The following is a 55,777-nucleotide window of genomic DNA, read 5'->3' on the forward strand; positions in this document are numbered from 1 at the left end:
TGATATTACTTATAACGATTAAAATCTATCATATGATTTTGACATCTTCTTTAAAATTTGGAATGACATATCAATTGGCTAAAAAGAAGAATGTGTCTAGATTTTGGAAGCAACTACCAAAAGATGAATCAATATTCAATCGACTAAATTAAATTTTTGCAATCTGATTTGGATCATTTTGACAGTTTAATTATAAGTTTTTTAATTTTACTTTTACAAGACCTTTGAAAGTATTTTTATTTGTCAATTAATAAAATAAATTGACACAATTAATATAGAATCTAATAACTAATTGAATTATGACCAATCTTTAAAATGGCATTTACATAATTATAAGAAATAAAGCAACTAAAAAAGCAAATAATGGCAACTAAATTATAAGAACTTATAAAAAAAGTTATTACAAACCACCCATAGTTAATTAATCATGTTTGGCTTACATTAACAGTCCCCTGTGCTACAAGTAGTGATCTTTTACATTTGAAGGCAAAATCATAAAAAATCCCATCCAAACGTACAACAATGAGCAAACATGCAAGTATACAATAAATGCAATCACCTTCTGTGGTATACGAGCTAGCAAAAACAGTGAATTTCCTATAGAATTAATTTCTTAAAAACATTTAATCGCGTGGGAAAACAATAACATAATTGCCAAAAGAAGGCTAGTATACGTACTTTTTATATGGTGGAACATGTTTTCCAAAACATTTCTGAAGTCGAGAAATTACCATATGCCAAACATCTTGGAAAGATGATAGAATTTGCAGCAAAGCATAGGCTAATTAAATTGGAAGAATTTTTTTTTTTAAGAAAATTGTGCAACTGCCACTTCCACTCATATGCTAAACACCAAAACATCAAAACATCAAACTTCCTCTCATACGCTTGGTAGAAGAAAACAGATTTACTATTTATGCCTCCAGTTTAGCCACCTATCCCAACCGTCTTAATTATGACCAATAACTAATCTCATCTACTTTCTTGTATTTATCAATTGACATACTATATATAGTAGCATTAAATTGTCTAGGTAAAAAGGTCTTTTAATTTAGCCACCGCCACATGTTTTCTCCCAAAAAAAATATTATTACGATCCACTCCTAATTGTTTCTCTTCAACCCTACCTAGCTAAAACTGGTCCTAATACTCAAGTTTTATAGGAACCTAATTTACAAATGTTTTTCAATCAAATAGAAGGTTTTGACTTTGAGACTTGCAAATTAACTAAAATCAAACCGCATCTAGCCTTCAAGACACTGCACCATAAAGCATATGCAGGTCCTCATAAAGCACCCTGCACCTCCATTTAACAAGAAGACTTAAATTAAACCACTCGAATTTTTTAACTCTCGAGTCTCCTTTAATTTTTAGGCCTAGCCACAAATCACTATATTTGGTAACCCAAGCTACTTTTTTAGCAGTACTATCACAACCACCGCAAAAGATCTTTTGAAACTAGATAAGGAGGATTTTCAGCACCTTTGAGGAATTTTAAAGATATAAATTGAAGGACTAATTCAAACAGAAATAATCAAAATGATTCACCAAGACAAATGCTTACCTTTCTTGAAAGCCTGGGCTTCAACTAGTCAATAATAGGCTGCAAAGTGATTAGCTTCCTTTGATTAGCACCAACACCATACCCAAGACACTATTACAAGGAACATTTCCTACCTTGACAAAATCTAAAGTTTGCATCTAGTAAATCCTTATCCACATTAACCCTTACTTAAGGGCGTGAAATAGGTTATGCATACTTTTCAATGCTACGAAAACTTAAGACATAATATCATTAATACTGTAATCACTCATCCAGTACTCATGTATTGTTACTAGTCCACTGGTACCCGTACAATGAAATATACTTTTTGCTGATAAAAAAAAATGTATTGTTACTAGTAATTAAATACAATCTGATTGATTACCTACTTTTCCCGAGAAGAAAATCAATAAAATCTGAATTATATATACACTAACAAGCTAGGATGTACACATTATCCGTGTAAAACTTTCCATAACAAATAGCTCTTCTCAATATGTAATTATAGTGTGAGGATCGATCGGTATTTTCAACTGCATATATATACTACATTATATAACAATATTTATAGCTATTGTCAATATATGTAATTATTTAACTATTAACATATGTAGAAGTCACACAACAATACAACAAGAGTACAAGAGTACATACAGCAATGCATAACAAATTCAGATCGAAACCATTACAGCTCGAAGAATTCTAGTCTTCATCGATAACAATGCAACTTTGGAAATTAAAACCTGGATTACATATTTATTTATTTTAAACAACATATACTAAAATATAAAAGACAAAAATGATATTATACCCAGAGAATCACACGAGGTGGATATTCCAGGAGAAGTCACATGGAGGATTGAGAAGTAATAGAAAGTATAAAGTTCTTAATGTTTTGCCCCAAAGCAAATGCCTTAGCCTGATCAAAGAGCTCCACAGCATGAAACCCGTCCTCCACAAAACGCGCGTCCACGCGCACCCCACGCGCCTCCAGAATCTTCACCAACTCCTTCTGCTTGTCCACCAAGGGATCCCCACCGTATCCGTTGATGAAGCACGGCGGCAACCGTCCGATCGCGTCGCCGTGTTCGTTATCCACAGCCGTCGGATTGCAGTACACGTGGTCGCGATCCGCGCCCTCTGGCAGCGAGAGGGACCACATGAGGTCGTTCGCCGGTAACGGAAGGATGCGATCGTCGACAAGTCGGAGCTCCGAGTCGGAACGGTGGACCCCACTGAAATAAGGGATGTTCATGATTACACCGAGGATTTTTAGAGGTGAGAGTGAGAGGGAGAGAGAATTTAGGGCTGTGAAGAAGGCGATGTTTCCCCCGGCGCTGCTTCCCATGAGGAAGGTTTTTGAGAAGTCTACATAGTCGCGGAGCCACGGGTCTGATTGGGCTTGGGCTTGGGCCTGGGCCTGGGCCCAATGGAGGGCTTCGAGGGCGTCGTGGTAGGCGGCGGGGAGGCGGTGTTCGGGGCAGAGGCGGTAATCAACGGAGGCGATGATGGCGGGGAGGGAGGCGGCGAGGGCGGCGCAGGAGCGGTGGAAGATGAGGGAGGAGGGGTGGTAGAGGATGAAGCCGCCGCCGTGGAAGTATATTATGAGGGGGAGTTTGGCGGCAGAGGGGGGAGGGGGGTTTGGGAGGAAGAGGCGGAGGGAGGTGTTGGTGGTTGGGTTGAGAGGGATATCTTTTGAGAGAGCTGGTTCGGAAGAGGGGGTGGTGGCCGAAGGGGGCACTGTTGGAACGACGTAGTTTCGGGTTAGGGAATTGCCGTCAGGGTTGAGTTTGATTTTGAGGAAGTCGTAGGGGTCCATGGCGGAGGAAGAAGGTGGTGGTGGTTCGGACATTGTTGTTTTTGTTGAAAGAAAACTGAGAAGAAAGGAAGATTTATTGAAAGCGAATGTGAGTGTGAACTGTGAAGAAGGTAAATGAGTGACTGTTGTCAGTTGTCATGGGTAGGGTAGGGTAGCGTCTTGCATGGAGATGATCCCAATGTAGGGCAAACCATCAGAAGGGAATACTTGTTTTTTTTCAAATTTATTAAATGGAGTCAAATTTAAATTAATACATTCAAATCTAAATTGAAGTTATAAATTATGTTATGATTTTTTTATGAATGTAAAAAATAATAAAAAGACTTAAATTTAAATAAAAATATTAAAATATATTATATATTTATTTAACAAAAATATTAATTTAAATTTTACTCCTAGTAAATTTGAAAAAAAATACTCATTTTTATCGTTTGCCCATCAATGTATATATGCACCATGCAGTTTTTAGCCGCATAAATTTAACATCATTATTATTAGGGTAATAAAATGTTTTTTTAATTAGATATGAAACTTTTTATTTCAGACACAATTAATTTTTTCTTACTATATTATTTTGTTTTGAGGTAAAGTAATACTTCTGAGACTAAAGTGTTTTCAAAACATGATATTCAAGGTTCTGGTTATTGATTGATTATTAGGCATTGTAATTGATTATCATAGGATAATTTTAAAAAATAGTTATTAAAGAGGGGTTTGAATTTGAATTTTGAACTTGTAATCAATTACCAGAGGTTTATAATCGATTATCAGCCACGGAACTCTTGAAATTCAAATTCAAAAGTTATGACCTTTCAATATATCACTCTGTAATCGATTACTACCACACCTGTAATTGATTACCCGTGAAAAAAATCAGAAATTTTTTTTTTAAATGACACATATCTTCAAACCATTTTGAAAAGACACGAAGCGGTAATTTACCCCCTCTTAATTTTTTATGACTGTTTTTTATTGAGTTTTGATTGACTTTGATGATTGTTTTTTACGAATGTTGTTTTATTGAGTTTTGATTGTCTTTGATGATTGCTTTTTATTGTCATTGATGATTGCTTTTTATGATTCCTTTTGATTTAGTTTTTTTTTATTGTCTTTGATGACTGTGTTTGATAGTTATGTTGATTGTCTTTCTTTGATGATTGATTTTGATGATTGTGTTTGAAGGTTATATTGATTATTGATAACTTTTGATGATTTATTATTATTATTATTATATATTTTGATTGTTTTATATTTGATATATATTTTGGTGGGTTAGTTTATTTTAATGTCTTTTGATATCACTTGACTCTCATATATTGCAACAAGCGGTAACATTTTCTTTTAGGTCATGAAATAATAATCCATTCATTTTACATTTTAGGGAGATAAAAAATAATAATTTCAAACTTAGAGGAATGGAGTGGAAGAAAAAAATTATAAGAACCAAAATCGAAATGTACTTATTTTATTGGACTAAAAACATATTTATAATAAATTTTATTTTAAAAATCATAAAAAATTAATTACCAAATTATCTAGCAAGATAGTCATCTCTTTTTTTTTCCTTTATGTCGAAGAGAAATCAGCTTTAGGATGCCGATTTTTCAAGGGGGATTTTTTCTTGATTGAGAAGTCGACTTTGGAGGTGCGAACTTCCCAACTAGATTTTTAATTTAAATAATTAATTGTTATTAATTACTTTATGGGTGAAAATGCATTACAATTAGGGTTTGGATTAAAATTATATACTTTTAGAGTATACAAACGAAGAAAATGTATTATATCAGTACAAAACACTAATATATTGATTTAAAATATTGTGTTTAAATAATTTTAAAATACAGATGTTCTAATTAGTTATAGGATGATGACAATCATTTTTCATATTATATCTCTCATTTTGATCCAATTTACATATTTTTTGAATGGTCATTTTTTCTAATAGTATTTATATATACATATGTACAAAGTTCGATTTGGATTGGATTAGATTTCGGATTTAATTGTATATATTTAATCCGTTCGGTTTTTGGTTTTTTTTTCTTTCATTGGATTGGTTTTTGGTTGTTCCACTTATGGGTTACACAAGTCCTCTCTATGAAATGGTGTGCCTTCTTGTGAAACAACAAACATGGTAATAATTAGTCTTTGTTTGAACATAATCCGTGGCCAGAGTGCAAGCTTCTATATAAACATGATAAGATGAAATCATTTCTTCCGGTTTTTTCTTTTCGCGAACAATGTGGCCTAATAGTGGGTGCATTTACTCTATTGAAGAAAATGAACATGACCTTACATATTCACCAAGAGTGGATTTAACCAGTGAGGCAAAAGTTACATCCCCATTTGTTGCAAGATTATAATAGGATCTTGTATGTATTGCCATATTACGATGGTCTCTTGCTCCAATGCATGTTTTCTCCATATTTTTGGGTACAAGAAGTAACAACCTAGCTCTTTATTTTTTTGTTTTTCATGGATTGCAAAAGAAACTTTCATTCTTAGGTTTTTCTTCCTGCATCTAACATAAATTCTTCTACACCCAACATAAATTTAAAATTCTAACCTTACCCCTGTTTATTTCTTCTTCTTTGGTTTGTTCTATTTTTTTTTCTTCATACACCATTCTTTGTTTTGGGTGAGCTCCTCCTTTGTTGTTGTGGTTGGTTTGGTGAAGGTGCATTGTCATGATGGTTCGTTCGTAGTTCGTGATTGTCGTGGGGGTGTTGCGGTACAACAACAGAGGAGGTAAGTTTTTTCCATATGCAAGTTGAAGGATGTGTGTTCTAATAAACAAACAGATTGACAATCCGTATGATTCATATGGATTGACAATTCATAAGGTTCATATGGATTGGTAATCTGTATAATCCATACAGATTGATAATTTGTATGAGTTTAACACAGTAAAAATTAAACAAACACACCGTTGAGGAGATAAGGGTACTCATGACAATGGCAATAGCAGGAGATTACACCGCCAACAAGATGATCCACAAAATGATGTAGATGAATGGTGGGATGAACAAAGAGGAGAGACTTAGGATAGCACAAAGGGGGGACGAATGCTAAAACACAAGGGAGGGGATGGGTGTATTTTAATTTTAAGTGAAGGACAATTTGACCAATTCACTTTAATTGTTGGATATAAAAAAAATTCCTGATGATGTAGGAAGAATAACCCTTCATTCTTTGGGTCCAAATTTCAATGAGCTTAACATGGTGGTATTGTTTGATGAAGCCTTTAGATGGACTTCAGCGAATGAATAGCTAAATGAAGGCATTAGATCCGACCCAATAAGAGTTAACCTGAGCAGGCCTATCCATTAACATTTCCATGTACAAGTCAAGCTAATAAAGATCTCATCTATTTTAAAATAATCATCTCTACAAAGTTGTATATAAAGATTTAATTCGTTAAATATTTTTAATATTAATAATAAAAATTAATTTGAAAATATTATTTTCTATTTTATTAATGCGGAATAATTTAATTCGGTAAATAATTCAAAATAAAAAATAAAATTTAAAAACAACAAATTCCTAATTTTTTTAAAAAATGATTATTTAAAACATACTAAAATTTAAAAGGGGAAACTAATTATTTCATAGCCTGATCGAAGTTCTTTGATACACCTCAGGGTTGATACGTGATCCATCAGATTTCAAATGCTATCGCATTTATGAATGTGCAGTGCAACCACTAGTAAGTAGTAATAAATGCATCACTTGTACATGGACCACTTCTGTAGTTATTTATTTCACACAACAACCATACTCCAAACTGCATCGCAAATTTAAGCTACCCAATGTAACGCATCATTCATCTCATATCGTGATGCCACCAAGGAACCAACCAATTTAGACGTGGTTTTGGCGCTAAGGATAACATCCTCCAATTCATCACACATTGTTGGATTCACACATGGCAAGAGGAGAAACATTACACACTTGCACGGACATGCCGATTATCACCACAACTAAGTCTTAGTTTAATTTACATTATTGAATTCATTAAGCAATCATATATACATTTTTCTTTGGCAAATGCAAGTTAAGCAGACTACTTAAAATAATTGTACAAGATTCCAAATAAATGAATAAATAAACATTACACTAATTTTACAATAAGTCTTGCTAACCAACGACGCCTAAGAGAATTAGTTAAAAAATTAATAAATAGAAAGATTTTAGTATTAGAGTTGCATTAGAAATGGTAAAGCATTGTATTGCTATACTTTTCAATAAAAACTTTCTATTTGTTATTTCTTAATTAGTGTCCTTGAGACACTGAATAGTATTTTTCTTTTTAATATACTAAAACATTATAATCTCCTTTTATATTATAAATTTGAATCTTCGTTTTTTAATAAAAGTGTTTTTAGAAGTTAGTTTTACATAAGTATTTTTAAGAGTAATGTTAGATATGAGCACTTTTAGAAGTTATTTTCACTCTTGTTGAACATGCCATATTCTAATTCTCTATATTGGATATTTAATTTATTATTTTAACTTTTTATTCCTGCAAACTGTATTTTTAAATTTTATTCTTAAATTTAATTTGATTTAACAATCACACCAATAAAGATTTAACCATCTCAAACCACTTTTCTTTCATCTTTATCAGTATTCTTGATTTTATAATCCGTTATCTCTTTTAGTCTATCCTTTTCATTTTTATTTATAAATTAAATTTTATTAATTAAAAATACCAATAATTAAAAATAACCTTTTCAACCCAATATAAACGGTTCATCTTAAATTCAAAATATAATTTATATGATTAAAAATATTATCTATTACAAATTTTAATTATATAAAACATTTAATAATTTATCCAATTATACATTTTAATTATATAATTTATTATATCCATTGCACATATTAAAATATTAATTTTCATTAATTCTTTTTTATTTTTTTATTCTTTAATAAGTATTGAAGGCTCTGCTAGCCACGCCTACCTCACTATGATTACAAGTGTCCTGCTACTACTTTTGATTCGCATTGGCTTAATGGCTCCCAACATGCAAGAAGTTAAGCTTTTTCAGCAATGCAAGTTAGGCTACTCAAGCTGATAACCCCAAAAGTCAGAATCTAGTACGTCTTTACCTGCCATATGAATTGATGTTCCCTCTTTGATGACATGGTTTTGTTAAAAGTAAAGTACAAAATTTCTAGTTCAGTGTATCATGTCAATATCAAGAAGATTATGCACATAGCTACACGGAAATAAATCGGCAAGTAGCAATAAGAAATTAAGAATGGATGCATACCAAGTGAAAAACATCAATAGGATTATTTTAGAAAGGCAGCATGGAACAAATTGTTAAATCTTAGACGAGGTCAATGATTTCAAGTCTTGAAAGTTACCAACCAAGAATGATAAACAAGATGTATAGTGTTGCAACAACATATTGTCAGACCTTGAAGTTCATACAGCGGCTTACAACATCATTGCTACATTTGTTTTCATTAATTCTTCAATTGCTAATACTTGCTAAATTCAAATCATTTCCATAAATTATGCACTATGACTGATCAGAGTCAGGCAATATATTGGCAAATGCACAAATGACTTAATTTTTGTACGAAAACTTTGCTACCCCAATTGTGCAGCAATTTACAGGCATCCGAGTCCTTAAACCACAGGTCATCCAAGATATGAGTAAGAGCAGTCAATTCAAAAATAGAATTACCAAGCGCAAGCTTTCCCAAAACTTTAGAAAAAGTTGATCTCTAATGTAGGATTGGGAAAAAGACATTGCTATGGCATCATGGAATATTGACATTAAAAATAAAAGGGTATTTCTGTACTTCTATTGAAGAGCCAGCCATATACTACTAATTATTTTGTTAGGTTTTTCAAGGATGGTTAGCTATAGCCTTTCGATAAGAATCTGTGCTCTTTATTTGTTCCCAAGGGGTTAAAGCTTATGAAAGAAAGGCTTGTCGTTGGTCCAAGCACTGATGATAAAATGATATTATTCTTCTTTCATTTCCAGGGACAGTGGAGCCACCACTTAGCTCAAAGTAACATCATAATTACTTGTAGAAGACGCGATTGGGCCCACGATGTGTTCGCTGCAACTGAAACCTAGATACTACCAGCAATGGCAAATTGTGCATATAACTTTATAAAGTTTGAACAACCAAAAAGATAAATAAATCTTCCTTGGGTCCTTTGCAGACACTAAGGTCATGAAAATTGAAAATCTTGCACAGTTAGAGTCAGAAGGCACTAAACAAAAATATTCTTTAAAAAGGGGGCCAAGCCAAAATAGCTTCAAAAGTAAAAGAAATGTTCTTTCAACTTTAAAGGACCCGAAATTTCCAGAAATTCAACAACTTTGTAGAGGCAAAGACACGCATTCGTGCCAGAATCATGCACCCAAAAAGTTCTTTCAGATTAAAAAGCAAGAACCAGGTCAGAATAAAACAGTCATATGATGGAAAGATAGAAAGAACCATAACAAAACAAAAATCAGAAAGGGAAGAAATGGATGGATTTATGCAATAAGGCTTGTAACACTATTTTTCCCCCTTTCTTTTCTGCATTAGTTTCTACAAATTGGTGAGGAAGAAAATCAATTAGAGTTTACCTAAAACTAAAACCATACAATCTCACAAGTTAATGATCATGACAAGAACAACCATTATCACACACACTCACCGAGCCTTCTTTCGTGCCTTGAACGGGAAATTCGATGGCGGTGAAGGCGAGAACTCGAAAGGCAAGTGTGGCGGCTCAGCTTCCCCACTAAGCATCCCCACAACCTCCTTCATGGAAGGCCTCTTCCCAGGGGACCTCTGCAAACACAACAAGGCAATAGTGACGCAGAGCAGTGCCTGCTCCTTATCCAAGGAATGGATAGAAGTGTCAACAAGATCCAAGAGCCTCCCATTGTGAGCAAGCTGCCTGGCCCAGGAAATCAAATTGGCCCTCTCAAACTCCGAAATAGGTGAGGCTGTCACCTGCAGCGGCCGCCTCCCGGCCACCAGAACCAAAAGCAGAACCCCAAAACTGTACACATCACACTTCTCAGACAATTGCCCTCCACCACCATACTCAGGAGCAATGTAACACACGGTCCCCCTCATACTAGGCGTGCTGCTAATTCCACCACTCTTTTGCACATCCCCACTAACCCCCCAATCCTGGCTATTCCTCCTCCCATTGTTCCTTATCTCCCCACTCAACCCATCCAACCACCAATCAATACTCCCTCTACTCCTCTTATTCTTCCTCTTCCTCTTCTGCTCCACCCCTTCCTCCTCCCTCTGCCACCACTCCAACCCCCTCTTCTTCTTCCTACTCTTCTTCGACAACTCCTCGCAAAACTCCTCCTTCCACCACTCCCTCGGCTTCCTATTCTTCTTCGCCTTTCCCTTCACCTTCTCCTCATCGAGCGAAGCCCACCAATCCAACCTTTTCCTCTCCTTCTTCTTCTTATTCTTCTCATTCTCATTCCCATTCTCCACCTTTGGAGACGACGACGAACACGAATCAACCCATTCGCTCTTCGGTTCCTCCTTCTTTATCTCACTCCCAATCCACTCCATCACATAATCCTTCACCCTCCCGGATTCCCCTCCTCCCCCACTCTCCTGCCTCCACCACCAATCCCTCCCCGAACCACCACCGCCACACTTCTTCTTATTCACATTCACACTCACACTCCCACTATCCACACTCTCAAAACACCCCCCACCATCAGACACAACACTTAACTTATCACCCCCCACCGGCGAAGCATCCGAATACTCCGCAACCCTCACCGGACAACTCTCCGGCGACCGGTCAACATCCACCACACTTTCTCCCTCCAAAACACTAAATTCCTCATCTTTCTTCTTCTCATCCACCATTTCCAGATCCTCCACATTCTTAACCCTAGCAAGCCCAAAATCCCCAATCTTCGCCCTAAAATCCCTATCCAGCAACACATTGCTCGGCTTAATATCACCATGAATCACCGGCGGGTCACACTCATGATGCAAATACTCCAAACCCATCGCCACCGAAACCGCGATGTCGAACCTCTTCCCCCAGCTCATCAGCTCCGGACACCTTCGGTCCAGAAGCGCGTCCTGTAAACTCCGGTTCGGCATCAGCTCGTAAACCAAAACAAGCTTTTTTCCACGCCGGTCCGAGGAAAAACCGAGCAACGCAATCACAAATGGAGATTTAAGATTCGAACACAGCGTTAGTTCGTTGTGGAACTCTCTCTCTCCCTGAAGCGAACCGGGCGAGTCCATCACTTTAAGCGCCACGGTCTGGCCGGAAGGGAGGGTTGCTTTGTGAACCGAACCGAAGCCTCCGTGGCCGAGCTTTGTGGAGGGCGAGAACGAGTTGGTGGCGCGGCGGAGAACGGAGTACGAGAAACGGCGCTGGTTGTGCTCGAACGGCGCCGTTCGGGAGTAGGAGAGCTTGCGGTAGATGAAAATCGTGACGGAGATTATTAGCGCCGTTAGAAAGAGCGCGCCGCCAATTGCGCCGCAGAGGATTATTTGGCGCCGATGAGATGCGGCGGTGGCAGGAGGAGAGAGTGGCGGCGGACGCGATGGCATGGTTGTAATAATGAAAGTGAAATGGAAATGAAAATGTTAATGTTAACCATTCATGAGAGAGAAGGTGAATAGAGAATAGTGAGTAGAGAGACTAGCAGTGAGGAGTGACTACTGGTTTGGTTTGGTTTCTTTCCTTGGCCAAACGATATTTTGGGATAGATAAATGGGGAAAACAAATAAAAATAATTGGAGGGATGCTTTTTAAGAATAATATTGATAAAAATTTATCAAGATTCCCTTTTTCTTAACAAAATAATAAATGAATAGCTTAGAAGGTGAGAGAGTATGAGGTTGATGAACCTGATTTTTCTGCTGTCTTTTTTGTGTTATTCTTTTAAAATGAGGTAGCTTTGATTTAGAATGATATCGTTTTAAAAATATAACTTTTAAAATGATATCATTTGAGAGGAATAACACGAAAGAAAAGCTAATTTGGAGAGTGATAGTTAATTATTTAAGTAAGGTTATGTTGGAGAAAAAAGTTCAAACGTTTCATAAGTGCTTTGTTTGGAGGAAGTTGCAAGTTGGGACTGTTTTTGTTTGTGGACCTGCCTCTTAACAATTGCTGTAAAGATATTTGAGTTTTTATTTTTGAGGTTGATATTTGAGTTAAAATAGGTAAAAAAAAATCTAAAACAAACACATGCACTATTTTTTTTTTTTTGGGGTGAACTCATGTATGTAATGTATTATGATAGAGAGTAAACAATTAATTTATCAAGATATTGAAAATCTATTTAAAAGATTAATCTCTTTTAATAGATTTGGCTTGCTTAAGATATTATGATAAAGTGTATGGTGACGACGAAGAATTAAAAGAAAACAGATCAAATCAGTTGGAAAATTGTTATAGTCACCTGTTGAGTTGATACTTGACAGTTTTGATAACACAGAAAATCAAGTGAGCAAAAAGACCAGTAATGAATGGGTCAAAGCCAAATTGGTAAAAAATTGATAAAATAAAAGTGACGGAAAAACAGTTTGAACTATTTAAGAAAAACATTTTTTATTCTTTATTAAAATGAATTGAGACAAAGAAAGTTTATGTATAAATATTACACATAGATTGTTATTATCTATTTTTTTTATTAATTTCTTTATCATACACGATATTTAACATTTCTTTAATTTGTGTTAATTTGCAAATTATTGAAATTATCATGATTATGTAAATGATTTTCACTTTTATCATTTTAAAGGAATTTTAACTTAAAAATGTCATTTTATCATTCTTACTTGATTATTAAATCTTATTTATTAAAAAAAAGGATCCTTTTTAAGAAATTATAGTTAAAATATATTATTTTAATATTATTAGTTGGTATGTTAGGGTCATATTTAAAGATATTAAACAAGAAGACAAATGCTCACCTGCCGTAATAGAGAACTAGAGATTCGTACTCGTTTGTAAAGAGAGGAAACCATCAAATGTTGTTTGAGCTGAGTAGTTTAGTTTTTTTTTTAAGGTATCTTACCTAGTAGTTTAGTTATTCTCATTTTTTAACCAATACATGTGTATTTAAAATAAGTTCTTACATATATTTTATTTTAAAATTAAGTAATTAAGTTCAGTCTTTTTTTATCAACTCTCTCTTCTATAAAACTCTTAAATTTTCATTTTCTATATGAATATTTGATATTTAATGATATAGTGAAATTGAAAATGAGAATTTAAAAGAATGTTTAGTTTGGTTATTTTTTGTTTTTTATTTTCATTAGAAATATAAAATAGTAATAGTGAAAATATTTTTTCAAATAAACCAAAAACTGAAAACAATAAAATCTGATTTTCAGTTTAGACAGGACCTTGTTTGGGTAAAATAAAAATGAGATAATTTTTATGTTTTAAAAACAAAACTCAAAAAGTCAAACCAAACATGTTTCCAAAGTTCTAATCTTTTAAAAATGAAAATAATTTTTAAAAAATGAAAATAAAAAATAAAAACAGTAAATGAAAATATAAACTAAACACACCTATTTTTTCATATAAATTTTAGTGGTTAAAAAAAAATTCCTGAGTAAAATTAACTTAAAATTTAAAAAATAAAGGGAAAAATTTATATAATGTTGATGATTGATGGTGGCAACAGTGAAATGTGATTTGTGAGCGTTGGTTTTGATGATAGAATCAAAGTCAACGAGAATCCCGTTGAAAAGTGAATGAATCTCGTTAAACACGATCGAAGGAAGTGCACGTGGCGAGCGTTCCCTGATATCACGTGCATCAAGCACCGCAACTTTTCCTTACAAGTCGGCACACCCATGTTCCACAACCATGGCATACCATTGTTATTCATCAAATACTCTCTCTCTCTCTTTTTTATTTTTTTTTTACAGAAATCTAATTCTCTTAAATTACATTAGAAGTACAATAAAATTTAAAACATAATTAGAATATATACATTATTTTAAGTAATACTTATATTGAATTTTATATTTTAATTTGAATATTTTACAATACTACTGTCTCCTCCTCCTAAGAAAAATGTTATATTTAAAAAAAAATATTGCAAAATAAATATTGTATTTGAATTTTTAATGTAATATTAATGGGTTTTTTTCATCAATATTTTAATTTTTGAATCTAATATTAATATCATTCTTTTTATTTATTTAATAATATTAGTTTTGTAAAATTATTATTCTATTTTATTTATTTATTAATTTTTTTATCCATATAAAATAACTTATAACCACACTTATTTTAGGACAAAATGTATTTTAATATTTTTTATTGTGAGAAATGAAAAATTAAACCATATGTTAATGAGCAAGATCAAATGAAAAATGCATATAACTTTTTTAAGTAGTAATGTAATTACTAATTAAATTTCATCATATATATATATATATATATATAATTCATAAATCAATTGATTTCTCTAAATTAGTATTTTCAAATATATACCGTACGTATTCAAAACAAATTAACTATTGTATTTGAAACTGAACTTAACTAACATGTAAACCAAAATCCTGAAATGAGATACTGGTTTGATGGAGCCACATGGATGAGTTATCACTTATCACAAATGCAATGCTTCAGCAGAAAGCAATGTTCATGGCTCAGTCACAGTGAATCAGTCTCACATCAGAAAAAGGGTTGACCTTCAAGCATGCTGCATGCTGCATGCTGCATGCTGTTCGTTTACCACTATTTTCTTTTCTTTTTTTAGCACCTTTTCTCTTCCCTCAGTGTTAAGTTATCTGATACATGCATAAATTAGTAATAAACAATTAATAACACAACAAACAGTCTCTTTCATGTAAGTTGAGTAACAAAGAATTGTGTGGACCCTAAAGTCCACTCTTAACAGTTAACACCCCAAATCTGATACCCGTTTTATAATATATAGTATTAAGTATTAAATCACCATTGACCGTTTTAAAGTGTGTACTATGCTCATTCAATTAATTCAATATAGAAATCGAGCCCACTGTTTAATATTTGTGTTTTGTGGCGCAAATCATCCTGATTTAGGGGTGTGCAAAAATCGATAAAAATAAATCAAATCAAACTATTTTAATTTAAAGAATCGATTCTTTTAAACTGATCTAAAATAACTGATTATATATAAATCAATTTTAAACTGATTTACGAACCAAACTAATTTCAAATTAATTTTCAAATATTTTTAATTAAAAAACTAAAAAAATAGTTTGCATAACTTAATTGGTTTAGAAAAATAATTCGATTCAAACCAAACTTATTTTAAAAATCAGGTTGATTTCAAAACCAATTCGGTTTGAACCAATTTTTTTTCCCCACACTCCTACACTTGCCTACGGTCGGGTTCATGTGGTTGAAGTTATGGTTTTAGGTCTTTAAAACTTATTTATTTATTATTAATATATTTTTAAAGAATTAAAACTTAATAATTATTTAATTAACAATACTAGTATCTTAAGAGTAAATACTCACACACTCATGCAACAAGTCTCATTAGTGTTTTTATTTTTTAAAAAATAATTAACGTTATCGTTTATTTTCTTCGTATTATTTATTATTATGTTTTTGTATCTTTTCTTTTATTAGATAAAGGCTTGCACTATTATAAATTAAGAAAATGTTAAATAAAATTATTTATGATAATTTAATAAATAAATTTACATATTAAAAGTTTAATGGTATCTTTGGTTTAGGATAAAAAAGTGAAGAAAAGAAAGGGAAAGGAAAAAAAAAGTAGAAAGTGAAATGATTTTTTTAAATTATTTGGTAAAAGATAAAGTGAAAAGAAAAAAGAATGTGTGTGTGTGTGTGTGTGTGTGTGTGTGTGTGTGTGTGTGTGTGTGTGTGTGTGTGTGTGTGTGTGTGTGTGTGTGTGTGTGTGTGTGTGTGTGTGTGTGTGTGTGTGTGTGTGTGTGTGTGTGTGTGTGTGTGTGTGTGTGTGTGTGTGTTGTGTGTGTTGTGTGTGTGTGTGTGTGTGTGTGTGTGTGTGTGTGTGTGTGTGTGTGTGTGTGTGTGTGTGTGTGTGTGTGTGTGTGTGTTGTGTGTGTGTGTGTGTGTGTGTGTGTGTGTGTGTGTGTGTGTGTGTGTGTGTGTGTGTGTGTGTGTGTGTGTGTGTGTGTGTGTGTGTGTGTGTGTGTGTGTGTGTGTGTGTGTGTGTGTGTGTGTGTGTGTGTGTGTGTGTGTGTGTGTGTGTGTGTGTGTGTGTGTGTGTGTGTGTGTGTGTGTGTGTGTGTGTGTGTGTGTGTGTGTGTGTGTGTGTGTGTGTGTGTGTGTGTGTGTGTGTGTGTGTGTGTGTGTGTGAAAATTAATATAAATATCTCAAATAAAAAATATGATATGCAGGTAAGGATAATTTTGTATTATATATTTATACGTACTTGTTTATTCTCTCATTTCTTTTCAAATTGGAATAAATTTTTAAGTGAAATTTCACTAATTTTTCCCCCTTACTTTCTCTCTTTTGATGCTTCCAAATAATGAAAGGATTAAAAATTTCTATATTTTCTTTCCAATGTTTCCATCCACAGTCCCTTCCTTCTCTTGTTTTTCATCAAATCAAACAAACCATAGGAGATAAATCTAATTTTATTTTTATAATGATTCGTTTAATTTATTTTTTGATTAACAAGCATAGATAAATTACATTAGGCAAGGTTGCTGTAGTCCTACTTCCTATTTACGTTACATGTGTTAGTTGATATAATGATATATAAGACCTCTTGTTTAATAATGAGTATACAAGTGCATGATGATTTGATAAAAAGATAATATCCACTCATACTTAGGTAGGGTGGGTGCCAATAGGTAACAGCCATCAAGTGGCTTATAATCTTCCTTTTTGAAAATATCATTATCCTTTTTTTTCCCATAATAAGAGAGAAATGAGGTTTTTTAAGCTCTTTTGAATATGATAAATGCTTAGACATTTTTTCTTAGGTCGATGCGTGAAATTATTGTTATATAAAATTCATATAAAAGGAATTTAATTTTGGGAAACGTCAATTTAAAAATATTTATGCAGTTAATCAATCAAAAATCACTTTGAATACAATTTTTAAAATAATGTTATATAAAATTAATAATTTTAATTGTACTATAATCTTTGATTAAATAATCATATAAAAATATTACAATGTCATTATAACCCAATTAAATTCATCTAAAAATTATAAATACTAACTCATTTTTAGAATGTTTCCTCGGAGAATTACGAATTTAATTAGCATTGATACTTCTTTTGATAAAATTTTAGCTACCTAAGAAACAGGTCGTTGAAAAAGAGTACCCAATGATCAAAATGGTCAAATCATATTGACATATCATTTTTGCTAATGTATATTGACTTAAAAGCTTATTTAGTCATCAGTATTTTTTTATATATATTTTAAAGATAGCGTATAAATTTAAAAATATAATTATTATTTTATCTTATATGATTTTTTTTATTTTTAAAACTATTTCTCTCTTTATTATCCGTGATAGATGTATGTGTAACATATTTAAGAATTTGAAAATTATAATAATATATTTTAAAATATTATTAATAGTTTATAAAACTTATAAATAGACATGTAAATAAAACTATTTTTTCTATAAAAAAGATATACACATAAAAAATAAATGGAAGTTAGACCAACTAAGGGTGTTTTCATTTATAAAAGATATTTTATATTAACCACCTACATTGCCTGCCATCTTTCCACATAATAATATTTTACCTTAAGAACATTTTAAAGTTCGCTAAATAATAATAGACATGATTGTACTTTGATTTCATGATTGTTCTCTTTCGATTTTTTTCAAGATAATTAAGTTCATATATTTCTCAAATTAAGTAAATTTAGTTATATCGACAATTTCTGTTACTTGAAAATTTTATATTCTTATTTTCTACACAAAATAAACATATTTGAACATCTTTTTTTTTTCTTTCGATTCACATATTTAAACATCTACTATGATTTATCTCTTCAAACCCCAATTACTTGTCTTTGTAAAATCCTTTAAAATTTATCATTTTTTTTTTTACTTTTTTGGCCTATAATTTTTAGTAGTAGTCTTCCATGTTTCAAATCCATCATAAAGTCTTAAATATTTAAATAAAAATGATAATTTTATATTTGTAGAAAAAACATAGTAGCATAATAAAATTTTCATAATTTTAAAAATAAATAAATTTAATTAAATATATAATTAAAATAAAAAATATAGACACACGATTTAAATTATAAAGAATGTCAACATTATGCGACATCAATATTAATAACATTCCACCAATGGTGAAATTGCAATATAATAAATGGTATCGCCTTTGTGCCGTTATAATTGTGAATCTAGGATATTTTAAACATATGAAGAAAAACTAATAAAATAAATGAAGAAAAATAACAACTTTATAAAATTAAGTTTATAATTATTAATTCTTTTTTAATTTTTGTAGTCCATATTATCAATATTATAAAAAATAAGAAAAAATAATTTATATTATATTAAAAACTAATAATTATTTTAGGACAATATTTTGTTTTTCCATTAGTGATCATCATCATTATTATTATTATTATGAGACGGGTTTTGAATCTGAGTGGATTACAATTTTAAAACCCCTTTGTCCTTAAAACGAGCGTAGCTTAAAGAATGTTGGGACAAGTATGCGACGAACGAAGCCAACGCATAATCCAATTCACTTTAATGTGAAAGGTATTGTGGCAAAGGTTTTCGAGAACAACAAAAAATAAAACAGAGTAAAAGTAACCCTTTCACAGCTCACTCACCAAGTTCCATGGCCTAATGAAGAAACCTAAAACTAATTTGTGAAGTGGTATCAATTTTCCTTTACTCTACAATAATATATTGACTTTGACCCTGAATTTATTTCCCCTATAGAAAGAAAAAAAAGAGGTAATAGCGTGTGTGTGAAAACATGCAATATTGTTCTTTTTCAGAGAAAAAAAAGTTGTACAATATTTTTATACAGAAACCCATATTATATTTATATATAGTATATTATAGACTCACGATCTTATCCAGAAAAGCTTTATGAATTTTGTGAAATAATAATAATAATAATTTTATTTAGAAATCGGAATATATCATGTGAGGCCCACTTTCTAATAGCATAGGTTAGTTTAAAAAAGTAGAAGCCCATGGTTGTCGGGGGTCAGAGCTGACCCGTGAGAGCGATATTTCCAAAGCTTAACTGATTATTATTATGTCCAAGACCTTACTTTATGTTTTCTTTTTTATTTAATCAAAAGAGGAAGAGAAAATAAAAAAGAAATATAAGAAGAAAAGGAAAACCTAGCTTTTAAACTTCTTAAATAAAAAATATATAGGGAGATTTTCATCCTTATTGAGGAAGAGTTTCAAATAGACGACCGAACAACGAACAATACATATAAGAACTAAGAAGTTAAATCATGTTATGACTTTTTGGCAATACTAGCTTTTAAAATTCTAAGAGTATAGTTAAAAGGATAATTAATTTGTTCCATAAAAATATAAAAATCAATCGATACATAATTTCAAGTAATTTAAAATATTTAATAAAATATATTCAGTACTTTTTAACTAATTTCTTTAAGAATCTAATTAATACTAAGACATTAAGCTTTTTATGATGCTTGATGGTCAATGTATAATACGTATAACATGTAAATCGAGTATAATCTCAATGTATAATATTATTAATTCTATTTAAAAATGGAACATAATATTGGGTTGAATATAGCAAAATTAGCCATATTTTTATTTTTTAAATTATACCATTCGTGAGATAAAGAATATCTTGTAGACTATTAAGTTACAAAATAAAAACAAATTTGTTATGTTTTGTATAATCTATTAGTTGTCTTTAAAATTCATAAAAAAAATATTTTTCACTTTTTAAACACTAGTTTTTAAACTAATAAAACTCACCAATCTTCAAAGAATGGGTTAATTAATCTCATCTGCTAAGAAGGTGATTTTAAATATATGTTTACCATACAACTAAAAAATGTTCTATAGTTTTGTTTATTATTGATAATATTTAATTTAAAAACACATAAGTGCATTGATATAAAAAATATTTAGACTATTTCTATAAAATTTAACTTAAATATAATTATAATATAAATTTTATATTATTATTTAATCATAAATTGTTATATATAGTAAAATTATTAAGTTATGTAATAAAAATAGTTAAGATAGTTTTTATTTATTCTCATTACAAAATTAATATAAAGTACATTGATCTCGAACGAAAACTAAACTTATTGTTGTAATATTGAGGTTGCATTTAGAAAGAAAGAAAAAAAAAGTAATATTGAAGTTGCAATTCAACTGGTATTTTATCCCCCCATTTTGGGGGTCCAAAAGTGCAACTGAATTTGAACGTGAAAATATTCCTTCGAAAGTTGCCTGTCAAACAACATGCTTCAGATCCACTTGTTCAGAGATTAATAAATGATTAAGAATCGCGTATTGGCGTCACAAAGATATCAAAGATTTTACATTAATTAATATTTTCAACAGAACTAAATTAACATAAACTTATTTTGAATAATTACTATTATGCATACAATAGCTAATGCTGATTTATGAAATATTAATGTTTTTGTTCTAAATTAAAATTTGCACGTTTATATAATTATGTTAATAAAGGGAGGTTCAGCATACGAGGTCCTTACCTTGTAACTTGAAAGATCTGAAGAGAGTAAATTCATACAGTTTTATTATTAAAAAAGTAAATATTAACATTGGTTAAGGAATTATTTTTGTTAGAAGAAGAAAAATTGGGATGTTGATAAAAAATTTTTACATTTTTTTATAATTTATATAATAATTTTTTAACTAATGTCTTAAGGTACTTATTAACAATTTTTTAAAAAAAATAGAGGATTTAACCATGTGATATTCAGATCACAAGGCTATATCCTTATAATCATGTTTAAGGTTTTTATTTTATTAACAACGATGATAATAACTCAGTTCGGGATTTATTTATACTTAAGAATGGATATATCTTACGAAAATTGAACTTGTATTTTTTTTTTGTTCATAAATTTAATGTGTGTTATGAGCTCAGCTATATCCATTGGATATCATGTTTAAGGTTTACGCTAGTAGTATTATGGAGTACCAGTTTTATGGGTTATATGTTGGTCGTATTACGTCTTAGTATAATCTTTAAAATGTTGTATCTAGGAGTACCATACTTTGTCTCATGTATAGATGTACTTATTTGGGTATGCTTCTTAGTTAAGAGGTTAATTTTATTGATTATCAGAGTGATCGAACTCTTTTATACAATCAATTAAATGCAAACCAATTAATGATCAAATGTAGCAAAATAAACAATAAACAATACATGATCAATTATAGTTTTTTTTTGTTACAAGCAATTATAGAGTTAGAGAGCAAAGCAAACCCACGTTCTAATTAATTTATATATTATATTTATACAATGATGTTAATAATTAATTAAACTTGTAATTTAAATGTGTAAACTGACTTAAAGTCAGAGCCTAATAATTTATGGTATATGTAATATTGTGACGGTTTAGACTCATGAATAGGTCCTCTTTTTCTTATTTTTTTTTCAATAAACATATTCCTTTTAAGATTTTGTTATATTTGGCTACAGCCTCGTAAATGGATCATCCACGTTGATCGATGATAAAGGAATGGGACAGTGTTGTTTGTCTTCATACAACAGATTGATATCTCTTGCGGGTGAGTGATGAGTATTGTTGGCATCTTCAATATCACAACATGCATTTGTATTAACGTTCATATGAGAACGAGGTAGTTGTCGTATATAAGGTTATGTGAACATTACTGATCGATTTGTTCAATATTGTATTAATGTCTGCTCTAGTGTATTTTTGTCCTCTTCTCCCTCACATAACTTGTGCATGTTCTGAAAAGAAGAAATATAAGCCATTCTACTCCATTTTATTCTTGACATTCTTTTTCATTTCAGTGGACCATTCAACATTTTTATTTTTTATTTTGAAAAAATAAAACACTCTTATTAGGGTGTGAAGTGCTGTCAATTTGTTATACACCGAAATAAGATATTATATATAGGATCTTACACGGATACTATTTGTCAATTATTGGATTTGTTTTTAGGTTAACCTTTCTTTTAAGAGATGTCCTCACAAAGGATGAGAAGCCTCTTTTGGAAATGGAAAAAAGTTTTCTTGATTCTTCTTGTTTCGTTAAATCTTTGATATGCTACAAAACCATTTACTATTTATTAATATTAGTAATAATCTTCTTGCAACTACTATTTGAAAAAATAACTAATAATGGCAATCTATTGGACACCACGGATCTCATTGCCTTGGCTCATATCATGAGCCTATGAAACAATCCAATTGGTGTTTGTTTTTAATAATTGTTAAAGCCTTTTTTCAAAAGTATTATCAAAATAAAACAAATGCAAAGAAAGAATATTTTTCTTCCAAAGTAGACTGAGCATTAAAAGTTATTCAATTTTATTTTACTATATAAATCACAAATATTTTGCATTAGAGATAATACAATTTCAACTAGTAAAATTTTTATGAATGATAAAATTCTTTTTACAAATATTTAATATAACTATATGTCATGACTTGAACTTAAAATCATTAATTAAAATGAAATAATTTGATGTAAGTTGATTTACAAATTCCTGATTAACTTATCCAAACATGCATGTAGACTACTTTCACATCTTCACAAACAAGGGTTTGTGCCTCTCAAATGATTCCTTCCAATTCCAAAAGCTCTAGGTTAGCTTCATGAATTCACTTGAGTCACTCCCAATGTGTCTACTCCTTGCTGCATTTCTATTTCCTTCTTTAGCTAAGGGCCAATTTGGGATTTTGACACATTGTTGTTAATTTGCAGTCTCAATGTTTTTATTTAATGCTTTGAAAAGAAAATATCTTTCATCGTGTACCGTTATATACCAAAATTCAAAGATACAATAAATCTCCATGAGAAGGTACAGTGATGCTAATTCTTTCATCGGGGCACCTTTGGCTTAAACTGTTGGTTACCTGTGAATCATGGCAGAGTAGTGGACAAAACTCATCATACGTTTCATCTACATCATAATGATCCCGTGAAGGACACATACTTTAATACTTTAATTCCTGCGAATAATTCTATGACCTAAGGTCCCATATCTGATTTCTAATAACTATTTTGTACGGTGTAATTTCATTTTGAAATTACTGAATTAGTATGGTTTTTAACAAATTTATTAATATAAAGTAAGTGGTATTTTATGAGTATGATTTGACTTCCTCTCACTTTTTTTACACGGTCACAAACAATGTCTAACGATAAATAATTAAGAGCAATTTTTTACGGTTGCCATAAAGCGTAGAAGTCGCAACAATGAAGTATGACTTATATTTCACGTTGGTAATTTTTCCAAATCTATTTGTTTTACCGTTAAAAAAGATAATATTAAAACTAAAGTTATTCTTATGTTATAAATTAGAACCAATAAATTCTCTGTACCAAAAAAGAAAAAAAAACGATAAATTCTTATTTGCTCCACTCTTTAACCTAGATACTTTAAAAATTATCTTGCTTCTTCTGTTTCTGAAGGCCCATTTCACACACACTGGAATTAATATAAAAAAAATTGTCTCTCATCCGTATCATTTATTTACATATTGTTAGTCCAAATGAAATAAAACTTAGACCACTTAAGCAAAATATTGTGAATGATGAAAGCATGATTAAGAATAGAGACCGTTTTAATGTCTTTGTCAATGATAAATGTTTACATTGCCAGTAGTAGACATATTATTTATTTATCGTGTGACAAATTTATAACTAGAGATAGTGACAGTGGTTACTCACGCCCAACTAATATCAATGGATTTTTCAATTGGTTCAACAAAGTTTTAGCATTTTTATTATCATATCTCTTGCAATATTTTTCATTAGATTTTGTTTTAAAATTTGTCTACCAACCATTTACCAATAAAAAAACATCAATAATGGAATACAGAAGTACTACGACAATAGAAATCTATTTCTAATTTAATCTAAAAACAACTAAAACATTATTATAGTTGATTTTTTTAAAAACAAAATCGTATTATGATGATGAGTACTCTACAAATTAGGTGACACAATCTTAGTTATATATTTTTGTTGTTGTTTGAGACTTCACATTATGACCTTGTTGACCTGGAAATGATTATTATTTTGTTTATGAACTAGGTCTTTGTTCATGAAAAGATTCTTTAGTGCATGATAAGATTTCTAAATTATGGTGCCAAGTGACAGATGTGAACTAAAACAAAAACGGCCAGAAGCTACAGAAGAATCTAAGCTTATCAAGGATTTGCGATGCCATTCTTTTGACAATGATATTTAAAATCACAAAAAATTCGGGGTGTTTGAATTAATATATGTTTTTTTTTTTGGAAAAAAATGTAAATTATATTAAACCCAAAATGATACAATAATAAACGGGACATACCCCACATTTAAAGAAAATCAAAAGTCTCCCTAATACAAGAAGACCTATATCAAAATGCTAAAACAAATGCAACATGTACGTTTGTCTATACATAATGTTTAGTATGCTGTTATGTGGAGAATTTTTAGAACGGTCACATTATTTGAGCATTAAATAACTGGCATTGTATATAATTATATTTTTTTATCCATATATAATTATATGTATTGATAAAATAAGCTATATAATAATATTATAAGACAGCTTTACATTGGTATTCAATTACAACCTATCATATATATATAGTAAGTTTATTGACTTTAATGTTAATTAATTTATATGCATTTCTCACTTTTTATGATTTTCATATAAATACATTTTAAAAATTTACTAAAATCAAAAGCGACAATGTTTGCTGTCCCATTTTGTTAAGCGAATGCTGATTAATCAGTGGCACAAGAGTAGTGGAATTCAGTACAAAAAAGTAGTTTTAAAAATAACCATTTACTAATCGAAACTTCACATTCATTTGTAGGCTGGATTAATATTTTAGCAAAAATATGTCAAAACAAGTATTGAAAAGTATTTGTTAATGTTATATCTTAGTAAATTTATGGAGTAGCTTAGAATGTTTATTCCCTTTTGTTTTGAACCACATTGATTTCCAATAAATAAGGAATTTTTAACAATTTTCATGTTTTATTACAAATCCAACTCAAAGTCTCACACAATTATAAATAAGGATGATACAAGTTGCATCATGCACCTGAATTAAATAAGGAATGTTTACAATTTGATGAGTTTTATCACAACTTGAGGTTAAGCATAATTACAAAGATGATGCAACAGAACTAACTTGATATTTCTGCTACCATTTTGCCAATCTAGTAGATTAACACAGCCTTGGAGAAAACATTATGGTAAAAAAAGAAAGCAACACATACACAGGAAATCTATCTATTAGCAAAGCTTGAACCTGCAAAGGTCCATTCATTAGTCTTACAATACAAAGGAAGGAATCAAAGAGGCTTTGCACCACCACCATTCTCCTGTGCATTGTTGACTGGCGTTGAAGAACCACTCTTTCTGGAGCCACTATGACCAGTGATTGTCCTTCCCATGAACTTCCCTGCCTTGCTCAGTCCACTACCAACGGCTCCAAGACCACTCCCAACAATACCAACTCCAGCACCGATGCCGCTTCCAACAAGCCCGGCTCCAGCACCAATACCACTTCCCACAAGACCGGCACCAGCAACAACACCAGTACCAACCAGTCCAACACCAGAGCCTACCACTGATACTGCTCCATCTAGTGCATCCATCGTGCTTCCTATCATTCCAGCTTCTTTCAGTTTCTTCCTTTCTTCTAGTATCTTCTTTTCTGCCTCTAGTGCAACCAGCTGCTCTTCCTTGTTAAACTGATAATACATGACCTGAAATTGCATCCTGGTTATGATCTTGAATCAACTAAGAGGGCTATAAGTGACCAACAAATAGGAGAAATTATCCAAATGATAGTAAGATCTGAAAACCTGAAGGGAAGAGAAAAATCTTTATATTCTCTTTTTCTTAGTTTACATTTATATCTATGTATACAGTACAAAGCTCCATAATAATGTCACTATCAACTACAAATAGATCGTTGCATATACCTTTACTGTTAAGGTTCCTCGATCCTTCTTATCTTTCACCTTCAGTGTATCAAGTGAGGGCAGCAGCCTCAATTCAATCTCCTTTTCAGTTTGTATTTCTAGATCAATAAGGGGTAACTGTGCTATTCCCAATCGCTTATCTTGTCCAATGTCTTTATCAAGAACCTGTTTGGAGAGGAATGAACATTATTTGTGCTAACTCTTACATTAATCAAGGTATAGAAACAGTTTATTTTGAGTTATAGGGAGAAAAAACATTGAATTTCAAATCTATACATTAACCGCTGTAACAGTGTAGAGATGGATGAAACCCTTGGTTTGAACCAAGTTAAATAAAAACATAAAACCTCTGGTCAATATTAAAGAAACTATCACCAAATTTTAAGAAATGACATGCATAGGAAACCTGCCATTTGAGTCAGTAATCAAGTAGAAATTCTAATATCTACCACCAGAGATTATAGAACTGCCAACGGTGGCAGATCCAGAAATTTTGTGACTTGAAGCAAAATATACAAACAGAAAATTTTAGTGTTGCAAGGAAAATCTAGTTTCAAAAAAAGAATGGTCTGCAATCAGAATTAGGAGATTCAAATCATCCGGGCTGTGAAACAAAAGTAATCATACTTGGGAAGATGTAACATAATTCTAATCATCTTACATTAATTTCAAAACCACAAGCAGACAATTAATTAACCAGATTTTCATCTTCATATATATTGAACATATATGAAAATAAAATTTTCAAATTCTTCAATAAGTAATTAGCATAATTTAAGGGCATATATTTATGAAAACAAAAATGTCACAGCATATCCCTAAGAAAGGAGGCAGAAGAGAGCGGCATAAAAAGGAGGTAAAGTATTAGTTGGGTAAAACCTCAAGAATTAGTGATTGGGTCTCCTTGTCTTCTGCAATCAACTCAAATTTCTCATTCCAGGTAGGATTCAAGTTGTTATCAATAACCTTGGTTTTATACTTAAATAATGGTCGAATATGCACAACTACATAAGGATCTGACTTTCCAATCATTTCCATATTCTTTAAAGCAGTCGCTTTCACTACAGTCAGTGCAAGTTTTCCCTGGGGTTTAAGCTCCAGTTCACTGCAAGAAAATAAAAAAAAAAAAGGTGCCGCTTATGTAGTGTAACTCTAAACATAATTGAGCACTAACTTGAAATTAACATTCCCAGTTTCTTTATTTTTTTTTTCAAAGGAGGGGTTTGAAAGATGTGATATTTGCACGAAAGATGCAGGGGAAACATCTAGTGAATCTCAAAGTTGCAGATTGATTTGTTCTGGGTAAGGAAATCTGATAAGATTGGGAGTTTTATCACACTGTTATACAACTATCTATACCCTATGATAGTGAACGTTGGGCTTTAAACAAAGAACAGGATAAAAAAAAATAGAAGTAGCAAAAATGAGAATGTTAAGATGAATATGTGATTAAACAAGGACATGATATAGAATGATTGCATACATGGCAATATTGATGTGACACCTATCAAGAAAAAGATGATAGAAAAGTTAATGTGGATTGGATATATGGAAAGAAGGGCCACTTAAACCACTGATGAGGAGAGTAGATTCCAAAGTTTGTAGCCTTATTAAAAGGTAGAGACTAAGAAGGACATTCGAGAAAATTATTAAAACGAATATCATGGAAAATAGTATCCTTGGGAATTTGGTTTTTTAACTGAACCCAAAGGTAGCCAACATCATGGGATAAGGCTATATTGTTGTTTTGCTTCTTACACAATTTTCAAACTGAAATGTAAAATTTTGTTAAAAGAATATAGCAACATACCTAGTCATGTTTTTATCTGCAATCAGAAAGAATAAAAACAAAAGCAAAAACTTCCAGAAGATTAATATTTACCTGGTATCAACAGGAATGCCACCAAGTGGAACCACAATCCTATGAGGCCATTGGAGCATGTCAGTAACAATTGAGTTCACAGTATCCTGTAAAATGGTGGGTAAATATTAGTGTTACAAATGCTACTTCAAAAACTGTCAAGTGAAAGATGCAGTACATAAAACAAGTAACTCACATCAATCATATCTGAGATTCCAGGAATAGCCGTTAAACTTCCACCAACAGCTTTCAGAGTATAATCAATCCTGGGCTTTGGCTGATAAAATGTTAATGGAAAAGTCAGAAATTCCAAGAGTGAAAAAAAGATTTTCAAGAATTCAATTTGAATGTAGATTTAGGCCAAGAGAAGAATAAAACTGTTTAGTTATTAACAGTAGTGTCCCTCCCCCCATTCACAATCTTTGAGTAGTTTATTGTCCTAATAATGGCCCCAACATCATCACTTTGGTGAGTCACTGAAGTTGATATTTAAATTCAATTAACATATGTTTGATATGAAGGGACCTCTTTCTACCTTGGTTTTTTGCTTAATCAACTTCACACTTGTTCACACATAGATTCTTATGGAAAAATCATAGAAGTAATGCAAATTAACCATATCTTGCAGTGGCAACATGCATAGGCAACTAAAGCATATGGGCAATCCAAATGCTTTGAACTACGTTTAAAGTAGTCCGCAAATGGGTTTGCACAAAGACAACTGTAAAAGGAAGATAAAAAAACCAAGTAGATCATTTTTAAAAAACTTCGGAATAGCAATAAAAAGGAGGAACAAAAAACCAATAAAGATAGAGCCACTATATCCTTTCGTATGCATTTACATGCCTTCAGCAAGGATTACCTCAGCAAGCAGAGCTACAACAACAGCAGAAATGCAAGGGATCTCTTCAGCAAGTTGGAATATCACACGGACAATGGTGAAAACCTGTAGATCCTTCAACTGAAAGAAAAGACAATAAAACTTCAATTTTTAAAATTTGTGAAAGGAATGTCACAAAATTATGATGCAACAAGTGCAGCTTCAACAGCCCAATGGGTTGATGCAACAAAATAGGGATTGATGAAATTATGATTCAGCTAAGTCTTACCTGAATAGGGATTGATGCAACAAGTGCAGCTTCAACAGCCAAAATAATACTAGGATCACCACCCCAACGGAAATCAATATCCATTATGATTTGACCTTTGGTTAAGCTCTGAACACGAATACCTGCATGGATGAACAAATTATGCATATAAAATTCTTTACATATGAAATAAACAGAAATTTTGACAAAGGGAAAGAGAACACACAAGTGTTAAGAAAATGCAAATTTCCTGATTTTCAAAAACTAGGGGAATACATGTCTCTATTATTTTATAGGGGGTCAAAATTGCAGATGGGGAAAAATAGGGGGACCGAAGTTGTATTTTAGCCTAAATTGATTACTAAATGGCTTCCATCATCTTGACTTCTAATCTATCAATCCATCAATAGGAAGCAAGCAAGCAAACAGACGCAGAGTATCGGCAGGTCAAGCAAAGACTTTTACCAGCATATAACTATTTATAAGTCAATCGGGGGATTTCTTTAAAGTATGGATTGCAATATATTACAAGAATTTTATTTTATCTTATGGGAATTTTTGATGTAGATATGCAAGTTAGGTTTATATGAGTACCTATAAAACAATTCAAACAAGAGAATTTATCTTTTCAATTATTTTTTGAATCCCAAAAAAATTAAGGGCAAATGAAAATATGGGTAATAATATCCTCTAAACCAAATTGTGACGAACCAACAATCCCAAAAAGCTTAAGCTATTAAGTGAAGATACATGAATGGCTTTATATTACATCTCTAACACATACATGCTACATAATACACAAGGAAGTCGAGATGAAGATCGAAGGGCAATGTGTACAAGGATTAGAACATATAAAGATTAGCATTCTTAAATACTGAAAATTTCCCCTTAAATAGTTTACAGGAGAAATACTGTAAAAATAAATACCATCAGCAAGCTTATGGTACCCGTTAAGACAGACTTCGGTAATTTCAAAACCCTGATCCAACAAAAGGTCTCACAATTTTATTTTAAATATGACATAATCTAAAAGAAATGCTGTCAATATAGACAGACAGAGCAGCTTCATTATCAGAATTAAAATATTACTCAAGTGCAGTAGTAAATTTACTGGGGGGGAAATTGAGCTGAGGATATTTGTTGATACCTTCAATTTTCGGAGCCACATTTCCAAGTGACAGCTTGCTGAACTTCAATGAAGTAATTCCTGGAGGTCTGTACTCTTCTAGCAGTGGTTCAACAGATTCTCTTATCACCATGGTTGCTGCCTAAAAGAAAACAAAATCAATCAATATCAAATCACATCATTTATTTAAGCAAAACAGGAAAACACCTCTATGTTTGCAAGGAAATTTAACGTAAAAGGTCTCCAAGAGCCTGAACACAAAGAGAAGGGGTTTGTGTCTAAGCAAAGCATGGTGCATATTGTATAGAACATTGGTACATACAACATTGTATAGAAAAATTTTGAAGAAAAAAAAGAAAGGAAAATATCAAATAAGAATACTTCTTATTGTGAGAAATCTTAGAATAACCCCAAAAACAAGCTCAATAAGTGAGGGTTCTCCACCCTTGTATACTCTATTTTGGCTATATCTCTAGATGATGTGGGATCTCGAACAATTCCCTTACACCAAGGACTAGACATATCAAGCATAAAGGTTGCAGGACTATACATTTGTAGGAGGTCTGATAGGCCCAACAACAATCTTAGAATTTGGATTTGAGCCTAACTCAACCTTAAAAGCTAGCTCAAGAGGTGAGAATTGTCCCTCCCCCCAACTTATATATATTATATTTTGGTCAAATATCTATAGTCGATGTGGTATCTTCAACAAGAAATAAGAACTATAAATATATGTCATTGGATCTTATTTGAATGGTCAAGATTAAAAAAAAATGCACATGACTTATTTAAGTGGTCATGTGACTGCTAAATAACTTTTAATCTTTACCATCCATATATGGTTGTATGACCTAAATTTAAAGTTCTCACAATCTTAAAATAGGAATTGTTCTCTCTCTATATATGTGGACAAGATCAATTGACACCAAAAGTCAAAATTGTGTATTTATACCACTAAATAAATTTTGAAAAATATGAAATTAACCAATCCAATCGTTAAGTTGAAAGTCCCTATAAAGTAGATCAATTTTACAAAATTTCATACAAATCAAAAACAATTTACTACTTCATCGCACTATTTTATTTTGATAGATAGTATGTTATTTAAAACATAAATAAATATTGATAAATTATTAGAAAGATAATATCAAATGATTCAACTGTTGAATTTATTATTGGAACACAAATATTTGTGTAATGTTATTGCTAGATACTTAAGGAATTTTTTTTCTTTCAAACAGAGTATTAGAAACAATATACTCTAATACCAAAATTAAGAATTTAGGCTTAGAGTCTAACTCAACTCCATAAAATTGGTTTTAAGGTAAGGATAGGCCAAGCTTTATAAGTTCTATTTAATCCATATTTCTAGTCAATGTGAGATTAAAAACTACCCTTGAGACTGAAATTGAGGTAGTCCCCAAAGAGGCCACAACTAAGGCAGGTTAGGGGTGACACAATTAAATGAATTAAGACGACTTTCTAACACTCTCCCTCATGTCTAGGGCTACTAGCCTAGAGCGTGACAACGTAGATGGCTCAACTATGAATCTAGGATAGGTTCTTATACCATTTTAGAATTTGGGTTTAGGACTTAACTTAACCCCACAAAACCGGCTTGTAAGTTGAAGACTGTCCAAGCTTTGTAAGTTCTATAAACCATATTTTTACTTAATGTGAGACTAAATACCACCCTTGAGACTGCAAATAAGGCAGCCCCAAAGAGGCCACAACTAAGGCAGGCTAGGGTGACCGCAACTATAGCGACTTTCCAATAATAAGCAATCTACATTCTAAAAAATAACATGCCTAGCTACAGAAATTTTGGGAACATTTAAGTTCAAACATATAAAACAAATCTTGTAAGAAATCAATGAATGACACTGCCCAAACTGTTGTAAATTACTATACAAATACATAATGAGCGTGCAAGCATACTCACTTCTGCTACAAATGGCCAAAGTTTGGTCAGTTTCTTGTTTAGCCATTTCACCTGTAAAAGCCCATGCAAGGAAGAGTTATACACACTACACAATCATACTAGAATAATAGGTGCACTGTGTAAAACTATTTCAAATCCACCTGTTCATATACAGGAAAAGATATCCACTCAGGCAAATTATCACCACAAATTTTCTTCAAATCATCTCTATTAAGGGATCCAAGGAGTTTAATGTCAGCTGCCTGCAAAGCAAATAAATAATGAACATTAAGACAAGAAAAAAATTGTTAAAACAGGACAATTTTTTAAATAGAAAATATGAACAGCTTAGAACACAACTTATGTAAAAAACAGATAAATTAATTGATAATCTTGTAACTCGTTATATACAGAAAACAGTATTGATTGTTATTCAACATGCAAGGATTTCTGATTCAAAGTTTCCCTCCCAACATACTCCATCTATAAAATCTTATAATGGGACATTATGCAGTTTCTCAACAGAGTTATCTTTATGAATTCATCAAACAATGAATCATGACAAGCAATTGCAAAACATGATATACATTTAGTTTCCAATTCTAATAAGTCACATCAACGATGGCAATCCAAAATTCCTTCTACTTTGATGCAGGATTCAGGAAGACAAAGGAAACATAAGACAACACACACTGAAAACAAATGCATGATGCATTCATGCATTTATATCATACTTTCAGAGAAAGAATAGAGATTTAAGTTGAACTTAGTGATAACTTTGAAAGTTGTTTCACTATTTCTTGTACAAATATTTGAAAACAGGAAAGAAAGGAGCATATTTTGTTATTATTTGTCAAAACAAGAAATGGAAGAAGAAAAAGTTTTTTCAAATCAAACAGGCTAAATTTTCAACTGTCTCCTTTCTCTTTGTTTCTCATTCCTACATACATTTCAAAACTTTTAGGCTCTATTTGGACCGGAACATTTCAAATCATTTTGGTCCTTAGATTTAATATATTGATTGATAAATTTTCTTTTGAAATTTAGTTTAGTAAATTTTAAGGGTGAAATTCAGAATCAGAATTGCACATCCTGCTGTTCATTTTGAAACTACAGGGGATGGTATTCTGTTTGGATAAGGGGAACTGTGGAATAGAGGGGTATGAGAAATCGTTCCAGTGGTTGGATGCTATTTCAGCCAGGGGAGAAGAATGAAATGCTGGGTTGTCACTTTCCCTAGTTGTATGTCATAAGTCTATATTTGTTTGCAATATTTAAGGGCTTGGTTGAAAGTTTAAATTTATGCATTCTACTAATCTATTAATCTCATTCACTAATTAATTTCTTACAAAATTTAATTTTCATGCACTATCCGTGTAAAAAAAAATTACATTGTCAACTAATAAGAAATCATCCTAAAGATAACTATTAAGGTAATTATTATAAAAGTTAACAAATTTATCCCATCAATGATAATTTATGATTGGATGGTAGTATAAAAAACTTTTAAATTGTTTGTACATTCTAAGTGATTTCTTTTATAAATATTCAAATAAGGGAACATTATTTCCACTTCATCCCAATCCCATCTCTTCCACTATTTCATTCCATCTACTCAAAAACATGTTAACACATTAAAACCCCATACCCCTGCTATATTTATTTGCCATTTTTATCATGAAATTTAATTGTAATTTGTAAGCAATCTAAAGTGATGGAAATTTGTCTTCACCCTGAAAATTCAAGCAATCGCATTCTTGAGATCCCACCACCACAGTATATCACCACCATGTTTTAATTTTCCACAACTTAAATTGTTTTAATATAAAAAAAACTTTATTAGAAAGTATAGAAGAATACAAATAGGGAGAGAGAAATACTGGATATAACAACATATGTAAAGATTCAAGAGAGGTCACAAACATAATCCTATCCCATGACAAGTTCAAGGGCAAAGAAATGGACTTGCCAAGTTGGAAACTTAATTCCTAGAAATGAAGTTTAGAAACTGAAAATAGGATTTAGAAGAAAACTCGCCAGAAGAATCCAGAGTTCAAACTGTTTTATGAATAAGCAGAAAATAGTTTTGAGTTGAGCAGGAATAAGATTCACTAACTTCTCTATCATTCAAAGAAAGTATGAAAAAAAAAACTAGGATGAGACTGTAGCCAGGTCTTTTCAGTCAGTCCTACATCATCTTGACTTGTTCACTTCTCAAGTCAGTATGAAAAGGCAAATCAGAGAACAGAAAAATGTGAGTTTGTGCAATGTGAAGGGTAATAATAATGAGGGGCATCACAGCTAGGAGATGCAACTAACATTTAAAGAACAGAAAAAGCTTATGCACAACTGTACTTCATGCAGGAGGCAGAAAAAAATAAATAGAATTCATAAGTTTAAAGATCCAAAAATCTCATTCGTTTGCTTTAATGTTGTTATTGAGAATTTGAGATTAATTGTAACATTTTTAATATAAAGGGCATTTGAGTATTTTAATCATAACTCATAAAGCTAATTATGGTTTAAAATTAAATTAGTGGTTAATAGTTATAAACAGAAATAGTGCGGTAAAGGTTATTATTTCAACATCTTAATTTCCACATCAGTTGTGGAAGGCAATGAAGGATTGTATTTTACTGCCTAAAAGAAAAATCTAATCCAGAGGTATTGCATACAACTGATACAAGGTTCTCCTTCTGCTTTTTACTGAGATAGAAATTCTGTAAATTGATAAAGCGTATCCTTAAGGTTCTTTTGACCAAACCAATTGCTTAAGAAAAGAATATTGTGCACTCTTCTCCTACCAACCTCTTTTGAGACATGATGTTTCATTCTATCACTTATAGTATTCATCATTCAAACTCAGTATTGTTTCCCTATGAGATCCTTTCTAAGATTGATTACTTACACCCCTCCCATATGATAAGTTTTATTAAAATTCACCAGTGGATTGATTGTTGACAGTTTGACACTCCCATGAACCCAATGCTCACCCAATTTTTATCAAGGACAAAACCTAAATGCAATTCTGTAGTAGGTGTTTTTGGTACTGTCTTCCTATCAGAATTGGAGTTTCACCTTGGTAATACACATAATAAAGGTTTCTATTAATCGTTAACATAGATTATCGAGATAAAACTCTAATTCTGACCCGAGAGAACAGTACTAAAAACTGAAAAACGACACCTTTGGTAAGTTGTCATTCTTTTTCATTTCAAAATTGAAAAAGCCACCTACTTATCACTTCTCTGTTGATCAACAATTTTTCCAACATTGCCTAGTACAATGAAATCCACACCATATCTCAAGCATTAATCAACAAAACCAAAGTCAAAGCATGAATGAACTAAAAACAAAAACCACCAAAACTCATACCTTTGCAAATCGTTTGGCACTTCGGTACTTCATCATGCGCGCCCATCCAGCCATCAATGCGATGCCGAACAACACCCCCATAAAAATCCCAGAAAACAAACCCATTTTCCCAGATTCCAAACACCACCTTCCCCCTTCCAACACAAAAACACAAACCCAAAAGTCAAACCAAAGACAAACACACCCACATGAGAAAAAAGCACAAATTCAAGTAAAAAAAACGAAACTTTCAGTGAAATTCAAGAAAAACAGCTCAAAGGGTCTTACTTTAGAGGATGAACTCCAATTGGAACGAGATTCTGCGGAGAGACCAAAAGTTGCAGCCAAGAGAAAAACCCAAAGCGTTGATTTTTTTTTTCTTCTTCTTGTTAATGCTAGGATGTGTGGGACTCCCTTCTCCACTTTGAGTGAGTTTTCGAAATTGTGAATAATGCAAACTTTCTCGTTTCTAACGTTACTTTCAGTGTTGTGGGTTCATCCTCTCTCCCTCCACAGGATTAAAAACATAGCATTAAAGCCTTTCTAGCTGAGCTGTAGGGTCTCCACATCTTCAACATTGTTGTCACTTTTTTTTTATAGCGGATTTATACTACTTTTATTTTCTGCAATTTTATTTACTTCTCTGCGGGTTTATTTTCTTTTTGGCATACTTCTACTAAAATTCTCTTTTTTTATTGATAAAAAATTATTAAAAATAAATTTTTTTAGGAAAGTTTATTGAATAATAATTGAAATTCCATAATATTTTTTTTAATTTTTAATCAATAATAAAAAAACATAATTAAAATAAATAATTTTACAAACAACAATAAGTTATTATATTTATATTTTTTTTATAATAATTATTTTAAAAACTATATTAATGATTTCTTTGTTGTTGTTGTTGAGAGTAGCTATTAAACTTTAAAAAAATATGTTAAAAATACATTATTAATATTTGTCAAATTACATTGTGAAATCAGCTACTAATTCAGAAAATTACATGTCTTGGGTGTATGAGTATTGAGAGTTTGGAGTTTGGACCGTTTGGTAATGGAAAAATATCATAGCAAAGTGAAATAATGGAGGTTGTTATTTCCAGTGCTTTGATGACACTTGGAATTTGTCTCTTTTGGCTACTTTAACTGTGTCCGTGTCTTACAATATCCACAGCCTAACCAAATTTTCTGGGCAAATCATGTGTTACCTTAACTTTCCAGACCAACTCTTTCGGGGCAAGACAATTCACGGACCCGTTTGGTTCCGTTTTAAATCAATTAATTTTAGTTGATTCCAAGGTTACTGAGAGTTTATGTAGACTCGCGAGAGTTTCATGAACTCAACTCGTAAACTCTACTCGCAGACTCGTAAGAGTTTATTTCATATAAAAATAATATTAAAATATCTATAAATAATATACTAATTAAACATTTCAACAATATAATAAAGCAAAACAGTATCAAGTTCAGAATATTTAAATAATCAAGTCTAGTAATAATACATCACTAATATACAATAATTTGTAAAAGTTATAGTAGTGATAGATCATTCTCATCGAAGGTTTGATGTTATTAAGTTTGGTATTATTAAAGTTAATAATTTTCTATTTGAGAATAGCACGCTAAATGAATATATGTTGAATGTTAAACACATAGAAAATAATAAAAAATGACTTACATTTTGATTTAATTTTTTTAACTTGTTAATTCGTTGACTCGGTGGTAAACTCGAGAGTCTACAGAGTTTATTGAGAGTTTATAGAGTTTACTCAGAATCTACTAAAAAAAGAATTTAGTCAAGAGTCAACTCGCAGAGTACAAGTGAACTCATAAACTCATAAGAGTTAGCGAGTTAACTCGAGAGTTGGTCTGATACAATTTTTTTTTTATACAATTCAGGTAAGTCCCATCTTGATTGATTGTTTATCTCTTGAATGTCAAGATGTTAGTTTACTAGATTTGTTGAATCTAGGTCCAGCAATAGTAGTAGCTCCACCATCATTTATAAGAATGAAATTAGACAATTAGTAAAAACTAATTATAAAGATGAAATTATAAGAATAATCATGGTGGTACTATACGTTCTTGTAATGAAAACAAGCATCGTAACTACTAACTAGTTGTAGGTAATGTGCCTAATTCTATTAAAGGCCTTTCGCATCATGATTATCAAATAGAATCTAAGAATTTCCCTCAAAGATAAAGAATCTCCTAATTATTTTTATTTGCATTTTTATTAATTGTCTTCCAAATTACAATCGACGAAAAATATGATTTTAAAGCTAATTAGGTGTTGTCTTAAAGTGAAAACCTTAATTTATATAAAAAATGGGTCGGTGAACTCGTTAACATATATTAACGTAAAATGAGAGAAAATTAGGAATTTAAAATGAGAGATTTTTTTTGTGTAGTAATGCACTAACAGAACAAATTAGGGATTTAAAGAAAGGAAAAAGGAACAATCACAACAGAGTAAAAGAGGTGTGTACCACAACGGACAATGGTTCACTGCGGAGTAAAACAAGTGCAACAACAATTATTAACCACTGTGATGACACAATACTAACAACTCGCGCTTGCTAGAGAGTACAAGTTAGACGAGAAGGTGAGGCTACAAAGCAACAATGAAGCCATGAAGGAGACAATAGATCAACATTGAAGGATACAAATCACTGATGACACAAAGGGAGAGTTACTAAGTTAGGGTAATGGGTAGTGTGTTTCTATTTCTATTTTTTAAAAGAGGAAAACACACGGGTAAATATTAAATGTGATGTAAGGTTGTCAACAATATAATAAAAAAATTAAAAATTAATTACATAAATAAGTTTTTGTTTTGTTCAGTTCTCATCGAATTTGATTATACCAACCCGATACCTGAACCAATCAACTTAAGGTTTCATTGATTTGATTTGGGTTGGATTCGAATTGGAAAAAAATCAAAACCAATTTAATTGGTTCGGTTGAATCATAAATTTCATTAGATTGGTTCGAATCTATAAATACTTTTAGTTCGGGGAGCTAAATTTACCTTTACCATTGTCTTTTTGTGCCTGGGCAATCAATAGTGTTATTTTCAATTATATTATTTTTACAACAGCTCTTATATTTGTTTCTTTTTCTCCTGTTTTTCCTATTATATTATGATTTTTATTTTATTACACACTTTTCCCCTTATTTTCTTATCTCTCTTCACATTGAAAAAAAGATAGAATATGATTATTCTCGTAGAATAAGTATAATTTGTAAATCATAAATTGACAATGATTTTTTAACTTCAAATTATGATCTTAATTTCGATATAAGCATTAATATAAGCTTAAAATATTTTTTAATTTTTTTTACCTTTTTAAAAAAATTATCTTATTTGTATAATTTCTTAAACATGATTTTATTAAAAAAGATACATATTTCACAAAAATACAAACAAATGGGTCTTTAAAATTACACTTAAACGCACTATTTGAAAATGAAATTTAACTTTCAAGTCTTACTTATCCCTTTCTTCTTCTTCTATAACAAGGTTGTTTACTTTTCTTCCATCTTTGGCTAAGATAAGCTCAATATCATGTCATGGTCCAGTTGCTTCACTGTTAAGGTGAGATATTTTTCTTCTTTGGAAAATGTCTATGCATGTTAAAATAATTTATCGTGCATCTTTTCTTAATGTAAAAGTTTACAGAGAAAGTTTGATTTTCTTTGTCTTATTAATTTATTTATTTGAAGGGGGGTAGGGACATTGAAAAACCATATATGCCATTTGTTGGGTTGGGATCACTAGACAAAAATTTCCAGCTTTGTGTTAGCTGGATGATGAATATGGAAGCACAATTAGAATCTCTTATTCCTTAATAACAATGTGGGTCCTACTTTGCAGAATGAGTACTTAACGGAGGGAGGCATGCTGCCTATATTTTAGGTAAATTGGATTTTCTGTAGTTTGAAAACAAATTGCATTTCTTACAACTGTTTGTACTCAATGAGTTTTTCTTACATTTTTTTTTATTATAAGATAAAGCTCTTTATTATTATTATTATTATGGTTTATAGATCGCGTACAGTTTATAGAGAAACTGTTGACAATTTGAATTTGTATGTTGTTTACATTTTTATGGGTTATATCTTTATCTTTATATTAATAAAAATATGAGTTTTGGAGAGAAAATCGAGGGCAATTTGTTTCACACTGTTTTATTTATTCGATTTATTTTTCTATATTTGCTCAAAATAAGGATAATTGTCTAATGAAATTATTTAGGCAATCAAGAGTATTTTTCTTACCATCTTCATAATTAGGATAAATTGGATAGAACAGTCCATTTATCTTGTACAATTTGTAATTTGTCACATAATTTGCTATATCTTTCCATTTTTTATATTTTATTTTGAATTTAAACATTAAAGGGAAAGATATAACATAGTATCTATCAGATTACAATAATATAAGAACTTTAATAAAAAATAATAATTGTAACTAGAATAATAATAATAGGTCAAAATAAATGTTAAAATTCAAATTCAAATATAAAATCATCTTTATTCTTATGTTGTTAACAAATAAAGAAGTCTTGAGGGAAAATTTAGCATAATTTTTTTACATTATTTATTTCTATTTGATTTTTTTTTTGTCTAGACCCTAGATATTTTTTACTGGAAGTAATCTGTTCAAATCAGATAAGATTATTGTGGATTACAAAAATCTCCCTCCAAGTACTTATCATAATCACATATCCATCATTCGAAGTGAAATTTTTTAATTAAGTTAAAACAATTTTGTAATAGTTAATTTATGTGTTTGATAATGTATTCGATTTACTCCTTCTAGTTTTGCTCAAAATAAGAATAGTTTGGTTATGAAATTATTTAGGCAATTAAGAGTATTTTTCTGACCAACTTCACACACTGCCGTAAATTTGGATAAAATAGTCAATTCTTCTTTTACATTTTGTAATTTGTCACATATTTTGTTATATACTTCCATTTATTCTTTTTATTTTACTGTGTATTTGAATTTAAATTTTAGCATTAAAGGGAAAAATTTATTTGATACATAATAGGGAAAAAATGCATTTTTAGTTATATATTTTTGGTTAAAAACATTTTACATCGATAAATTTAGTTATTGAACTTCCAAAAAATGTAGATGTAGTTTCTCTTCTATAAAGATTCATAATATTTTTTGAAATTAGAAAGAACTAAATATACATGTTTTTTCTTATAAGTTTGAGAAACAAATTTCAAAAAAGTTTAATCACATTTGGTCGAAAATATAAGGATTAAACAATTTTTTTTATTTAATACTATCTTATAGAGGAAGAGGTTGCCCAATCACATTTGAAATCTCTTTGGTTTGACAAGGGGAATGGAAAGTCCAAAAGCATCGCATTACATTTTGTCTATACGATAAAAACAACTAACTTTAGGCTTGTAAGGACAGCACATCATGACTATGATATCAAAAGGTATATCCAATTCAAAAAGTTTCCCGAAATGGCACTTGCAATTCTCCTTATTTATCATACCCTTTTTTAAAAAATAATATTGATCGATTGATACCTAATAAGAAAAAAGAGAGAAAAGATATAAATGTAAGATAGAGAAAAATGATAAATATTAAAAAGATATTTAAAATACAGAGATATTCATAAATCATTACTTTTTTTTAAAGAAAAAACATAATTTAATTGAAATATAGTTTGTGAATGAACAGAAAAAGTTCAAATAAATTTAATGGTATAAATTGCGGATGTGAATTTTTTTTTGTATATTAATAATATGTACTAAAATGATTAATCAAATATTTTAACAAGATTATTTATAGATAAAATTAATAAATATTTTGTATCAATATGTGAGAACACAAAAATATACATAATAATTTATAATCTAATGAAAGTATAAAAACTCCAAACAATGTCATTACATACGCTATTTTTCCAAGTTTTTATGATCAATAGTGGTTGTGTTGTGACAGTAACATCAGGTGCCAATGATGCTTACACGCATGACTTTGAAACTAGCGTTACAATTTGATGCATACACACGACATTGTAACTTGCTTTCTCCATCAATTATTGACTAGCAGGCACTTGAAATTAACGTCTTAATCGACATAAACTCAACTTGTCAACTATCATGTGCTTGCACATTAACAATTGTTTGGGTGATGTTCCGAATATCAACGTCTTAATAGACATAACCTGTAATTTGCAAATACTAAATAGGTATGTCTTCCTTGGCATCATTCCTTTACTTTTGCGGTGAAGTAGTTGGTATCTTGTGCATAATTTATCTAATCTACATCCCGCAGTTAAAGGTTTAGGGTTTAGAATCTAACCAAAGGTTTGGTGGCATATTGTGTTTGATTAAAATTGATAAACTCCTGCACCGTCATATCTCATCATTTGGATTGTTGAGAATTTTGTAATGATCACGAGTGAAATTTGTTCGTCTTTCTTCATGTAATAAATTTTGCATATTATTATACATGAAAGTGAAAAAAAAAGAGAGCAATACGAGAAGTTCATTTGGGATTTCATAGTCATTAACTACTCATTAACCATTTATCATCCAAATTGCTGAAGTGCTATTTGTTTGCACGACATTATTTCATGTAATAAATTTTGCATATTATTATACATGAAAGTGAAAAAAAAGAGAGCAATACGAGAAGTTCATTTGGGATTTCATAGTCATTAACTACTCATTAACCATTTATCATCCAAATTGCTGAAGTGCTATTTGTTTGCACGACATTATTTCACTAATTCTTTTCTACTCAATTACTTGATAGTTATTTGCAATTTCATTGTAAATTACCGGGGCCTTTTTCTCAATGCTCATAAATATTCTTTCAATTTTTCTATTCTACTTCACCTAAAGTGTATGGATTAACCAACGTGAAATGATTTTAACTTAACTCAATCTCAAATTTGAGTTTTGACTATATAATTGTGTTAAATATTTAAAAGAAAAAATTTATCATTTACTTATCCTATTGAAGTAAAATTCCGTCCTATACGCAATAAATCAATATATTTATGATCTTTGTAAAAAAAATATTTTGAATACTTGTATGATTTACTCCAAATGCGATGGAGAAGTGAGATTACCGTTATTTTAAAAGTTAAAGAAATTCACGATAAATAATACGTAATTCATAGTTTACAACACAATCATTATCAATCTAAGAGCAATAAGAGCATAATAATAAACCCAAAAAATGAAAGATCACAGATAAATTAATAGAAAAAGAACATAACAAATTAGATAAAATAAAATTGACAAAATGTGAATTGAGTGGAAAGTATAAAGAAAGAAAGAACAAAACATAGGATAAAATATAATCTTGTAATGTGTAAAGGAATAAAGGGTCAAAACAGGGGTAACTTTTTTGTAAATTTTTACCCAAACAATGATGTTTCTGGAGTAAATATAGAATTTGAAGTCTAATATTATGGCAGTGCGCTGTAGCACCCGAAAAGCTGTATTTAGACCACTATTGCAGCCGCTACAGCGGTTATTGAAAATCGCTCAGCGATTTCGACTTCCATAGTAACTCAGGGCTGCTGCGCTCCGTTATCCTGCTATAGAGTGCTATTGACTACCATGAATGGGGGCGTAGGACTACCCCTTCATTCACCTTAAGGTTACCACAGCTCTACCTATGACAACAGGTAAAGTTCATATAGATGGATAGTAGTATAAAATGAAGTTGAGATTCACATAATGCACAAGGAAGATGATTTGCCAAGATTTTTTACATGTTCATTTCATGCTTACCGTTTGGTTATTCAACAGGTTTGCATTTTGTAGCGTTAAAAGGTCATTATCTGCATATAATCTGATTTTTTCTGCATAAAAAGTTCATCTTGTGGTTGCTGTCTGATTGCTAGCAACTTCAGATTTTGTGGCTTGCTGTTTAGTCACTAACAGGTTTAGTTTGTGACCCTGAAGCCATATTTTGTAAAATGCCCTATCCCCATTCAGATAATGTTTTTCAAGTATTTTGAGGCCATTCTACAGATGGCAAAATACTTACATGTTTCTAAAGTTTCACATGAAATGATGCTACATGGGCACATATCCGAGGGTGTACAAGATCCTACACAACTAGTCCAGTGATTAATGAGGTATACAAGCATCACTCTACGAGACATAAAGGAGTCTGCAGCACATTCCTTCTGCAACAAATAATAGGAAAAAACCTGCATGCAGTTTTTCAGGTGTTTTTGGTGGTGTTCTCCAATTAGAATTGGAGTTTTAAACTATGCTGATATTTAATTCAAATTAGAGCACGTCACCAAAAGCACCTAAAGAACTGCATCTAAATTTTGTCCTAAATAATTCACACCACCTATGAACAGACTAGATGCAAGAGAAATACAAATGCAATAAAACAAGGGGTCAAGACAAGTCCTAGCACACCATTCATAATTGTTTCAGATTGTCAACATTGTCAGATATCACCATTACCTTGCTGAGCCTTTGACTCATAGAAGAGCCTTACAGTTGAGTAAATGGTAGAGGGTTCAGCCATGGCACCATTGCCATAATCCCCACAAGCTAACCTCTTTGTAACAGGCGGGATGAGAGAAATGCCAAGCTCATCAATGGAGATGAAATGCCGCTCAGTGAAAGGATTGTTCCACATCAAAGTGTTCATGGCTGGTGCAACAAAGAATGGCTTGCTGTAGTCCCAGGCTCGAACGATACATGTAAGTAGATTGTCACACAACCCTCCAGCAATCTACAATAGCATATACTTAAGTTATGAAAAGGAAGGAAGTGACAATCGTAAATACTTAAGTACTTAAACAGAAACATGCATGTAAACCCTATATAAGATTTACATACGAAAACTGAATACCAAAAGATGGATAGGAACACATATCATTGACTGAACTCACCTGCACAGAATAAATAGGCATGTCATAGACATTCCAGCTTTTATAACTTAATGTGCAATAAAATATAAGCCATGATTTTAACTTGTGGTGACTAAGCAGAAGAGACAAAATCTGCCACTATTTGTCAATTTATGATGTGTTTGGAAAATCATATTTACAATTTATTTAGGCTTATCTTATGGCATGAACACTTGTTTTAATGATTAGGAGAGTTTATGAAAATATCTTATTTTAATAAGCTATCCAGAATAACTTTTGAAAATAGTTTATAACCTATATAAAAACAGTTTAATCTTATTTTCTCTTTGATTGTAGAAACAACCTAAGCACTTATTTGATAAGTGCTTCATTAAGTAGTTTATCCAAATGCAGCTGTGTTTACCTTGCCAAGGGTGTTTGCCGATAATGGAGCGATGACCATGATATCTGCCCATTTGCGAAGCTCAATGTGAAGCACACTATCACCTAATTTCTTCCAACTAGACCATTCATCCTCATCCGTGTATAGAATTACATCCTTGGGCATTGATGCTCTATCAATGAAATGCAAAGATCCACTTGAGGAAACTGCTCTTACATCTGCCCATTCAGAGAAACAATGACAAAGATTTGCAAATTTGACAGCAGCAACACTCCCACTAGCAGCAAGTAGAATCCGGGGCTTCCTTGGGGCAGCATCCACAGCCATACTCTCTCCCTCTGCACTTACAGGTTCTGAACCAGCCATCACCCAGAGACTTCTACAATAATCTTAAATATCCATGATTCAAACAAGTGTAAAGTGTTTCAACTAACTCATTAAAAACCTTCAAATTCGTAAACTAAAACTCCTTTAGAGGTAGCATATAGTTACTAAATATTTGTATCAAGAGTGCAAAAGGAAAAATTCCGTAGTTTATTGAAATAAAACTCAAAATATACATGCATCTGAAGCTAGCTTAGCATCAATGACAACATCTATGTCTTACGTCCTGTTTAGTTAAACTCCTCTGCAAGTACGTATAGTAGAAAGAAATAAGAAGGTAAAATGAAATTAAACTTCCCCCATAAGTTAAAATCAATTTATGTACTTCAACATTTTTAGAAGCTCTCTGATGTAGCTTCTCGCCTTCTCCAAAAGCTGAAGTGCATAAGTTAATTTTAACTTATAAAGAAGTTTGATTCATTTTTCCTTTTATTTTCTTCTTCTTTAAATGCTTGTGGAGGAAATTTATTCAAACTGGGCCAAAGGTCAATACCCCAAATATTTTACGAACTACAATTTAATTTTTACAAACCACTAGAGTAAAATATTTTTACACTTTCAAACAATTAGAAATCACCCTACATGTAAAAGTCAACAATTTGGTCATATATGAGAAATCATGATTGAATGAAAATATAAAAAACAGTTACCTTTTACCTAGAAAACAATCACATTAGCAAGTATTCATATATATAACAAGGTGCAATAAGCACCGCATAATGCAACTTATAAGAGGGAATCCACCATTACAAATTCATAGTTACATGCATACAGACAACCCCCCCCCCCCCAAAAAAAAAAAAAAAGCCTAGAGAGAGTTAGAGAAAGAGTTGCATGCATGGTAGTTAGTATCGTACGATTCACGATCCGTATCTCGCGATTCGATACGATTCCAGCTCCTATTGATACGAAACGGATTTTGTCTCGTTTTTTTTTCCTGAATTGTGGTTGAATCTCTGTATCGGGGATGAATCGTGCTTGAATCGCGATTTCCTGGCGAATCGCGCGATTCTTCACCGACGGCTAGCCTCCCGATTTTTCATCCTGCGCAGACTCGTTGGAGAGCGGAATCGCAGGATCGTGAAGACGAGCGTGTTTCTGAGTCGCTATTTTCTCAGCCGTGGCAGAGCAGAGTCAAGGTGGTTTCAGATTTAGGGTTCCTGTGAAGGAGATGACTAATGTTTGGGCTTGCGGGTCTTGGACAAATTGGGCTCACGTGATTTTTAAGGCCGTTACTTCCTGCACGCTCCTTGAACGCCCTAATAGCTGTGTGTGGACAAAATTACCCTTAACAACTGTCTTAGTTTCATAACACATATTACATATTTCCATAAATGTTTTCCATACATAAGTGTGTAAATATGATTCTGAAAACCAGTTCTGAAAATGGGAGTTTTTAAAAAAATTCTATTCCGAAATGAAAATTCTAAAACCCATGCTACATATTACTGGACAACATTATCCATAACCATGTTTATATGCTTTTGAGATGCTTATTTTAAAAATGAGATTGCTAAAAAATTACTATTCTGGAATGAGTATTCCATAACACATACTACATTCTTCCAAAATATCTTTTACATAATTGTGTGTACAAGCTTCTAGAATACCTTTTCTAGAAGAGTGTTAAAAAATACTAATTTGGAAATGATCATTCCAAAACATATACTACATACTTTTAGAAAAGCTTTCCCATAAATGTATTTATATTATTTTAGAATATTTGTTCGAAAAATGGAATGTTAAAAAATACAATTCTGAAATGCATGCTACATACTTTTGAAAAAACTTTTCCAAAACTATGTTTATATTATTTTTGGAATACCAATTTTGAAATTGGGAGTGTTTAAAAAATACAATTCTAGAAAATTCATTTTGAAACACAACTTACATATTTCTAGAAAATGTTTTTCATGACTGTATTTATATTCTTCCGGAATACTTATTCTTGGAAATAGAGTGTTAAAAAACTCAATTATGGAATGCCACTTCTATAACCCATGTTACATGTTTTGGAAAAGTTTTTTCATAATTGTTTTAATATGCTTCTAGAATATCTATTTCGAAATAAAAACAACAAAGGATAATTTAGGGATTTCCAGAAAATTGGAAAATGCATGGAGAGAAAGTAATAGATTTTCTTTAGCTTCCTAGTAAAACCATGAAATATCTTTACAAGTTCAGGTTTTTAGGAACAATTATGATGAGACTATTTCTTTCTAAAGAACTTAGATTCACTCAAAATTTCCCAATCCTTCCCATGAATGTGTTCTACAAAAATCAATTTCAAACCATTCTTATAAATTTAATGAGTTATCAATTGAACCATACTCAATGAGTATATTCGTTTATAATTTAGTCTTTATTTGATCAACTTAAGAAATTAAAAAAATTAAAATGTTTTAAATATAAAAAAATTCCGGCCTTAATAATTGAACAAATTTTGTTTTTTAATATTTTTTTATGTCTTTGGTTGTGATAAATTTACAGTTTTATTCCACTCAATGCTGTTAGGTGTGCTTTGTTGAGTGTTGATGTAGCTCTGAAGTTTTTAAAATGCTATTTATACTCGTTTTTAAGCCACAAGTATTCATTTAGGCTCATTTGAGGTATTTTTTAGGTGAATTTCAAAATTTTTAAAAATCATAATCAATTTTTAGTTTTTAAAATTTAATTTAATTTTTCTTCAACTAGTACATAGACGAGGGCAATGTACATGAAAATAAAGTTCTATTATCAATCTATTTGATATATAACATTAAATTTTTAACTTAAATATATCTTAGTGTCTTAAATTTGAATATTTTTAGTTTTGAACTTTGTCCCAAAAGTTTCTAAGTTACTCCTAGAAGCTTATACAATGTTGTGGTGAAGATTTTGAGATAATATGATTTTTTTTTTTGTTGACACAAATTCAACATCTCATCTTTATACATATCCAATAGAAAATTTATAATTGGTAAAATAAAAACGAAAAGTGTTCATTATTTATTATATATTTTTTAAACTATGTTAAAATATTTACTATTTTTTTATAATTAATTTTCATAAAAAACTTGATTGATTATCTTTAATGATAATTTTTTTAATCATGAGAGTCTGAGATGACTTATTTAAGAGGATAAGTTAATACCACTCAGACTATCAATTTGTTATTATTAAATATTAATTTGAATCATTGTAATAAATAAATGATATAAAATAATTTTGTTTAATAAGAATGTCTAAAAGATATCATAAATATTTAAAGGATAAAAATTTAAAAATTTTCTTATTATTTTTGTTTATGTAAATGAAATAAAACATAATTCTTCTCTCTCTTCTACACCTCCATACATCTTTGTGCTATCTTTATATTCTTTTTCTTTTGTTTACATTATTTTCATAATTTTTTTAACACTTTTAAGTTTATTTATGATTATTAAAAACAAGTATCTCAATTTTTATTTAATAATTTTAATTCTCATAAAAGCAAGTATCTTATAAATTTTATTTAATAATAAAATAATATATTAAAAAATACCTTAAAAAGATATTCATAATATTTTTCATTTATTATAACCCATGAGCAAAACAATTTAGAGGGTATCACTTTTCTTTTGTTTTTCTTTTCATTTTTATTTTTCAAAAAAATAAATTTGGGCCTGTTTTTGTGCCCGTGAATTACTAGAGTTGTCAAAATGGACCAGCTTCGCTCACATGGGCTGGCCCGCAACAGGTTGAACTAAAAGTGGACTAACTCAACCTAGTGCATTTTCATGTGGGCTAAAAAATGTCAGCCTGGTCCGGCCCACCACTAGTTGGTGGATTATGCGGACCGACCCACTTTTAAGTTTTTTTTTTAAAAAAAAAATTATTCCAAACAACTTAAAAAAATTAATTTTTTGCGATTTTATTCTCAAACTAAAATATTGTAACATTCTGCTTGCGTCATTACATTTTCTATACTTTTATTATTAACAAGACAAAAAATGAAAGTTGTTTAGTAGGGTGAGAATAAAAGAAGAAGAAAAAATGATTAACATTTTTTTCTTTGGTGTAAAAATGCATTAGAGAATATGCCCAATGCTTATTTTGTAGTAATTTAATTTTTTCCAATTAGAAACTGCAAAAAGTTATTTGACTTAGGTATATTCTAGTATATTCCAATAGTTTGATTTAAAACAGTAAAAAAATGTATATAATATTAAAATAATCAATTTTCAAATATTATAACTAATTATTTATTAATGTGCATATGCGTGCAAGTGTGTGCGTACATGTGTATTTGTAAAATATTAATAAATAATTTAGTAGTTTAAAAATATAGAAAATTAATATAAAAATTGATAAAAATATGTTATTTTAATTTTTTTTTGAAAAATTAATTAAGCCCCTCGAATACACATTGTTAAAAGCTTAGAAGGTCGATTCTCTGTTTGTTTTAAGTTTGACTTAGGAGATAGGAATTGATTTGAATGTGCTAACTTGTTACAAAATAAAGATTTAACTAATAATTATAAATTTATAATAATAATAAAATGAAATAATATATTATTTAAATATGATGGATTGACGAAGAAATTGATTAACCTGATTAAGTTCACCTCACCTATGGACTGAAAATATGATGATAATAGTTTTTTTTAATTGAGTCTGGCCACCTTGACCTGCGGTGGGTCGGGCTGGCCTAGGGGCCTAAACCCATATTGAGGCTTGCAATCTTCTAAATTCCCTCCTCACACCCTTCTAAGTTTCATAACCGTGTTAGGGTTCTTTCAATATTCTCTGATTGTCGTCAAATCACAAACAACCCACCAATTATAAGTTGCCTTTCCCTTCTCACTTGCTCGCGGAATTGGAGGAACCCTTCGTTCGTGTCTCGCGGCATTGAACCCTGAACACATGACTCAGGTTCTCTCCCAAATATTAATTCATGACTCAGTTTGTCTTTTTAGTTTTTTTAACATAAAATTGAATTCTATTTCTCTTGGGGACATGACCAATTTGATTTATTTGTTGAAATGAAGAAGCAAAGAGACAGAGTCCCAGATTCCATGGAAACCCAGTACGAGGAGAGTGAGAAAGACGAGTCTTCCTCTGCTTATAGTTCCTCAGAAGATGTGGGTAACTTAAAAAATGTCGTAAAGTTGTGATTTTTATGGGTTTTTTCTTTTGGGGTTTCTTCAAAATCAAGTTCGTAGTGAGTGTGTGAAGTGTGATTGATTTTGTTGATTATAGGAAGAGGAGGAAGAGATAGAGAAGGAGCTGGCTGATGTAACATTTGAGGAGTTGCAGAAAGCTCGCTCGAATGGGACACATGCATTTTTCCAGAAACCCAAAGAAGACAAAAAATTAAAAAGGGCCAACAAGAATAGGTATTGTATTTGTAGTAGTTTAACAGAGTGGTGTTTTTTCCTCCCTTCTGATTTTTGTGTCTATGAAACCTGATGCTAATAAATGTGTAATGTTTGGCTAGGCCAATGGAGGCTAGTAGCAAGAAGCCAGTTTCTGGGTTTAGAGAGGTCATCCAAGCTCCAAAGAAGGTGGATTTATTTGTTACTTGTGTAGAGTGTAATGTTCTATTTATTTTTTCAAATTTTATTTATGTTACTGCTTTTCATCAAATTCATTTAGTAGTTAGTTTAACTCCTCGAAGTCTAATGAGGCCATGTAGCTTGCATAGAATTTTAAAATTTTAATAGTGTAGACCTATTTGGCTACTACCTTGTAGTGCCATTTGCTGACTTATATAGAGGAGGAAGACTGATTGCAGTTTGTTGCTTGTTGTTTGCTTTACACATTCACACGCATTCTCACAGATTATTAAGACTCTGGGTTCGCTGTCATGTGTGTTGATTTTGGATATGAGCTGGGTTCAGTGAATTATTGTATTGTCTTTAGCTATGTATGTGCTTATTAAATGTTTTAATATGCTAGTGCCTGTACTATGTGAGGTGGAATTGTGGAAATTATGTTGACTTTGTAAACTGATATGATTAATGATCTTTCTATTTTATATATCCGGATATTATTCTGAGGTTGTATACTTTCAATAATGACAGGTTGTACGTGATCCACGATTTGAATCTCTTTGCGGTAAACTTGACCCTGAAGGGTATGTTCACCTCTGGAAATGTGCTCTTTGTTCTTCTGCTCTTTCTTTTCCTTTTTATTGTATTCATCATTTACACGTGTTAAGAAATGCCATAACCTTAGCTGCAATCATCATTACAAATTTCTAGCAATTCCATACTAGTGTAAAGCAATGCTGATTCTGGGTTGTCTTTGCTATTTTAGAGGATGTCTGGCCATGTGCTACTACTTAATATCTTAAGAAGCTAGTTCCTCTCTCATGTGCTACTATGTTTTAGAACCTGTCAGCGTCAGATAATGCTGAAGGATTCTTATTCTGATCTGTATCATAGTGCATAACCAATAAGTATCAGAGTATTGTTTGCCTTACTATAGGGATGTGGGAGAAATATTGGTATCTTCTGTTTGGTTCGCTAGTTCTCAAAGTGGTTCTTGCAATGCCCTGTCCTTTAAGTTGGCAGCATTTGCTTGGGAGTTAATATTTAATTACATAATTGATAGTTCTAGCCTAGGTCATAGGCTAATAGCATTTGCTTTCTAATAGATTTTTTTTCATTATTGCTGTATTATATTTATACCTATGACATGAACAAATTAATGCCGGTGGTTTTTATGTTCCTGTTTTATTTTAAAACAGCGCTTTCAACTAAATCTGGAAACTTGTAGTAATATATATGCTTGGACTTGCAGGTTTAGGAAGAGATATAATTTCTTGTATGAAAATGATCTTCCTGCTGAAAGACAGGTAGTCTTTCAGATTATACAGTGTAGAATTTTCTCTATGGATCATTCTCTGAATTCCTCTCATTTCATCATCTCGGTATAACAGGCTCTTAAAAAGGAATTGAAAAAATATAAAGACCCGAAGCGCATAAATGAAATAGAAGAACGTGTATCATGGATTGTAAGTACTTGACTTTTACAAGTTTGTCTTCTGCTTCCAAAAGTATGATATTTATTAATTTCTTTGATCATATTTACATGTGTTTTCAGGATAAACAATTGAAGTCTGATTCAGCGAAGCATATTGATGCAGAAATATTGGCCAAGCACAAAAAGAAAGAGAGAGAAGCAACAAAGCAGGGAAAACGTCCCTTTTATCTCAAGAAATGTAATCCTTCTTCCTTTCACGCCCTCTCTTTTCCTCATTTCTCTGTTTCTCGCCATATTTTTTGAAAATGAAATTTTGCTTATGTTAAACTTGTTTGTCTGTGCTTTGTTGTAAGAGACTTGAAAAATTATGGCCCCTGCTAAATCCAACATGAGTACATATTCAATATGTGGAACCTTTGCTACTTGATCAGAATGTCTTGTAACTCTTAAATAATTTCAATATTTGAGAGACTGCAATTAACTTTCACTTGTTGTAACCTACCGGTGGTTTTAGAGTTGCAATATGTTTGATCATGGTGATGCTAGTAATCTGTGTAGTTCAATCATGAAACAGCCTATGGCCCTACTAACTATAAAAAGGGGTGTTACAGTTTGTTACTGTGTAACAGTGACTGTAGGATATAAAGCTACATCTATGTAGTATTGGAAAGCAATGTAGTTCATTCTTGCATAACAGTTAGGTGCCTTGGCAATGCTATGAATCTAACTGAGGGTTAATTGGTACCAAACTAATAAATTTAGTGACTTATCAAGCAGTTAAATACAAATGAAACATCAACTATAGATGCTGACTGCTTTTTCTATTCCTTGCAGCTGAAATACGGAAGCAAAGGCTTATTGAAAAATATAACCATCTAAAGGTATACATCTTAGAACATCTTTCTGTGTGTACCCCTGCCCCCACCCATTATGCCACTTTTTGATTGTCTTTTTTACTAACTCTATATCTACCTATCATTTTTAGTCATCTGGCAAACTTGAAGCATTTGTTGAGAAAAGGAGGAGGAGGAATGCTGCAAAGGACCATAGATACATGCCATATCGTAGATCTGGTGATGTGGAATAGGTTTTGTAGCTTTAAGATTCTTTCGTAGGCTACAATTATACTGGAACATAACACCAAAAAGAAAAATAGTTTATGCATTTGGTCTGCCATCTTTATGGATTAAATGTTGAACCCTTTTTGATGACTATCATGGTATTTGTTCTGTGACTGACTTGTATTTATCTAATTCTTGAATATTTACTAATTGGGGTATGGAGAGGTGCCACTAGGCTATAAGGCAATCTTTTGATTCTGTTTTGTTCTTGTGAGAGAAGTGTCTTCGCCATTATCGTTAGGTCCCTCGTTTTAGAATAAGATACATTCTCACGTGTGATTGAGTAGCTTTTTTGAAAAGTAGGAATTCTAACGCTTTAAAATAAAATATTTTTTTTATAATTGTAATCAAATAAAGTGTAGCCCAGTTTTCTAATAATTCGAAAACTACATAAGCCAGTTTGATATATAAATCCTAAGCTTTAGCAGCAATGTAGGCAATTCTAGAAGTGCTTACGTTTGAGATTGTATAATTCCATGATTTTGTTGCTAGTGTACAGAGTACTTGCATAAAATTTAGACAAAATGTTTTTCTCCCTGTAAAATTAGTAAATTATGAATTTTGTTCTTGGAAATTTTTTTATACCTAAGTGTCATTCTGCACACGTTACTCCCTCATTGGAACAATTGGATGCCACTACTCTTATGATTTTTGGGGGTTAAAAAATTCCAAAAATTGTTAAAAAAATCGTGGAAAATTTTGAAACCCCTTTTCACCAACCTTTTTCTCCGTCTACGTAGGCCAGTGCGCTGATTTCCGATCCAATACCGTTAAGCCTCTCACAATGTGTAATGGCTATGCTGTTACACAAAAATAATCAACAGTATTAAGAGAATCTGTAACAATGTGATATAGGGACTATCTTTGTATTAGTAATATTTACTGATGGAGTTTCTTACAGTCTCAAATATAGAGAGTAGAATGGACCTTTCATGAGAGACCCATGAGGAAAGAGAAGAAGATTTCTCTACAACCCACTACCCCCAAATTCTCACACCCTCTTTTGTTTTACACGTAATCCTGCAGATGAGAATTGGTTATTCTCCCACACCATGTGTCTTGTGTGCCGCGCCAACCTCGTTCTCACCGAGTCCGAGGATGGTAACGCGAGTAACGGCAACAGAATTCCGGAAACGTTAACGCGATACATCGAAGCCCAAAACGACGCCGTGGAAGACGCGCCGTAGCAGCAAAACGCCGATGCTGACCCAGTCTTACCTGAACTACAAGTTATTTCCCTGAACATTCGAAAAGGTTAAGGAAGATGAGCTTGAAAATTTGTGAACAAGTAGTTAGTACACTAGTAATGCCAGTTAGGAAGAGCCCACTCTAAAATAAGGTGATTATTATTTGGGAACGTGCAGAGTGAAAAAAGAAGTTGAGTTTTGGCTTGGCAATTATAAAAAGCAGGTTGAGTTTAACCAACTACACACATTAACTTCATTGTGATTTATATTGACAAAAATACTTAATTGAGACATGTGAATTTAGATAATTATTTAATCTTTTTTTATTTAAAATTTGGTTTGTCTTTTTGATGTAATTTGTTCTCTTTAACTTGTAATTTTGCGAGATTGTATATGTTTATTGATGGATTATTTTATAGGTTATTGAATTGAATTGAATTACATTTTTTTTAAGGCTTAATGAAAGTTTAAAGTGGAAATCACAACAAATATGCTTAAGTTGGGATTGAAGGACCTAAATTGAAGTTTTTTTTCTATAGAGAAAATGAAAAAGAAAGTTACAAGAGGAATATTTGCTTCATCAAAACAATTTTTAGCTTAAGCTAAAATTAGTCAGAGGCGTAGAACTACATAGTTGTAGTGTCTCTTTAAGTTCAAATTTTTTAACTTGAGCATACATTCACTTAAGTGCAGATTTTTGGGATTCCATAAATAGATTTTCATGCTAATTTTTAGGAGACACTTCCTCATTGTGTAAAAACACCTCCTTTAAGTTCTTCACCAATTTTCTTCTTCCATCTTTCTTTATTGCTTTTGAATGTTATTCATGGAGATGGTAGCTAAACCCTCCGTTGTTGGGGTTAGATCGTATCCGAACCTTATGCTCTCATGTATTTTTTTTTGTTTTGAAATAGTGTTATATTTTATCTTATTCTTCAATGTTAGCTTTTTACTTCTATGTTTTATGCTTGTTATGGAATGACCTCCCGTAACTTGATTTTAGATGAGATTGTTATTGA

General features: G+C 31.4%; 5 protein-coding genes across 8 annotated transcripts; 1 reads left to right on the plus strand and 4 right to left on the minus strand.

Moving 5' to 3' along the window:
• Positions 1–2,115: 2,115 nt before the first annotated feature.
• Positions 2,116–3,499, minus strand: LOC114418525 (probable carboxylesterase 8). Its single transcript, XM_028383932.1, has one exon. The coding sequence runs from the start codon at positions 3,393–3,395 to the stop codon at positions 2,391–2,393; it is 1,005 nt and encodes a 334-aa protein (XP_028239733.1). The 5' UTR covers positions 3,396–3,499; the 3' UTR covers positions 2,116–2,390.
• Positions 3,500–9,655: 6,156 nt separating this feature from the next.
• Positions 9,656–12,093, minus strand: LOC114418526 (receptor-like serine/threonine-protein kinase At2g45590). Its single transcript, XM_028383933.1, has one exon. It carries the CDS (start codon positions 11,931–11,933, stop codon positions 10,032–10,034), a length of 1,902 nt encoding a protein of 633 aa, XP_028239734.1. The 5' UTR covers positions 11,934–12,093; the 3' UTR covers positions 9,656–10,031.
• A 13,482-nt stretch (positions 12,094–25,575) lies between these two features.
• LOC114418527 (synaptotagmin-5-like) lies at positions 25,576–36,427 on the minus strand. Its single transcript, XM_028383934.1, has 12 exons — positions 36,138–36,427; positions 35,871–36,004; positions 32,657–32,758; positions 32,517–32,567; positions 30,596–30,716; positions 29,470–29,591; positions 29,223–29,321; positions 28,557–28,637; positions 28,382–28,467; positions 27,379–27,604; positions 26,500–26,664; positions 25,576–26,280 (listed from the first exon to the last, which is right to left on the minus strand). The coding sequence occupies exons 2-12, from the start codon at positions 35,973–35,975 to the stop codon at positions 25,864–25,866; spliced, it is 1,575 nt and encodes a 524-aa protein (XP_028239735.1). The 5' UTR covers positions 35,976–36,004; positions 36,138–36,427; the 3' UTR covers positions 25,576–25,863.
• A 6,716-nt stretch (positions 36,428–43,143) lies between these two features.
• Positions 43,144–46,844, minus strand: LOC114418528 (probable phosphopantothenoylcysteine decarboxylase). 3 transcript variants are annotated; one of them, XM_028383937.1, is made up of 4 exons: positions 46,360–46,844; positions 45,140–45,507; positions 44,324–44,597; positions 43,144–43,512 (listed from the first exon to the last, which is right to left on the minus strand). In XM_028383937.1, exons 2-4 carry the CDS (start codon positions 45,482–45,484, stop codon positions 43,487–43,489), a joined length of 645 nt encoding a protein of 214 aa, XP_028239738.1. In that variant the 5' UTR covers positions 45,485–45,507; positions 46,360–46,844; the 3' UTR covers positions 43,144–43,486. The 3 variants fall into 3 exon arrangements, with proteins under 3 accessions (XP_028239738.1, XP_028239739.1, XP_028239737.1); XM_028383938.1 differs by having other exon boundaries at positions 43,154–43,508; positions 45,140–45,497; XM_028383936.1 differs by having other exon boundaries at positions 43,154–43,512; positions 45,140–45,497.
• A 3,279-nt stretch (positions 46,845–50,123) lies between these two features.
• Positions 50,124–53,769, plus strand: LOC114418529 (ribosomal RNA processing protein 36 homolog). 2 transcript variants are annotated; one of them, XM_028383940.1, is made up of 10 exons: positions 50,124–50,395; positions 50,515–50,604; positions 50,723–50,859; positions 50,961–51,027; positions 51,547–51,599; positions 52,268–52,322; positions 52,407–52,481; positions 52,571–52,688; positions 53,285–53,331; positions 53,436–53,769. In XM_028383940.1, exons 1-10 carry the CDS (start codon positions 50,387–50,389, stop codon positions 53,535–53,537), a joined length of 753 nt encoding a protein of 250 aa, XP_028239741.1. In that variant the 5' UTR covers positions 50,124–50,386; the 3' UTR covers positions 53,538–53,769. The 2 variants fall into 2 exon arrangements, with proteins under 2 accessions (XP_028239741.1, XP_028239740.1); XM_028383939.1 differs by having other exon boundaries at positions 50,126–50,395; positions 50,512–50,604.
• Positions 53,770–55,777: the final 2,008 nt, after the last annotated feature.

Source organism: Glycine soja, chromosome 7 (assembly GCF_004193775.1).
Source record: "Glycine soja cultivar W05 chromosome 7, ASM419377v2, whole genome shotgun sequence".
Taxonomy (NCBI): domain Eukaryota; kingdom Viridiplantae; phylum Streptophyta; class Magnoliopsida; order Fabales; family Fabaceae; genus Glycine; species Glycine soja.

Excerpts from the sequence above, each read along its gene's own strand:
- LOC114418525 (XM_028383932.1), bottom strand. The coding sequence starts at position 3,395 with ATGTCCGAACCACCACCACCTTCTTCCTCCGCCATGGACCCCTACGAC.
- LOC114418526 (XM_028383933.1), bottom strand. The coding sequence starts at position 11,933 with ATGCCATCGCGTCCGCCGCCACTCTCTCCTCCTGCCACCGCCGCATCT.
- LOC114418527 (XM_028383934.1), bottom strand. The coding sequence starts at position 35,975 with ATGGGTTTGTTTTCTGGGATTTTTATGGGGGTGTTGTTCGGCATCGCA. Across the intron at positions 29,322-29,469 it reads TTGCATCAATCCCTATTCAG|TTGAAGGATCTACAGGTTTT; the intron begins GTAAGACTTAGC and ends CTTTTCTTTCAG. Across the intron at positions 27,605-28,381 it reads GGCATTCCTGTTGATACCAG|TGAACTGGAGCTTAAACCCC; the intron begins GTAAATATTAAT and ends ATTTTCTTGCAG.
- LOC114418528 (XM_028383937.1), bottom strand. The coding sequence starts at position 45,484 with ATGGCTGGTTCAGAACCTGTAAGTGCAGAGGGAGAGAGTATGGCTGTG. Across the intron at positions 44,598-45,139 it reads CGGCAAACACCCTTGGCAAG|ATTGCTGGAGGGTTGTGTGA; the intron begins GTAAACACAGCT and ends ATGCTATTGTAG. Across the intron at positions 43,513-44,323 it reads TGAGTCAAAGGCTCAGCAAG|GTAGAGCTGTGGTAACCTTA; the intron begins GTAATGGTGATA and ends CTGTTGTCATAG.
- LOC114418529 (XM_028383939.1), top strand. Across the intron at positions 52,323-52,406 it reads ATCTTCCTGCTGAAAGACAG|GCTCTTAAAAAGGAATTGAA; the intron begins GTAGTCTTTCAG and ends TCGGTATAACAG. Across the intron at positions 52,482-52,570 it reads AAGAACGTGTATCATGGATT|GATAAACAATTGAAGTCTGA; the intron begins GTAAGTACTTGA and ends ATGTGTTTTCAG.